Here is a 57500-nt window from a genome sequence, read left to right on the forward strand (position 1 = left end):
CTAAACTTGTCGTTTTATGGCACATCGCGTATTTTACATTCATATCATTCGAAACAGTGTACCTCAAAGAAAAATGTCAATATATAAATAGCGTGCTGAGCATTGGAATGCTCTGTTGGTTGGTTTTTGTTTTACGGCATATCAACCCTTTTCAGGTTATTCAATGCTGAATCCAAAGATTTTAAAGAAAAATTGTTTAATAAAATATATTTGTCGTTTTCAAGTCGGTTTCTATTTAACGCATAGTTAGGACCCTAACAGGTACTACCACTCCGGGTCAGAGTGGACCTGGGAGCAATGGCAATTAAAGGGTGGCTCCACACTTCCCAAAGCCCGCAAGCTGGGGCCTCACCACTGGATATAGTTTAGGGTCATTTCCAGGACTGGAATGCTCTGTAGATTCAAAATACATAGAAATCTAGTTAGGAATACAAATTAGAAAGTATTTATAATGTCTCCAAGTACTTATTTGTAAACAATTGTGTATTATATATATATATATATATATATATATATATATATATATATATATATATATATATATATATATATATACATACACTAGAATTTCAGCCCGGCGTTGCCCGAGTGTTTGGAGATGTATGTAGAATTTTATATAGTAATGTAATGCAACACAGTCGCAAAGTAGACAAAGAATAGAACAGAACTTCAACCAGCTTTTACCCGTTGTAACAACAAAATTTATTTCCTCATTTTCATGCCACGCGTGACTTCTCGTTATGACTGTGATGTCATAATTTGGGTGACAAAAAGCCTCCCCAAGGTTCCAGTCCAGCAGAGGTCTGGCTAGTGCTATCTCCCTTTGGTCTTTTTATCCTCCTTGGCCCACCTCGCTTATTTGGTGGGACATCAGTTTTTGGTCACACACACACAGACACACACACACACACACACACATACACAAAAGAAAAAAATGGTGAGAAAGTAGGAGTTAACTTACAAATATACAGTTTGTGTTTTACATTTGTAGCATTTTTGTATGTCCAGTTTTTTTTTCTGTAATTCCTATGTATTAGTCTCCGCATTCAAAGGTTTTTCTTAATATTTCAGCAGTTTACATTACTGTTATTCATTGTATCTTATCAGCCATCCCTCGGATTCCAATCTCTCCCATTCTCTTTTCAAAGGTTTCTGGCATTCTTCGTAGCGCTCCTATTATTAGTGGTGTTATCCTACACTTTTTTCATCTTTCATATTCCTTTGAGCTCTCTGGCCAGTTCAATGTATTTGCTCCGTTTCTCCGTCTCCTTGATCTTCACTCTGTTGTCTGCTGGAACCGCAAAATCTACAATCTGACAGGTCTTTTCCTTCTTGTTAACTAGTATGACATACGGTCGTCTTGCTTGGGTTCATTTATTCATTTGTATGTCCATGTCCCATAGGATTTTGTGACATTCATTTTCAAGTACTACTGCCGGTTTGTGATTATTATTATAATCTATATATCAATACGATAGCGTGTGTTTTATTTTGTGTGTCACGCTTACATCCGGGTCGTTTAATTGTTATGCACCTCCATTTCTTGTCATAAATAATTTTACCAAGAATTCTTCATAAGTTTTGGTTTCGGTTTCGATTATGGCTGAAGGAACTCAAGTTATATATTTAATGTTCCAGTCACGTTCCCTACCATTTGAGCTAACTCGACAGACAGATAAGAAAGTTTTCAAATTAAACCACTCTCAGCTATGATTAGTTTTACGCATGCGCAAACTAATACGAATATCTCGGCAAATTGAAATGAACATTTTGCATTTCAACTTGCCGACATATCAATGTCAGAACGAGAAAAAAAATTAAACTTTATAAGTATATAATGTGGGGATTGATGAGTATTGGCTGCAAACCGGATGTTGACACATCCACGGTCAGAGACTGAATAAAAAAAAACGTCCTGTACGCACCGGCTCGACGCAAGGCTTCCGGTTAAAACAAAAGAGAATGAATAATAAAAAAAAATGAACCAATGGGAAGCTTTGGCGACTTTAAAAACAAACGTCGACTTCCATCGCCGCTGGGAGCCCCCGGAAAAATATAAAACCCCAAGATTTTACCAACCAGGGAGAGAATTCAGCAGGAGGATTCGAGAGGAGAGTCTGTCTCGCTACGTAACTGAACGTACGGGCGGATTCTGTCACCAACCCTTAAGAGATGTAAATAAGAAATGACCGAAACCGACTCTGCTCCCACGTTGCGGGCCGAGCACCTTTGTGGGGGTCGTCAGGCCTTTTTAGGAACTAACTTCCTCCACAATTAAATAAAAACAAAAGAAGACTTACATGCGAAACAAACGGAGGTTTATTCACAGAAACCAACCATTAACAAATAAAATATAATTCGCTTTATAATGAGGTCAGAAGTCCTTTTTAAGTGTTCGTATAAAAAAAGGAGAATGTCTTTTTTTGTTGAACTGTTCATATGTTAAAACATGGTAAGAGAGGCAATAGGTAATGTTCGCCTGTGAAATTGTATGAAGCGCGCGGTGAAAATGGAAGAGTGATAGTAACACGCGTGGAACGTCCGAATGAAAATGCAGTTGAGAGAGAGATTTGATGTTTGTGTGTGCTTAAATACTATTTGGACCGACTCCCAGCGAGCTTAAGAAGAAAAGTTTAGAAAAATGTCCTTGGAGAAATCCCATTGGACGGAAACATCACGTGGGGTGCTCTGTACTACGTCTGCTCGTTTTGAGTCGATTTAATATATAAGGCTACGCCGGAATTTGCGTGGGAGTTATTTTTTTATTTTTCACGCGCCAACATAATCATAATGCGCGCCTAAATTGTATTTATTTTTATAACAATTTTTAATCCGAATCTTAACCGTGTCAACTGACACACCTTCACCTACTGACCGTTGCCTGATTTACACCTAAACCGATGAGTACAAACCAAATGAACATTCCTTTTTTGTCGATTTCTCTCCACGCTGACCTTTCTCTTACACCTTCACGAGCATCCTCACCCACCATTATAACGAACACTGTCCACTTACAACAATAAATAAAGTTGCTTTTCTCACTTTTAAAATTTAATGTCCTTCTTATTTATTTTATGGAGTCAAATAATTACATGTTAAAATAAAAAAAAAGGTGATAATCCAAGTGCCATAATAAATAATTACAGTCTGACTTGCTTTAGAGATATATATTAAATAAATGTATTTCTCTCCCATCCCCACCCCCGCTATATAGAAGATAGATGACACACACACACACACGAAAAGAAAATTGTAGTGTGCATGATTAGCGCGAGTGTCATTCGAAACCTGACCGACACGAGACAAAAACGTCTCTTATGCAAATTGAGACGCGGTTGAGTTTAACTCTATAAACTGCCAGCATTCCTTCAATTGGGAGGACGATTTCTTTTTTGTCGGGTTGGTGCGGTGAACTTTGCAATCTGGTGTCAGTTGAAGAAAGTTTGTGATAACGTCGAAAAGGGAACATGACAAATTCTTTGTTATTTGTGCTTCAACGTGGTAAGCTTAGCGATCATTCTTTTCTTTAACTGAAACCTTTAACGATTCGAGTATGTATATTTTTTTATTATTCAATTTTCATTCCAAACAAGGCACAGTGCCACTCTGAATTGGGGAGGGGCTACTATTGGGGACATATGTTGCAGGGATATTATGAAAGGAGATGAGTAGCAAGATGTCTGTTCACATTACACTTGAACTTCTGCATGTCAGTACACTTGGGAAAGAAGAATTTCGGAAAGTAGTTCCAAAGTCTCCTAGTTATGTCGAAGAAACTATTGGAGTAGAAGGCTTTCTTACATCTAGGGATCTCTACTGCGTAGGGGTGGGATTTAGCTACTTGTCAGGTTTGTCAGGAGTATTTATGTCGAGAGGGTTACAAGTGCTTGTAGTTCGTCAGAGCATTCGCCGTTAAAGTATTTGTAGAACAGGCATAGGAATGCAGCATTTCATCGATGGGACAGAGGCTGAAGCTAACATGACAGTTCAGGACCTATCAGGTTGGCGACTCTCTTTCCAGAAGTGAGAGACTAATAGCAGATGCACCAGCCCAAATGTGACGACAATACTTCATACATGGGCGAATGGTGGCCTTATATAGGTACAGGATAATTTCAGTCATTTTTCTAGCACAATAGAGAGAGCCCACCTTCTTTGCAGCAGCCTTGGCAATGCTATCAATGTATCTGTTCCAACTCATGTTCCCTGTGAATGTTAGGCCGAGGAGTTTAAAGGAAGTACTTTCAGGTAATGTGTTTTTGGCCATTGCTATTGGTGGCACAGAAGGTTCTTATTATTAAGGGAAAAAAGATTAGTCTTGGCAGCATTGAAGGTGATCATCTATTTTTGTCTGTTCCACTGCAGATTGGAAACCATCCTCTAGTGTTTTTTTTTCTATTTCCTTCGATATGTGTTCACTTATTTTTCCATCGGGCTCACAGAGCATGGTGTCATCAGCAAATATACCCACCTCAGAGACAATTTTATCCGGGAGGTCATTTATGAATATCAGAAATAATAAAAGTCCTAGGATAGACCCCTGTGGTACTCCTGCATTTATATCATATTGTTTAGATGTACGACTGTCGAGGATAACCTAGATTCTTCGCTTACTTAAGAAGGATTTAATTACGTTATGAATTCTTCCAGTAATGCCATATGATATCATTTTCCTTAGAAAACCATCGTGCCATACCCTGTCAAAGGCCTTAGATATATCGAGGGCTACCGCTCTACCCTCTCCGGCTTTGTCCATAGAGCGGTATATAGTAAAGTGTTTAAATATATTCCATCGATCGTAAAACATATTCCTAGTTCTAATTTTTTAAATTTTCTTTCTTTGAAGATTGTGATGCTGGGTATGGGGCAGCCAAACCAGCTGCCAACATTCCCCTGCTTTTTATTGAAACCAACCAAGAGCTCTTTTTAGTATCCTCATTGTTCCACTTAAGTGGAATTGTCGGGATCTCTTTTGCACTTGGTTCACCAGGAATATTACTTAGGTAGGACTTCAGGTTCTTCTTCATAAGTCCTGTGGCACCTATGATAACTGGTATGATTGATATCTCCCTAAGATTCCAGTTTCTTTTCATATCATACATGAGACCTTGGTATTTGGTCTGTTTCTCTCTTTCAGCTCTGTTCAGACCTCCATCATTAGGGACACTCACTTCAACCAAGGTTGCAACTCTCTCTGACTTATATCGAACATAGACTTAGTATTTACTTTAGAAACGAAAATGTATTTAAGAGGTCAAATTATTTATTTATCAATCTGAAAAGTTAGAGAAGTGCACGAATTAATCGAAACCTTAATTCTTCGATGTCATGCATACAAATGATAAATAAAGTCAAGGGTGTCAAGGGTTATCTTGAGTTTACATACGATTAGACAACAAATAAAAAATATATGACAAAGATTCACATGACTTTGCATTTTTGACAAAATAAAACACAGATAACCCGGTCAGATCACAGGGTAGTTTCAAAAACATTTCGTTTCATTTTCAGTTTTACGGCATACCAACCCTTTTTTCAGTTATTCGATGCCGAAGCGCAATACCAATTCGGAGCCATGTTGTGTCAAAGTTGAACTCGTAAAAATGCTAAAAGGCATGGTTGTAGTTGGATATTTTTTTTTTTTTTTTTTAGATCTCCAAAACATCGGCAGACATGTCGATGGTATAGCCAATGAGAAGGTTCCACGTCAGTGTTAAATACATATACATACACACAAATATTAGAATTCAAAATATTAAACAGTTACACACGCACACAACACACACATATATATATATATATAATTCGTATTCCTGTCTGTTTGTTTGTTCACAATTTGATTAATATATACAAAAGGTGCATTACTTTAATATTTCATTTATTTCTATATATAATATGGTTTTTCAAAATATACGATTAAAACGTTACCTTATTTGCATATCACAGTAAGGAAAATAGATTTTATTAAATAGCTTTATGCTAGTTTAAGTTTCTATCATGAGAGTTATTTTAAGTGTTCTATTTAAGATTGTTATTTCAACTTTAAATAACAATTATACTGATAATATATTTAATTTAATTTATTTCGCATTATTATTTCCGACATCGATTCTTTTAGAAACAGGTAGAGTTATTTCCCCTGATGAGTTTTTTTTTATATGTTCCGAAGTTCGAAAGATAAAAAATAACTCTTCCCGCATAAAAATAATTTGCTAATCGCAATAAGTTTCTAGAAAAAAATAATTTCGTGTAGACAGAAAGATGTTTTGTTTTATTTTTAAATAAAAAAAAAAATAAAACACTTACGAATAAACGAAAAGATCTCATTTGTTTATTTTTATTATTCTTGAAACAACTACACAGAATTTTTTAGGGTTCTGGGAATCCCCCCCCCCCAAAAAAAAAGAAACAAGTCGAAATTTTTTTTTTTTTTACGAAAAGAAACCCCAGTGAAAAAAAAAAGATTAAAAAAAACAAGCCAATAAAAAGGAATTCCATTTTGTTCTTAAACTTTTGAAACCCGTTAATGTTTATAACGTTATTATTTCTACAGTGGGCAAATTAGCTTTTCCCTTTATTCGCTTTTAAGGTTGGGGTCTGCCTACACGGCTATTTTTTTCGGTCGCTCCGGCACTCGCTGCTATTTTTATTGGAACAAAAGTTCTTTTGATTAATTTATTTTTTATTTTATTTATTATAGTTTTTATTTGGCGGGGGTTGGGCCAAGCGCACGAGCAACAAAAGTGTTTCTTCTCTTAGTATCCATTCTGCCGAAATATCTGATGGCTATTTTTTTCGGTCGCTCCGGCACTCGCTGCTATTTTTATTTTTAGTATCCATTCTGCCGAAATATCTGATGGAGATGGTATCATGTACTTCATTTTAGGGGGCGATTACATGTACATGTTTTTATCTGTTCTTTTATTTTTTAAACGGAACTTCATGTCGACCCAGGCATCCTCGGGTACCCATGCTAGTATAAAAGAAAAAAAAATAACAGAAAATACATATGAAGAAACGTGCATTTAACTGTCTAATATTTTTTTAATTCTTTTGAAGTTTATATATATATATGTGTGTGTGTGTGTGTTTTCTTAGTAAAATATGTTTTTCTTTTCAATTATATTTCACTATTTGTGTATACCAATCCTTTTTGTTTAGAAGCTCGATGTGTGTTAATATTACAACAGAGCATATATAAAAGAATAACAATATTGTTACATTCCAAAATTCCAAATATTTATTTTTCATGCAAAACAGCTCTTCAAGTATGTTCAAATTTCGGTATACTTTTTTTTTTTTTGCAAAGTCCGTTTTGTTATGCAAAATTGACATAATAAAAACCGTTTGTTTCTGCATAACAAAACGGGCGTGTAAAAGAAGCTATTTCACATGAAAATAAATATTGTGATCTTGGAAGGTAACTATACTGATATATATATATATATATATATATATATATATATATATATATATATATATATATATATATATATATATATATATATATTAAAACAGTAATCTACGTATATGCATGTTTCGGGGCCATACCCCTCGTCAGCGTAGCTTCACTGTTATTAGGACTCGAACCCTGGACCCTATGTATTTCAGTCCAGCGTCTTATCCATTACGCTATGATGCCATAGACAATTTACTGTTTAGTTTTTATCGGTTATATATTTACGTAGTTTTTGTTATTGATTTTTAAACGATATTGAGATTAGTGTCTTCACCTTTAAGATCGGATTTTTTTTTTTTTTTTTTTTTTTTAGAAACTGGCCATATTTTTGTATTTTGGGCGTAAGATGCTGGACTGAAATACATAAGGTTCAGGGTTCGAGTCCTAATAACAGTCAAGCTACGCTGACGAGGGGTAGTCTATGAAAACTAGATGGATAATTTCACAATTATTAATCCTTCATCCTTTTCTCTCTCTCATCTATCTTCTATTCTATATAAATAAAATGAACTCATTTTTCCCGTCTGATTTTGACATTAATAGGATTAAAAATCAAGATATTTCATGCAAATATAATATGCACAAACGGCAGAACAATATCTGAGGTGTGTTATAGGCTTATTATTTCTCAAATTCCTCGATAATCTTAGATTTCTATACTTTTTCTGCTGAGAAGTCACGGCCAAAATCGGTTAAGATCAATGGAAGTGGTAAAATATTTTCTCTCTAATAAATTCCTCCTCCCCCTGCCACCACTTAACACCGTTTGGGGATCGTTCACAAGGAACAGTTGAGAAGAGAACACCGGTTTGGCTTCGTAGTTCTTTCATGTGAAGTTATTTAAAATCACTAAACTAAGCTGCAGTGCTCTGTGGCGTAGTGGTTAGCGTGCTGGACAATTCACATTATATTTTCACGTTCGCGCCGACCTACCGTAGTCGTTTTTTTGTTTTTTGTTTTTCCTAAACAACTGGAATGGACTTTTCTTGGTGGCCGAACTGTTAACGTTGCAGATGTTTTTTTTTGTTTTTTTTTTTCACACTTTATTTTCCTACTTTTACTCATGACTCCGGGTTTGATCCTTCCTACTTACCTACCATAACATTTTTTAAAACTCCCCCCCCGTCCCGGAAACAAACACTCGAGCAACGCCGGGTACCCCCGCTAGTATATATATATAATGGAAATATGTTTACGTTCAAAATGTAAAACGCCAGAAATTCCTTACTACCTTTCCATAAAAGTGTACACTAATTGTTATAAGGGACATAACTACGCATCGAACCGGATACGAAACAGTATATAAAAGAGCTACCATTTTAAGGCAGGGACGTCTTGTCTTGTTTGCAGTCTAGCCTTGCAGTCTTGCCCTGCAGCCTTGCGTCCTACCAGTCTCGCGTCTTACACTCTACAAGTGTACTCCGGTTAACCAAGCTTCCCAGGAACGAGCGTTTAGCTCTCACACGTTAAGTTCCTTTTTCTTTACCTTCATTTACATTTATCTAACTTCAAAAACAAGTAGCCATTTTGTATTTGTATTATTACGAAGTACTAATAAACCTTTTTGTTACGCATCCCACTCGGCGTATTTTGTCATTATCATATACCGTTGAAACAGGATATAACAGTTGACGAACGAAGATGATTCTTTATTTCTTAACAGAGATAAATTACCGTATTAAAAGCACTATGTAGTATTCAATGATTTGACGAAAATTCACGTGCGACAAAGAACTACTCGAATTTTCTTACATAAAGTAGTGGAAAGGACGGATTTCTCCGATAAGAAGTCACGGAAAGTTAATAAAATTATACTTGAAAGATATTGTCATAAATTCAAGGTAAAGTGAACTTTATATTTTTGACAAAAAATATTTGGGAAACGCAAACTGAATTCGAACCCGGCACCATAGGATTACGAGTTTTTCGAAAGAAAAAAAAAAAGAACTCTTACGATTCTTTTTCTCTAAACAAAACAGACTACTGTTATAATTTTTTTTTTTCACATGCAACCGTATTTCTGTTGAAAAATAGTTTGTCCATCATTATTTCGGGTAAATTAATAAGAACTATTTGTTGTGTGAATTTGAAACCGTATAATTGTAAAATGACGTTGTTGAAGCAGTTTATTTTGCAAAATCTGTAGAATTACTGTTGCTAAATTGTATGAACTTTGTTGAAACATTTATTCTTGCAAAACTTGTAGAAGTATTGTTGCTAATTTGAGAAAATGCATATTTACGAACTTTTGTGGAATCATTGTCGTAAATTTTGGAAAGACATTTTTTTAAGCTAAAATGGAACAATTGGCTGAGTTGACGAAGGTACTAACTCTTAGCATTCAGGAACAGTAAAAAATGACACAACAATTCTTAGTGCAACAACAACAACAAACAGCTACAACAAACAGCTACAGCAGCAGCAGGAAATGACACAAAAAACTTTAGAGGCACAACAAGAACAAAAAAAAATACTTCAACGCCAAATGTCGACTCAAAAGAATTTGGACAAATTAATTCAAACCTCGACAACTGAGAAAAAACAAATTTTTCTGCAGAAGGTATTTCAAACTCTTTGTCGGAATTTCACTACTCTCCCGATACTGGCGTTACATTTCCAGCATACTATAGAAGGTATGAAACAGTTTTTACAAAGAAGTGTTCGGGCTGGAAGAAGAAAAAGTTACGCTGTTACTTCAAAAACTGGCTACTGGCGAAAACACCAAGTAAGATAACTTAACTTTACCCAAAAAACTGGAAGAAGTGACCTTTGAAGAGACAATCAATACTTTATCTAGAATATTTGATAAAAGAGATAGCCTTTTCCACTGTAGATATAAATGTTTAAATTTACAGAAATCGGAATCTGAAGATTATCTAGAGTATGCTTGTACTGTAAATTACTTATGTGAATCATTTAAATGAAATGAAATTTCTGCGGATTTATTTAAATGCTTGATCTTTGTGCAGGGACTTACAGCAACAAGGGACAAAGATATCAGATCCCGGATCCTGACAATTATGGAGTCGGACCTAAATATAACTTTACAAAAAGTTACCAAGGAATGTCAACGTCTCATTAATATCAAGAGAGACAACACCCGCATTGAAGAAAAAAAGCGTTTACAAAGTACAACATGTAAAAAGGCAAAGGACCTCGAGAACGTACAAGACCCAAGAACAAAAGACCCCCCCAGAATTCACAAGGACCAAAATTGTGAATGCTGCGGAAGTACGAGACACACTAAAAAGACCTGCTGCTTCAGGAATAGGATATGTTACGAATGTGGATTCAGAGGCCACAAGGGAACGTACTGTGACCAGAAGAGAAAGTGAAGGACCGACAGAGTGAATGCGCTTCGCACAGGGAAAGAGAAAAATTGCGAAAGGCGTATGTCGATGTTCAGATAAATGGACATCCTGTAACATTACTCCTAGATAGTAGTGCGGACATCAGCATCATAGATGAAGATATCTGGAGAAGGATCGGTCGACCTGAACTAAGGGAAACCAGCAAGATGGCGAAGAGCGTGTGCGGCAAAAAGTTAAAATTCAAAGGAGAACTGGGGTGCAACGTGACATTTGGTGGTCAGACACGCAAGTCCAACGTGTACATAGTACCAGAAAGGAACACAAGTCTATTTGGAGTGGATTGGTTTGTCCTGTTTAACTTATGGGAACGACCAGTTAATTTTTTTTGTAATAGGTTGAACACAGAGAAATCGAACCAAGTGAAAGGCTTTCTGGGCGATGTAAAAGCAGAATTCCCAATAGTTTTTGCCGAAGGACTTGGACACTGTGAAAATAGAAGTCAAATTTGAAGTGGAGAAAGATGCCACCCCATTGTTCAAACCTAAAAGAAATGTACCTTTTTCATCGATGGACGCAATCGAGAAGGAGTTGGAGAGACTTCAGCAGTTAGATGTCATTGAAAAAGTTGACCATACGGATTGGACCAGCCCGACTGTATATGTGAAGAAAAAGAATAACAAAATCAGAGTCTGTGCTGATTTCTCAACGGGCCTGAATGATTGTTTACAGGACCACAATTATCCCCTTCCGTCGGCAGAAAATATATTCTCAAAACTAAACGGAGGAAAAAGTTTTTCCAAGATAGACCTCTCGGACGCGTACTTGCAAATCAAGGTCAATGATGACTGCTCAAAGTACCTGTGCATTAACACGCAACAGGGCCTCTTCAAGCTAAAGAGGCTTCCTTTCGGCTTAACGGTCGCCCCTGCTCTCTTCCGACAGATAATGGATACGATGCTCGCAAGGTTGGAATTTGCAATGGCATACCTTGACGATGTCAAGCGCACAAGAAGCACGTCAGAGAAGTACTTAAGAGAATAGAGGTGTTTGGTTTCAGATAGAGTCCGGAGAAATGCGTTTTCTTCGTGGAACGGATCAAATACCTAGGTCAAATAATTGGTGAAGATGGACGAAGGCCAGATCCACAACAGACAGAAGCAATCGAAAAGATGCCTGACCCAGACTCAGTACCAAAACTACAGTCATTTTTGGGATTGGTACAATATCATGCGATATACATCCCTAATGTACATAATTTGAGAACTCCTCTTAACGAGCTACTAAAATAAGGCAGTAGATCGAATTGGACAAAGGAATGTGAATCTACTTTCCAGAAAATTGAATGTCTACTGTCAGATCTGGCATTAGCGCATTTCGATCCAGAAAAGGAGATGGTACTAGCAACGGACGCCAGTGATTACGGAGTTGGTGCTGCATTATTCCATAAGTATGAGGATGGAACAACAAAAGCAATCGCTCACGCGTCAAGAATTTTGATTGCAGCTGAGAAAAACTACAGCCAGATTGAAAAGGAGGCTCTCTCGATAATATTTGGAGTCAAAAAGTTTAACCGTTTTCTCCATGGACGAAACTTCATATTACAGACGAATCATAAACCGTTAATCACGATATTTGGATCGGAGAAAGGCAACTCTACGCATAACGCAATGGGCTGTAACTCTCTTAAACTATCAGTTTAAGATAGAGCATGTGTCATCAAGAAGGCTTGGACACGCGGATGCACTGTCAAGGTTGATTCCAAAAAGAAATGAAAGTTTCGAAGAGACAGTAATTGCAGCTCTTAAAGATGAAAGCGAATGCTCAAATTCAATGTGCAATATGATCCGTGAACTCCCGGTAACTCTAGAAGAGATTAAAAGAGAAGCTGCAAAAGACGTTTTCATAAAGATGAAAAATCAAGTAGGACGGACGGAAAGAAATAAAAAGGACAAATTACACCTTTTTCCATTTGCGTAGATGTACTCATGTATGCTGATAGAATCGGAATTCCACAGGAATTTCACACAGGTCATCCTGGCATTTCAAGGATGAAATCCCTAATTAGAGGTTACGTGTATTAGCCTGGCATTGATAAAGAGGTGGAAAACTGTGTCCAAGCGTGCAAAGGATGTCAGTTAGCAGCCCGAAATTCTCCGATAAAAACGACTCCGTGACCGAAGACTGACTTGCCCTAGTCACATCTGCATATTGTCTATGCCGGACCCTTAAATGTTTTTGTTTTTACTTAATTGTAGTGGACTCTTTTTCCAAATGGCCGGAGATATTCAAGATCAGACATCCAACATCAAGGAACACTGTAAGTGCACTTGACGAAATTTTCAGCTGGTTTGGTGTACCAAAGACCATAGTGAGTGAAAATGGTACAGCATTCACAGGTTACGAATTTAAAGAATTTTGCAACTCACTGGATATACAACACATCACGACACCTATTTACCATCCTAGGTCGAATGGGTTGGCAGAGAAATTTGTGGACACGTTTAAGCGGGCATTAACGAAAAACATGAACATTGACACAGATGATCTGACAATACAAACATTTCTAGCGATCTACAGAGTAACACCAAATCCAAACAATGATGTAAATTCATCGCCTGCAGAACTTATGTTCGCCATAAAAATTAGATCCATTTTCGATAGATTCCTACCGGATAAAACGAAAGTTGCTAGAAAAGAAAACTAATGTAAAGTGCTATTCCCCAGGAGATAAAGTTTATTTTTAAATGAGAAAAATCATTAGGTGGACGGTATCATAAAAAAAAGAATTGTGAACATGGTCTATACTATTCAAGGGCAAAGTTTTTGTCTGTAAAAGACATCAAATCCGTTCCAGAATTTCGTAAAAATACAAAAGAAATCCCAATGGAAACGTTGTGTGACACATTTGACATTCCAAAAGCGGAGTGTATACACGGACCATGAATGTATCCCCTGAGCCTATCATACGGTAGGGACAGAATTCTTTACCGCAGGAAACTCTGACCAAAAGGAAAAGCACACGTAAAAGGAAAGTCGTCAGGAAAAGCACACGTAAAAGGAAAGTCGTCAGGTCGTCAGGAAAGTCGTCAGGTTGATCCTAAACGGAAGCGATATTAAAGCTAAAATCGGGAAGATTTCAGCTTCAGGGGGGGGGTATAAGGGACATAACTACGCATCGAACCGGATACAAAACAGTATATAAAAGAGCTACCATTTAAAGGTGGGGGCATCTTGTCTCGTTTGCAGTCTAGTCTTACGTTTTAGTCTTGCAGTCTTACCCTGCAGCCTTGCGTTACCAGTCTCGCGTCTTACACTCTACAAGTGTACTCCGGTTAACCAAGCTTCCCAGGGACGAGCGTTTAGCTCTCACACATTAAGTTCATTTTCTTTACCTTCATTGACATTTATCTAACTTCAAAAGCAAGTAGCCATTTTGTATTTGTATTTTTACGAAGTACTAATAAACCTTCTTTTTGTTACGCATCCGACTCGGCGTATTTTGTCATATTATCATATACCGTTAAAACAGGATATAACACTAATAAATACAGCCGTTAATTGTGTGTGATCTTTATTTATTTACATAAACGATTTAACCCGAACTCATTGGGTAACCCAACGGCTAGGTGTATCAGAATTTTGGGGAAATTTTTGACACTCCTAACACGAAACTGCTAATAAAATATTAAAAAAACTCGTAATTTCTTTTAAAAGTTGGTTGTTTATTTTCTGTATGGGTTATAATTCCAAACAAACTATTCAAGTTGTATAAAAAGTAATAGAAATATCATTTATTTTTTTAAAAAACAGTAATGAAATCAATTGAATTTTACGAGTTAAGTATTTTTCAATTTTTAAACTTTAAAAATCTATCAAAATTTTTCTGTTGGTTCAATTTTTACGATATTTTCAGGATCAATGTGAAATTTTATTGATCTTTCCGATAAATCGAATATAATATTTTAGACAAACGTTTTTTTTTTTCATTCCATTTTTAATTTCATTTTGAAATGTCTATTAAAAAGTAAATAATTTACTCACCAAAGTTTTATATATCACAAAGTGAAGATAAAAGATCAATAAATAATATATTCAAATTTAAAACAAAAAGCGTTTTTTGGGGGGTTTTTTTTTTTAGAAATTTACCTGTAAAGTCCGTAGTTTAAAACCTTTTTTTTTTTTTAAACCAATTTTTTTTTTTAATGAAACCTTGGTCCTTGCTCCTTTAATTGAAATAAAAATAGGGTTTGAATTACATTTTTCGAGTAGTTATAAGCTTGGAAAGACAGGGGGTCGAATTATTCAATATATTTCACGCATTCGCGAGGTCAGTTTCTGACACACCTACTCAACAGCTCAAATTAAATTTTCCTAGATTATTATAGAAAAGTTGAGTTAATCAACGTTTGTTTTCCTGATCCGAGCTGAAACAATCATCAAAACAACGGGCCAACGAAACTGGTTTCGGAAATTGCAACAAAGGAAAACGCCTAAAATTTCTTCCGATTTCGTCGACGTGTTCTTTGATACGCTCTCCAACTGTGACCATGTTTCGGTCACAGACAGACGCCTTGCTCTATCAGTAACCGCTGGAAACATTAACGCTTGTCAACAAGAATGAGGGGAATTACGATAACGAATCTGCCAAGCGTACAAATAATTCAAATATTCACATGGAATTTAAAACCCTGGGAATAGAAAAGTAACATACTTATTCTTTGCGTAGATTTGTGTAATGCAAACAAGGTATCGTTTTTTTTTTGTTTGTTTTTTTTTTTTTTGTCTGTTTTTTGTTTGGTTTTTATTTGTTTATTGTTTTTTTGTTTGTTTTTATTTGTTTGTTTGTTGTTGTTTTGTCTGTTTGTTTTTTGCTTTTGTTTTTTATTTGTTTGTTGTTTTTTTGTCTGTTTTTTGCTTTTGTTTTTTATTTGTTTGTTTTATTTGTTTTTGTTTTTGTTTTTTTGTTGTTTTGTTTTGTTTTGTTTTTTTGTTTTTTGGGGTTTTTTATTTTGGGTTAGGGTTACGGTTACGATTAATTTTGCCTGCAAATGTTTCAAACTAACAAACATGCCCTACATTACCCGGCAGGGTGGGTGGTGGTCTCATTGTCGTAGAATTCTCTATCCAACAAAATCGAAAGGCTTCGTTTATTTGTTTTATTTGGAAGTGACGGTGATTAAGTGGACAACGACTCAGACTGTCGACCTGTGTGTGCCAAGTTCGAATCCAGTTGAAAGCGCACAACAAAAATTTAAAGCCCAACTCTCAAATTAACAATTCTCCAAAACACGAATCTCCTCAATGGAATAACCTGTGTATTTGTTTCTCTCACACCGCAAGAAATGCGACACAAGGGTCAGAAGTGGGATTGAAAAGTCCAGAGGAGGAGGAGCACTCTCACCATACAAAAAATGGCTTGGCTTTCGTTAAGAGTCGCACTTTTTTTATTTACAAAGCTATTCGGCGGAAGTGACGTCAGACAAATTTTAAGGTACGGATGACCAACACTGTATATAATGTAGCTTTTTGGGGCCCTCTTGTAGCTTAATAAAACAAAATATGAGGGAAATACTGGGACATATTTAGGGCTACACACCGTTTGTAAGAATGTAATTTGATTGGTTAATGCAACTGCCATAATTATTGTAAAAGAATTTAAAAATTAAAATGAAACAATATTGAAATTGATGTAATAAAATTAAAGTGAAACAATATTAGAAAACTGAATATTTTGGGTTTGTTTTACCATTCACATAGATTCGAAAAAGTCATCCAAAAACAAAAATATAACAAATAAATATTATCAAAAACAAGATAAGTTACTTTTCTACCTAACTAAATAATTTTTTAGTGTTTTTATTTAATGTAACATGTTTATTTGGCTCGAAACACATACAATGTTTACCGATGTATTTGAAAAATGCAAGTGGCGGTGCACTCTGTATTGAATACGTAAGTTTGGGAAAATGAGTTAAAACTATACAAAATACTGTTAGAAACCCACTCAATATATGTTACCATAACATGGGCTGACATATATTCGCGGGGTTTCTAACATTATTTTGTATAGTTTTTTAGTTTTACCTCATTTTCCCAAACCTATGTATTCAACACAATCCGCCGCCGTTTGCATTTTTCAAATACATCGGTAAACACTATGTTTATCGAGCCGAATAAACTCTTTACATTGAATAAAAACACTAAAAAAAATATCCAATTAGGTAGAAAAGTAACTTATCTTGCCTTTGATAACATTTGTTTTTTGTTTTGTTTTGTTTGTTTTTTTTTTCAAGTTTTTCGAATCTATGTATATAGTAATACAAACCCAATATTTTAATTAAATGAGTTTTATTAAATACAATTTTCTTTAATTAAATTATTTGGTGCATACGCATTTTTAATATTTTTAAATAGTTTTTTTTTTGTTGTTTTTGTTTTTTTTTTCAGGTTAAATTCAAGTTTCACAATATTTTTTATTATTAAATTGTTAGGTGAAAGCACATAATAGTTACAAAACAGCCTTTCCTCCCCATGTTAAGAATAGCTTTCAAAATAATTACGTTATTTCAGCACGGTAACAAAAATGAACAAGTATCAATCGTTTTTATTAAATACAGAAACAAACAAATAAACAATTACAAATGATATTGTTATCGGATACATAATAATATACGAGCAACATTTCAAGTCATATAATTCTTGCATCGTTAATACATGATCCACAATTTGTTCTAAGCCTCTTTGTGCTTTTTCGATTTTTTGCTTTTTAATGATTTAATGAAATCTTACTGAATTTTTCTAATTTTAAAATAAACTGAAATGTTTAACATTTAATAGCTAATCAAATTGTTTTACTTCATATTGCTTTACTTCAATATGATTAACTTTTTTTTAAATTCTTTTACAATAATAATATTTTTATAATAAAGTAATTAATAATTAAATGTTGCAGCCGACACCCGCTACATCAGGCAGAAGTACTCCTCACGATTTCGAGATTTGAAATCCATTTCCTCTTGGCTTGTCCAATCACAAGCCAGCTCTCTATCACGTGACCGAGTATATAAAATGCAAAATCACGAACTTTTTTTTTTTTTTTTTTTTTTTTTACAAAGGCATCACCACATTATCAAGGCCCAGAGGCCACTCAAGGATAAGGGTTAAAGAGTGTACAGTAGAAATTGGTCAATATAGTAATCATTAGTAATGAAAATTTGGTAAATTTAATAACTTATATGGAACGGCTCATCAAGAACTTATTTACTTTAGACTTGAACACAACCATATTGTAGTCAGCCGGAAAGCAGGAAAACGGAAGACAATTCCACAGGCGTGCAGTTCTAAGAAAGAAGCTTTATTCATGGAATCTACGTTTAGGTTTAGGCACAGATAAAGAGTGGGGGAAATTATTGATAGTGTTTACAGCTAGACGAGTGTTTCTTGTGAAAGTTTGGCGAGGGGGGACCATAGATTGAAGCTCAGTTGAACACTAACCCTCTTTGATCCTGACCCTACCTGGGAGCAGACTTCGCCTGGGGCTGCAGCCCCCAGGCAGGATGAGTACAATGAGTTACCTATGGCTCTCTTCAAACTACCATTTATTTCCACGTGCGGTACCTACACGAACTTTATCATTCTACAGGACTGCTCTCTAACCCTAACCCTAACCCTAACCCTAACCCATACTCACGCATGCCAACACATTAGTACGCCGAAGACTTTGCCATTGATTTCTCTTTTAATCGATTTCCTTTGCCCCGACTACTACTAGCTATAAACACGTGTGGACTGAAATGTTCTCTTCCTCAACCAGCCGGTTGGTTGGTTTTTGTTTTACGACATATCAACCCTTTTTGGGTTATTTAATGCTGAATCCAAATATTTTGAGGAAAAATTTTTTAATAGAATATATTTGTTGTTTTCAAGTCGGTTTCTATTTAACCCATTAGTTGGGACCCTAACAGGTACTACCACTCCAAGTCAGAGTGGACCTGGGAGCAATGGTAATTAAAGGGTGGCTCCACACTCCCCAAAGCCCGCAAGCTGGGGCCTCACCATCGGATATAGTTTAAGGTCATATCCAGTACCTCAACCAGCCGGCATGATATTAATTCTACATCTTCAGCAAGCCTGACCTATAACTAATCATCGGATATCTAATCTTCGTCTCCACACAAGGAATTCTTCACGACTATCATAAAAACGCGTGCGCGTACGAACACTGAACTCTCAGACTAATACGTTTCTCTCGTGTACGAGCAACTAACGAAGATGACAAATAAAGTTGTTTATTAATACAGAATGAAACTACATTTCGTTGTATCATTTCTATATAAAACAATAATTCTTTAATAATAATTTACAATAATTACGTCAATTTCAATAGCCAATCAAATTGTATCCTTAAAAGCGGTGTAGCCCCAAATATGTCCCAGTACTTTCTTCGTGATTTGGTTTAGGGCCCATTTTAAAGCGAATATAAAAATAGAAGTTTTATTCAGTCGGTATTTGAATTTTTATAACAAAATAATAAAAAACTATGTATGAACAGTTTTTTTGTTTGTTTGTTTTTTTTTGTTTTAATCAAATATCAGGGGGTTGGTATTTATTTATTTATTTATTTATTTTACATCAAATATAAAAATATAAGTTATAAAAAATATTTATGGACTATTTTTTTTCTAACGATATTTTGTTTTAAAATATGAACTATGAAATAAAATACGCATCAAGAGCGCTTGAAAGCCAAATCACAATGCAATATTAAGAAAATAAACAAATATTTTACTTGTTTGAAATTTATAATTTAAATATATTTCAGAGTCAAACTCCATCCTCGGTATGTTATTTTCTTTTTTCTTCTTCTTTCTTGCCATATTGTAAAGTTGGAGAATACAAAGTTTATTTGTAAAGAACCGCGCGTTGTCTCTCAGTTGTATTTTGAAATGTTGGAATGTGGCGTTGGCTACGCAAGATTAACGTCAAGGGTTTGAGTTCCATTATAGAAGCATTGATTTAATTTGAATAAAATAAAATATGCATTAAGTGCGCTTGAAAGCCAAATCACAACGCAATATTAGGAAAATAAACAAATATTTTACTTGCTTGAAATATATAATTTAAATATAAATTTTGGGACTGTTAAATTATTTGGGGACTCCAGCAAGTGATAACGTAGAAAAAAAGAAGAGAAATTACGAAAGTCCTCGAATGAATCAGCTTTAGTGTGTCCGTGCATTAACCATCTTGAAAGACTGTCAACTGCTCTGGGTTTTTTTTTGGGGGGGGGGGGTTATTGCTTGACTTTGGAATTTAAATTGTCGTTGACTCGTATGTTATGAGTTTTCGAAAAAAGAAGGCTTATGTTAACGCTTTTTTTTTTTTTTTTAAACTAAAGGTATCACCTTTACCTCTCTGGGTAGACTATTGTCATGCGAACTCTGTTTAAATGCACCGATGATTGACGTAACCCCCCTGAAGTTTATAGGCAGCATTTCTAAATCAAAATCGTGAGAACTTCTCTTGACCCTCTCGACACTCGGATTATTTCTGATGTCCTGGAATATTTACAAATAGGACCCCAAGGGGACATGTAACACAAGTATGGAGTTGTCGACTGCACGACTTCTCACAAATTTTTCACATCTTCAGTTCTTTGTGTATAATTGTGTGTACAGTTCCCACACTGACATCAAACTGTGCACTTATTGTCTCTATAGACACACGACGATCCTTATCCCTGAAATTATTTGGCCAATCAACTCTGGTGTTCTGCCTTCCTTACAGGCCTTTCTTTGAATCGCTTATGCCACTCAAAAACTGATGCTCTTCATACAAGATGACCCAAAAGCAGTCTGAAGTATTCCATACGTTTCTGTGGCAGTTTTTTTCCAAGTTTAAAACAGTATTTCATTGCAGATCGTTCTTCTAAAATGTACTTACGTCCAGATTGCATTTTTGAAATTCACCAGCTGTGGCAATCAGGCTTTAATGGGGTGTATTCCAATCCCTGCTGTAGCTGGTCATTTGAATCTGAAATTATAAAAATTGGTCATAAGATGTATAGCAAATACGTATTGAATTTTCAAGAGTCTACGACAATTTTAAATGCTGTACAAAAAAGTCTGGAAACTTATGGAAGGCACCTCGTGTGTGTATATATATATATATATATATATATATATATATATATATATATATATAATGTTATCCACATACAGTACTGTTTCGCTGTTTCACAGCTCATCAGTGCGGCTAGACAAGCAACTACCTCAAGCCAGGATCGAAACCCGATCGCCCAAATGAGTCGGAGCTTCTAACCGTTGCCATATATGGCTGCTGCTATGTGGGCAAGTGTGCACGAACTTGCGTGACAAGAAAATGAGAGAAAAATACACTACACGGTCGAAAGAGAAGCAAGTTGTGTGCCGGGAAGATGGATGTGTGAATACAAATACTAGAAAGTGCTTGCAAGCGCCAGCATCAAATGGCAACAAGAGGGACTTTTAAAAAGCACATGTGTTTGTGAAAAGACTTTTGAAAAATAATGAAATGCGTTGTTTTGGAAGAAACACGAATAAATGTATTTCATTTGCACTTGAAAAAAAATGATGAGTCGGATTTATTTCTTTTCCTGCTTTTTGTTTGTTTGTTCCTTAGCGACGGTACCAGACAACGTGTGGGTCCGAAAAGTTTGAAATGTAACGGGAAATTTATTTTATTTAATTATTTGTGGACTATTATCCTCATCTTTTAGTTGTTGTTTCATGACGTTTCGGCCAATTACGCCTCTGGCCTTCGTCAGGTGATTTAACCACGACGAGATAGAAATGTTGAATCTCCAAACTGCATCCACAGCAATTACAGCCTTCCATAGTTGTCTCACCACGGTTTGGCAATCTAATCCTCTGGCTGGCTTTGGGTGGGATTGAAACCGCTACCTTCAAACAATGCTCACCTGGAATTGTAGATCTTCCGCATCTCTATCCACTGCACCACGGGTCCCGAAGGAATAATTGGCCGAAACGTCGTGAAACAACAACTAGCAGATGAGGATAATAGTCCACAAAAAATTAAAATAGATTATGCAAATTACTCATCTCAAAAAGAATTCCAAAATTAATTTGATAATGTAACGGCACATTTAAAAAGTAACGGTCACGTTACAGTTGTAACTTTATTTTTTTTTTTTACTGATGGGTTAGGATGATGGATAGTTCGTCATGAAGCAAATCTGATGCAACCTCTGATCGCATATTTCTTGATCGATTCAAATGACAATAAAAAGTCCATTTGGGCTGGTGCATCTGCTACCAGTCTCTCGCTCCTTGACAAGGTCCAAAAGAGAGTCGCCAACCTGATAGGTCCTGAACTGTCATCTACGCTTCAACCTCTGTCCCATCGACGAAATGTAGCATCCCTCTGCCTGTTCTATAAGTATTTTAATGGTGAAGGCTCTGACGAACTACAAGCACTTGTGCTCCCACGACGTAAATACCCCGACAAACCCGACAAGCAGCTGAATCCCACCCCTACACAGTAGAGATCCCCAGATGTAAGAGAGCTTTCTACTCCAGTAGGTTCTTCCCCAGAAACTCTAGACTTTGGAATTCCCTTCCGGGTCCCTGCTTCCAACTGTACTGACATGCAGAAGTTCAAGTGTAACGTGAACCGACATCTTGCTGCCCAACTCCCTACATAATACCCCAGTAGCTTATGCCCCCTGATAGTAGCCCCCGCTCCTACACCAAAGTGGCAATGTGCCTTGTTTGGGATGAAAATGTGATAAAAAATAAAATAAAAATACAAAAATTGCAGAATTACACACCATGATATTTCAGAGTTTTCTTTCTCCTAGATTCGTTGCCCAACCAAAGCTTAGAGCTTTATTCTGCCCTACTTTTTGTTCTTTATAAGAGAGCCACCACTTATGAAGACCCGAAGGCCACTCGAGGATAAGAGTTAATGAGTGTACGGTGGTCTCTGAGATAACAGCTTAGTTGGTGGTGTAAATTGAGTAGAATTTGATTATTTACTGTGATGGCTCAACAACTTGTTTACATTGGACTTGAACACGACCATGCTGTAGTCACTTGGAAAGCAGGCTTGCGGCATCATCAGAATAAATGTTAATTTTCTGGATAATATTCTTTAGAAAGTCATTTATATAGAGGAGAAGCAATGTTGGACTGTTGGATCTAGAACGAAGCCCTGAAGAACACGAGCATTCATAGGGGGGAAAAAAATGAAGATACTCCATTAAGAGTTACTCAATCAGAAAGAAAAGACGTAACAATGCCTAATTCATATTAGCGTTGGCTAGGACCAAAGCATAGTATCTGTTCTACTATGGCCAAGGTTTTTATGAAAGGGATTATGGGGAGGAAAGGACGCCATAGAGGCCACAACCAAGAATACATGAAATGAATAACGTTGGAAGTGTGTAGATTCTGACTCCATATAATTAAAGACGAATGTTGAAGGTTGAGAACCGACTTTATTTACTACTAACAGTTTGTATTAGGAGACGCAAAGTGTTCGTAGGATGGAATGTGATTTAACAAAGGAGATGAATGTTCGTAAAATGTTTTAGGTATGTATGAATTGACAAGGAATGAAGGTTCGTAAACTGTTTGTAGGTATGTATGAATTGACAAGGAATGAATGTTTGTAAAATGTAACTTATCTTTTGGACGATGGAGAGGGTTAGGGTAGGCCGGTCATCCTGCTGTCGGTGATGCGTGTCCTGGCTTGTAACTGGAAGGCGAGTGACTTCTTTCATCAGCGCTAGCAGCCCGGCGTCTTCGTCGTCTTTCTCCTCCTCACTCCTGGTTCCTTAAAAACCTTCGTTTTAGAGTGGCAAACTGGCTCCCAGTGACTGTGATATTTGAGGTGTTTATTTTAGGCGCGGAGCTCTGCCATTGGTCGATAATTATTTTGTGGTTACCTTATTTTTTTCTTCCCAAGCGATGTGTGGAGCCATGTGCAAAAGACGATTTTTCATTTTGTCTCTCATGGTGGATGCGTCAACATCCGGTTCGCTGCTAATTCTTATCATGTTTTCACACTACTACACTTCCTCTGTCCTGTCCTCGGTCAGTGAAGGAGAAATCCGTCTGAATTAAGCCAATTTGTTTGTTTGTTTGTTTTCCAATCCAGAGTGCCTCAGTTTAGAATAGATTATTTTGCCCCTAAGTAAAAACTGAGCTCTCGTGGGGAAGCAAATAAACAGGCACATATTTCGTGCCTTTGAAGTTTGCGGATTATCTCCCTTTGTTTAAGGATTAGCTCCCTTTAAATTCAACTATAAAACAACACGTTTAATTTGGGTGGAAGGAGGGTAAGTCGCTAAATTTATTTCGAATTAATTACTAAAGTTTAAATGGATTTCAAAAGGCGCTTACGGAGTTCGAGACGATTATGTAAGGGAGATAAGTAACATCAAGTAAGCAAAAATAAGCATTTTTTTTTGCAAGAGAAAATTTGAGATGCTACAATAATCGATCGAACAATCAAACAATTTCAAGTAAAAAAAAAAAAAAAAAAAGACTTCGTCTCTACAAAGCATAGTCCCAGAAATAGCCGAGACAGTTTTAAAAAATCGTATCTTTTCAAAGCCAAAAAATAAATTTGCGATCATATTGTTATCAATAACCAATAATAAATGGGCGCTGTTACAATTTGTTACTCGTTTACTAAGAGATTCGTTTATTTATTTTTTCATCGTATAATTTAGGACGTGATATAAATTTTTTTGTTTTAATTTTTTTTAATCAAACTTGTACAGTTTAGTCAAGACATTAAAAAATGAAAATACCGAAAAAAGTTTAAATTGTATTGTATCGTTATAGAACGAAGTTCTCCGAAAAAAAAAAAAAAAAAAAAAAAAAAAACTTCACTTCATTTCATCAAGTAGTTTTGGGTTTTTTTTGTTTTTTTGGGGGGGGGTTGTTTTTTTTTTTTTACAGCGGTAAAACACGTTTTTATGAGAGCGCGTTGAAGGCGGCCAACTTGGATTAAAAAAAAATTGTTTGAATTTTAGAAATGCCAAAGGGAGATAACTCCAGTTAAAGCGCTGACACCCTCCCCATTTCTAATACTAGCTTTTCTTCCTAAAAATCGAACATTTTGCTCGGTATCATAACAAATTGTTTTTTCACTGTAAAACAAAAACTGCTTGCTGAAATTAAGTGAATTTTTTTTTTCAGAGAACTTCGTTCCATAACGGATACGTACAATATAAACTTTTTTCGATATTTTCATTTTTTAATGTCTTGACTTAACTGTACGAGTACCATCAAAACATTGTAAGCTGCAGCAACTTTTCTACATTTTTTATGACTTAGAGATTAAATGCGACGATAGGAAATTATATTTTTTTTCAAACAAAGCAAGGATGGAAATATGAAAAAGGCTGCGACTTTTGGGAGGTGGGGGTACTGAACAAAGCGGGTTTGTATTACTGTACACAGATTCGAAAAAGTTGTCAAAAAACAAATATATAACAAATAAATGTTATCAAAGGCAAGATAAGTTACTTTTCTACCTAACTGGATATATTTTTTGTGTTTTTATTCAATGTAACATATTTATTCAGCTCGAAAAACATAGTGTTTACCGATGTATTCGAAAATTCAAGATGGCGTCTCACACCCTCTTTAACACCGTAAGTATGGAAAAAGGTGTTATAAATAAAAAACTATACAAAATACTATTAAAAACCCGCCGAATATATGTCAACCTATGTCACGGTAACATATATTGAGCGAGTTTTTAACAGTATTTTATCCGGTTTTTTATTTATAACATCTTTTCCCACACTTACCGTGTTAAAGAGCGAATAAGACGCCATCTTGAATTTTCGAATACATCGGTAAACACTGTATGTTTTTCGAGCTGAATAAATATGTTACATTGAATAAAAACAAAAAATATATCCAGTTAGGTAGAAAAGAAACTTGTCTGGCCTTTGATAACATTTATTTGTTATATATTTGTTTTTTGTCAACTTTTTCGAATCTATGTGTACAGTAATACAAACCCTAGAAAACATTTAAATCCAAGAACGTATAAATAAAACGAAAACAATAGAATTAAATAACACAAATAAAAAACAAAAAATTTTCCATTTTTTTTTTTTTTTTCGCAATATCAACAAAATTTCATTCTTAAATTCATAATTTATTTCACAATTATTAACCGCTTTAATAATAATAATTAACCAATAATAAATCGGTCGCCAACCTAATAAGTCCTGGACTATCAACTAGGCTTCAACCACTGTCCCATCAACGAAATGTTGCATCCCTCTGCCTGTTTTACAAGTATCTTAATGGAATGTGCTCCGACGAACTACAAGCCCTTGTATCCCCTCGACGTAAATATCCTTGACAAACCTGAAAAGCAGCAAAATCCCACCCCTTCACAGTAGAAATCCCTAGATGTAAGAAAGCCTTCTACTCTGATAGTTTCTTCCCTAGGACTACAAGACTTTGGAATTCCCTTCCTGATTCCTGCTTCCTTGACTGTACTGACATGCAGAAGTTCAAATGTAATGTAAACTGACATCTTGCTGCTCAACTCCCTACATAATACCCCTACAAATTTTCTCCCTTATAGTAGCCCCCTACATCAAAGTGGCACTGTGCCTTGTTTGGGGTGAAATGCAATAAATGTTTTCTTTTTAAATCGTCAACTGTTTAGCAAGGTCCGTTCGTTACAGCGGATATTCAGATAGCATTTAGACGTAAACCGGTTTTATGCTCTTTGCTCTTTGCGGGAGTCGATTTATATGTAAATTAGCTTAACTCTCGCAAGGAAATCTCTTCTCTGCTACAGGGCTCCTCACCAAGAACGGTTGTGGGGATATCACCACCGTTCGACACTGATGCGTCTGCAGCAGAAGGTGACCGTAGAATTTAGGTACAGTAATCTCTTGTGAGTTTCTTGAGCCAATGGACTGTCCTCCCTGCTCTTGTTTTGTATGGTTCAGTTGTTTGTTCAGTTGTTTTTATCGGTGACTGTAAAGGGTTGAAAATGTCTGCGTCAGGCGCATCCAACACGGTGGTTTCGCACTCAATATGGGCTTTCTTTAATCTGTCCACAGACACCATCTCAGTACGACCATTTATATTCAGCTTGAAATATTTTTTTTCTTGCAAAAACTTTGAATGACCCCAGATAGGGAGGTCTCAAAGGTCCATGGACCGCGTCATTTCAAATGAATACACGAGTCCATTTATCCATATCTCTTGGGACATGTGCTGAAATCATTTGTGGACGAGGACACAGGGGAGGTAATCTCAAAAATATGTCTGAAGCCGTGAGACGTACAACGAGATGTCTGTGTTGGATGAATTTTTAGGTGTGAACATTGTACCAGGTAAAGCCAGGTTAGCGCCATACAGCAGTTCTGCACAATTGTTCATTGGTGGGTTAAAAGCAATGGGCGAGTGCAAGTGAATCCGCACCTTCTTAGTCTGCAAATGCACCTGCAGAGTTTAAGCAATAAGGTTAAAGTCAGTTACGCAAAAACTTGCAAGCGAGTCTGCAATGCCAAGTACAGGCGAGTTTGTACCCATGTCGATGTGCATCGTTTGTATTGATCGGGTTTCCTATGCGTTGGTTGAATCAATGAACGTCCAGTCGTCGAGTTTTCAATGTGAGTGTCACAGCTAACTTGCTTTAAACTGGTGACTTCTTCCATAACGTCCAGTCGTAGAGTTTTTCCTTGAGATGGGTTACTTATTATATCCCGAATGGATCAAATTAACAAAAGAAAATTTTATGGACTAGCTATCCAAGAGAAATTTGCACAACAAAAAAAAAAGTTGTTTTTTTTCAAAATATAAAATGTTACAATTAATAAATAGTACTAAAGGCTTTGTATTACTGTACACATAGATTCGAAAAAAGTTATCAAAAAACAAATATATAACAAATAAATGTTATCAAAGGCAAGATAAGTTACTTTTCTACCTAACTGGATATATTTTTTGTGTTTTTATTCAATGTAACATATTTATTCAGCTCGAAAAACATACAGTGTTTACCGATGTATTGGAAAATTCAAGATGGCGTCTCACACCCTCTTTAACACCGTAAGTATGGAAAAAGGTGTTATAAATAAAAAAAACTATACAAAATACTATTAAAAACCCGCCGAATATATGTCAACCTATGTCACGGTAACATATATTGAGCGACTTTTATGTGAGTCGATTTATATGTAAATTAGCTTAACTCTAGCTTGACCTCACAGGGAGATCTCTTCTCTGCTACAACTGCTTCAGCAATTATTATTATTTAAAAAGTACGCACACTCCTCTTAAATATTTTTTTTTCTATAAACTGCGTCAGCATTTTTCAATTTTAGCTTCGAGACTATGCTCTTGTGGAGACGAGTCTATTTTTTACTTTAAATTGTTTCATTGTTCCATTGATTATTAATAATGTCCCTAGTTAGGGTCTGTAGATAATGAGAAAAAAACTGCAGTTAAGAACAGATTGAATGAATTTAATTTGCGAGTCTGTTGCAAGACGCAAGTCAATGATTTCTGTAAAGAACTGAAAGCGCTGTCTGGACTTTGTCAAATACAATGAAGATCATGACTCTTCATATTGGTTGAAAGTGATTTTTAGTGATGAAAGCAAGTTCAATAAGCTAGGCAGTGATGGTATGCAGTACGTCTGTGAGAGGAAAGACAAAGAATATTAGGATATTAGGTGCATAGTTTCAATGTTGCAAGGTGGTGGAGGTTCAGATTTGGTATGGGACATTATTAGTACCAATGGTTCAGAGCCTATAGTTCGCTTGAAAGATCGAATTAATTCAACCAAATACATTAATATGCTGACTGAACATTTTCGACCATACTTTGGTCGGAATTTGGATGATAACCCCATCTTAATGCAGGATAATGCTCCCATTCACACAGCTGATAATATCAAGAGGTTCCTTGAAGAGCACTATATTCCGACCTCAATCTTATCGAAAACTGTGGAAAAAGTGTTCGACTGAGCTTCAATCTATGGTCCCCCCTCGCCAAACTTTCACAAGAAACACTCGTCTAGCTGTAAACACTATCAATAATTCCCCCCACTCTTTATCTGTGCCTAAACCTAAACGTAGATTCCATGAACAAAGCTTCTTTCTTAGAAGTGCACGCCTGTGAAATTGTCTTCCGTTTTCCTGCTTTCCGGCTGACTACAATATGGTTGTGTTCAAGTCTAACGTAAATAAGTTCTTGATGAACCGTTCCATATAAGTTATCAAATTTACCAAATTTTCATTACTAATGATTACTATATTGTCCAATTTCTATTGATCACTCTTTAACCCTTATCCTTGAGTGGCCTCTTGGCCTTGATAATGTGGTGATGCCTATGTAAAAAAAAAATTAAAAAAAAAGTGGCATTAAATCAAGCTGTTCTACGCAATGATAAAATTTCAAATTTGGACAAAAAGTAAAGAGAAGTGGGATGCCCTTTTACCAAAATATTGCTGCAAAGGAATGCCCAAAAGATTGCAGGCTGTCAAATCGCAAAAGGACTATGCTACTAAATATTAACGAGTTCATTGTGTTCCTGCTGTATTTGTGTTGCATTAATGTTCTAAACTCCATCAAATCTCCACACTAACGTAATGTACTTGCAATAACCCTTATCCCTGAGTGGCTTCCGGGCCTTGATAAGTGGTGATCACTGTGTTAAAAAAAAAAAAAAAAAAAAAAGTTACATTTAAATAGCAATTTTCCATTATGCGGGGTTTCTTTTTTGCCTTCTCGATTTGAAATTAATCTTTTTAAATTGACGTGAACACTAGGATACTTCAATTAAAAGTCAAATATGAACAGGTAAAATCATAGAGGAATAAAAGGCGAATCAAATGGGGTATAGGTTGTTTAAATAGTTACATTTAATTTAGCTTAAATTTGCAGTTTTCTTTTTTTTAAATAGCCTAGTACGAATTCTTTTTGGTGCCACTGTATATATATATATATATTAGGTACGGGCAAAAATGAGCGGGCAAAAATAGGGGGACTTAGTTTTGAAAGCCGATTTATCATAATTTTTTTGTACACGTGAAAAAAAAAAGTTATGAAAAATGTTTTCACGGCGAGCTAACCAATTCATCTTAATTTTGAAATTAAAGAAATTCATTGTAAAAATCCTTTAAAAAATTAATATTAGTTTTCTGAGTCTATTTCAAAGATAATTAGTAAAGTAGTCCTAAGATATTGAATTAAAAAAAAAAAAAGAAACACCTTGTTTATACAAAATACAGTTTAATTAGCCCTCCAAAAGCAAGTAATTATTCCGTTCGGCAAAACGCAACCGATAACAGGTTGTAAACATGAACATACACGAATATACGGAAGGCCAAAATTTCAGCGAATCAAAACGCTATTTCAAAATGAAGTCATGATAGTAAAAGGAGGTAGGGGGGTGAGATTTCTCTCCTCCTCCTCCTCCCCCTAGACGGTCATCCGTACATTCCTATTCTGAACGTTTGTATCAATTTTTATAATTTTTTCATTTAATTATTTTTTATGTTTTTAAATTAATTTTCTTTTAATTAGTGGCCAATATTATGTAAAAATTATGTTACGCCGAAAGTTTCACGTTCTTGCGAGCAAAGAAATTATTAGAATCTTGCATATAAAACTTATGCGAAATCTGTAATTTAAAAAAAAAAGAAATATTTTTGCTATTATCATTTTTTTTGTGTGAAAATATTCAATAAATAATGCTTAATTCAATGGTAATATCGGTAGTTCGAGAAATTCATTTTTGTTCAAGTTATATCGAATTCATTAATATGGTCTTTAGGGCTTTTTTCATAATGTTCCTGTAAAAATTATAATTTTTTTTTTATTGTTACAAATTATGATGCTTTATCTATATAAAAAAAAGCAAAAATAAATTCTTGTGTTTTTTTATTTACTACTGAAAACCATAACTTTGGTAAAGGTATTTTTTTGTTTAAACAAAATAATACATTTCCACTAAGATTTAAATAAAAATAATTAGTTCATTATATTCCATGATCATTATTTGATAAATACTGAAAATTTCATTAAAATTGGTTAATTGCCTGATTTTTGGTGAATTTTTAAGTAAAGGGAGGGGTCAAAATGTTTATACATTCTGAGCATTGGCATTCATTTTGCCCGTACCTTATATATATATATATATATATATATATATATATATATATATGAGCAAACAGTTAATAAAATATGTTAAAAACACTTTGAAATGAATTAAAAGCATATTTAATCTGAAAAGGAAACACTAGATAAATGGATAGTCCTTAATCTGCGGAGTTTCGAAGAAATACTTTCCTTCTCATCAGAGGGTAGGAATTAGCAAAATGCGGATCGGATTTTGCATGCAGAAGTATTTGATGAAGCAACAAGTAAGTCAAAGATCTTACTTGAAAACAAAATAAGTGAAGCAGAGGGAATATAGTGAAGAAAAAGGTGATTACACATGAATGGATAGTCTGGTGGAAATTAAAAAATCCAGTGACGGTAAAATCCAAATGTAAAACTTCAAGAAAGTTAAAAAAATTTCCATTTGTACAAGTAAAATCCAAGGAAATCCCGTAATTGGAAGAAGATGGTCCATAATAATCCAAAGGCAGAAATCCATGGAATAATTCACAAAAATGTGTACAAGGAAAAAGGAAAAGATTCCAATAATATTAATAAAAGAAAAATAAGATGTGCTTTTCACTCTACTTCTACTTCATATTATAAGCTCTATTTCCTTTTTGGTTTTATCGAGCTTTTACATCTGCCTGAGATAATTTTATAAATATTATTTCTGTAATATTTATAATATACTTTAATTTTACCATCTTGGATCATTTTGGTAAATTTAATTGTATTTTTTTATATTATATATATATATATATATATATATATATATATATATATATATATATGTATGCGAGATGCTTTTAATAAGTTTTCAGACTTCTTTCGTATCAGCACTTTTATGTACGTACATGAAACTCTGGTTTGGTCCTCTTCGAAGTAATCTCCTCTGGCTGCAATCCACTTGTACCATTGCAACAACTTCTGGAAAGCTTCATAGATGTTCTCTTGTGTAAGCGCGTCACAACCGCTTTCATTCCCTCAATTGTTTCATAACGACAGCCTCTCTGGGTCATAGCAGTAGATCCCGCTTTCATCAGCTCGTGCCGTCAAGACAACGTCTTTTGTATGATCTTCTCTGAGCATCCTTGGAACAAACTTTTCGCAAGTCTTCCGCATCTTCAGTTCCTTGAGAATAATTTTGTGTACAGTTCCCATATTGGCATCAAACTGTGCCCTTATTGTCTTTATAGACACACTACGGTTCTTATCCATGAAATTCTTTATTTGGCCAATCAACTCTGGTGTTCTGACTTCCTTACTCTTCCCACACCTCTCAGCATCCCTCACAGACTCACTGCCTTTCTTGAATCGCTTATGCCACTCAAAAACTAATGCTCAATTCATGCAAGATGGTCCAAAAGCAGTCTGAAGCATTCCGTACGTTTCGGTGGCATTTTTTTCCAAGTTTAAAACAGCATTTTATTGCATATCCTTCTTCTAAAATGTTCACATTGCATTTTTTAAATTCACCAGTTGTGACAATCAGGCTTTAGTAGGGTGTATTGCAACCCCTGCTGTAGCTCTTCATTTCAACCTGAAATCATAATAATTGGTTAGTCATACTGAATTTTCAATAGTCTATAACCATTTTAAATGTCTGTACAAAAAAAGTCTGGAAACTTATTTAAGGCATCTCGTATAAATATGCGTTCATTTTACGGTACTTTGTTCAGGCCGCTTAAAAAGTATAATTTGATTTATTTGAGGGGGTAAATTACGTATGGGTAGGAAAAGTAAAAATGTACCATTTCTGTATGATAAAAAAAAAGTCTTTGTTTTTGTAAATAAAAAGGTTTTATGCTGTTGAAAAATATTTGTTGCCAAATGCAACCATAAAAGTGAGATAAATTACTTCCCTTGCATTAGTAACATGAAATGATCGAAAGTAGTAGTAGGAGGAGGAGGGGGGAGGAGGGAAAAGTTAGTTTAAATCAAAGGGAGATAAATAGTCAAAAGAATGATAAAGGGAAATAATCCATGAAAGTTTTAAATTGAACACCGGTATAATTTTTTAACCGAACTTTTTCCGATGCAGAATTACGCAAACGGACAGAATATTACAAATTAAAACGAACCGGCGTCCAAAGTAAGAAAAATAATCATTGTACTTTTATTTTTGTGAAAAATATTTTTTTAACAAAAATTAATAAAATTGATTTTTTTTTTGAGAAAGTTGTATTTTTTAGAAGTGTGGAGGGAGGTTTTAGTCCAGCTTCTGAACCAAAAACAAAACGAACAGCGTTTTACCCTAACTCCTACTTAACTCTAAACTAACCCTACCCTATGTTTATTGCATTTGATAACAATAGGTACCTTCAAACCGTTGTGTAAAACGTCATTATTATACAAAATAAGTACTACTGACGTCATCATTTCGTGTGTTTGGGTCAATTTCTATGGAAGATCATTTATGCAGAAATTTATGAATAAATAAAATATAAAAAAAAAAAAAAGTGGATAAAAAAACAATATGAGACTTAAGTTTAATAAAACAAATAGACTTTTAATAATGAACTACACAAGACGATAGATTAATTTTAATCTGTTCTGTTCATACATGTATCTAAAGATATTGCTGCTTAAAGGCGTCCACACATTTTTGGAAAAAAAGGCGCAAATTTTGATTATCACCTCTGCATTTTAAATAATCAAATCCAAACAATTTTTTTTTAGTCGATTTTGCTTTTGTAATTTTTATTATCTCAAGAGTCATATATTCTATTATTTGAAATATTTTTGTGTGTGAACATTTCTTTTTTTGATTGAAATATTTTTTAAACAAAAGTACTTTTGGTGTAAAATTTAAAAAAAAAAAACTTAAAAATGGCTGCTAATGAATTTAAACTAAAACAGGAAGTACGGTTTTGTAAGTACATCTGCAAGCGATTCTCAACTGACACCAATTTGGATTGCCTATAGTTCCGAATCGCCAAAACATTAAAAAAAAAAAAAAAAGGCAAAACATTGGCATTTTTGTGAAAAACTCTTTTTATTTTGTGAAAAACTCTTTTTATACATTTCAAACACATTTTTTTTTCTTTTTTTTAGATGACATGATAGAAAATAAATTTTAAGTCGAGATGGTATTTCGTTAAATATTGTTAAAAAAAAACAAAAAAAAAACTGGAGGTTTTTGCAGTATATACAACAAAACAAAAATGGTTTTAAAAAAGCAAATATATAACAAATAAATGTTATCAAAGACACTCTTCTACCTACTTGGATAATTTTTTTTTTGTGTGTTTTAACGTATTTTAAAGCTTTTATTCTGTTCAAAAAAAAGTAGTAACTGACAACAAGATGCCCAACAAGAACATGCCATCCTCAGCGTGTCAGTAATGGCTCAAAACTCGAAAAGTATACAAAATACTGCTAGAAATCCATCTCTTAAATGTCACTGTGATATGTGAATTTCTATCAGTATTTTGTTTTAGCTTCATAATTTAAGCTATTATTGGGACTTCTCAGAATAATGTCTGATGTCAGCCATCTTGTCATCATTAGAACTTACCAATTTGGCCCTACCTGTGTTTCAAATTAAATTGACGCTTTAAAATATGTTAAACCACACAAAACTTATCCGGGTAGGTAAAAGAGTAATTTACCCTGCTTTTGGTAACATTTATTTTTTATATATTTGGAAGGTTTTTGTTTGCTTGTTTGTTTGTTCGTTTGTTTTTCACCACTATTTCGTTTTCTTGCGTATGCTGCAAAATCCCCCCCCCCAATTATTTTTATTGCCAATCCAGTTTTTGTTTGTTTTTTTAATTTATCATATTTACGTCTTTGAATTCATCATTTACCGGATTGCTTGTGTCCTTAAAACATGGGTGAAAGTGGGTGAAAAGTTCAATCATAGAAATAGTTTTCAATTTACTAAGAATTTCAATTCTTTTTCGTTATTATAGCGAAATTTGAAAATTGAAATATTGAATTGAAAGTAAAACCACCAGTATCTACTTAATTGTTACGTCGCAGCAATGAAAATATCCAAAAATTGTGAAAAACGATAAGGTAGAAAATAAACTATTAATGAAAATAGTTTTTGAAATAAAAAAGGGAGGTAAATCTTTTTCGAAAACTGAAAATATTTGGCCAATTTAGCAAAACTTAATTTTCACTAATTTTCTTCAAAAACTGTTTTCATTAATAATTAATTTTCTACTTTATTGTTTTTCGTAATTTTTGGATATTTCCATTACTGCGACATGACAATTTGATAGATATCATTGGTTTCACTTGAAATTCAATATTTAATTTTTCGAATTTCACTACCATAACGAAACAGAACCATAATTTATCGTAACAGTTACTTCCCTTGTATCGGTTACATTATCTCAAAACTTGTTTATGCGATGCCTTTTTTTTATGTATATTTTTTACTCCTAAAATGCATGTTACAATATTCCTTGATATTGGGAGAGAGAGAGAGAGAGAGAGATTAAGAGAAAGGAAGAGAACGAGAAAGAAACTAATAGAAAGAGAAGAAACTAAGAGAAGAGGCTGAGAGAGAGATAAAGAGATTTACAATGCCTCTCCAGAGGACAAGGTTAGACAACAGGGTTGTTTTTTAATGTGGAGAAAAAGAAACAAAAATAAAAATTAGGGTTTGTATTACTGTACACATAGATTCGAAAAAGTGGTCAAAAATTAAAATATACAACAAAGAAATATTAACAGTAGCTATAAAAGTTACTTTGCAACCTACCTGAGTGTTTTTAAGTAGTTTTAAACGCTGTTTATTTGATACCAAATATTAACTTTTTACGAGTCGTAAGAATTCAAGATGGCCAAAATTAATACCCCCCTTCTTCTTCGCAGAGAGAAGCCTCGTTTTCAAATTATAGTTCGTGCATATTTTGGTGGGGAGGAGCTTGCCTCGTTTTCAGCACGTGTCTCTGCGGACATATGTCTCTGCGGACATTTTGCGTTTACATTTTTTTTGTTTACATTTTTTAGAAGTTCCGTCCTCGTAATGAAAGTTTGGGAAAAGGAGTTGAAAATAAAAAATATGCAATATACTGTTAAAAACCCACTGAATACATGTTAACCTATGTCACGGAAACATATATTGAGCGAGTTTTTAACCGTATTTTGTCTAGTTTTTTATTGATAATTCCTTTTCCCAAACTTACCGTGTCAAATCGTCTTTCAAAATTTAATTAAAGTTTTATGGTGTGTTTTTTTTTTATTCAATTGTAAGGTTAAAGTATAGAATAGGTACAAAACACTCTCTCCTCCCCATGTTAAGACTGGCTTTTTAAATAATAGCGTTATTATTTACGTCCAGGTCACTCTCTGCACTAGTACCAAAACTTCTTGAAAATGTAAACTTAAAAAAATATTTACCGTTTTGACCACTTTATATGTTATCCCCCCCCCCTCCCAAAATAAAACAAAAAAAAACTCAAAAGTATTTGTGCGCAATAAATATCTAAATTAAATGTAATGTTTACAAATACTTTCATTATGAGGACGGAACTTCTAAAAAATGTAAACGCAAAATGTCCGCAGAGACATATGTCCGCAGAGACACGTGCTGAAAACGAGGCAAGCTCCTCCCCACCAAAATATGCACGAACTATAATTTGAAAACGAGGCTTCTCTCTGCGAAGAAGAAGGGGGGTATTAATTTGGGCCATCTTGAACTCTTACGACTCGTAAAAAGTTAATATTTGGTATCAAATAAACAGCGTTTAAAACTACTTAAAAACACTAATAAATTATTCAGGTAGGTTGCAAAGTAACTTTTATAGCTACTGTTAATATTTCTTTGTTGTATATTTTAATTTTTGACCACTTTTTCGAATCTATGTGTACAGTAATACAAACCCAAAAATTATCTCAGTCGTGAAGGATTTCTCCTCCACTAACAGAGAACAAGAAATTGAAGTATAGCATCAGAACAGATACTACACTTTATTCAGAATTTTAACCTATTGTTCTAAGGGAAGTAACACTATTTTAATAAAGTTTAAAAATCTTTTCTTTTTTTTTACAATTATTTGAAAGTTTAAGAAAAATTACAATCTCGTTGCATTTTTCAATTCTTTTTTCGTCATTAATCTTATAAAACTTTTGGTGCTTCTTTAGAGAGGGGCGACAGATCGATTTTTTAAATATGTCGTTTTATGCAAAAACAATATTACTTACTTAAAATCTATGTCGAAAATAGTAATATATCCAAAAATTACGAAAATTCATTGAGTAAAACAACTATTGTGTTTTTAATAAAAATAAAAAGTCTATCGCTATCGGCTACACAAGTTAGACGCAATTACAATGTAATCTAAAATATGCGTTCTGGATTATGTTCCCTGTGTCTGAAAGTTTCACTGTCTGCTTAAAACATATACGAAAAAAATGCAATGCAATTTTCCTCAATTTTCCGTAAAAATTACTTTTAACTATGGATATGTAGAAATATATACTACTTGATGAATTTTCGTAATTTTTGGATATATTACTATTTTCGACATGACAAGTAAGTAAGCAATATTGTTTTTGCATAAAATGACATATTACAAAGAAAACTCGGTCGCTTCTTTCCTAACAAGTACCAAACTTTGTTACATAAAATGAAGGAGTTGAAAAAACTTCTTTTTTTTTCTTCTTACAATTCTTGGTATAATAGAGTTAGCTCCCTTAGAACGATACGTTAAAATTACGAACAAGTCAAACGTTTCAAAATACAACTGCTGAGATACAACGCGTTACTCTTTACAACCAGACTTTTCTCTCTCCAACTTTTCAACATGGCAAGGAAGAAGAAAAGGAAAAAAAGAAAGAAAACAGCATACTGAAGATGGAGTATACCTCCGAAATATATTTGTTATAAATTTCAAACAAGTAAAATATTTGTTTATTTTACTAATATTGTGTTGTGATTTGGCTTTCAAGCGCACTTGATGCGTATTTTATTTTATTCAAATTAAAACAACGTTTCTATATGGAACTCACACCCTTGACATTAAAAATGTATTGTTTCATTTGTGTAATTAGCTGTAATATGGGTACCATAACTTAATCCATCAACTTCTAATTCTTGCAATCAGACTAACACCTGCTCCACCCGATGCGCCAATGGTATCACAAAGATTTTTTTTTATTATTCAATTTTCACCCCAAACAAGGCACAGTGTCACTTTGAAGTAGGGGGCTACTATCGGGGACATAAGTTGCAGGGATATTATCAAGGTAGATAGGCAGCAAGATGTCTGTTCACATTACACTTGAACGTCTGCATGTCAGTACACTTGGGAAAGCAGTATCCCAAAAGGGAGTTCCAAAGCCTAGCAGTTCTGGGAAAGAAACTATTGAAGTAGAAGGCTTTCTTACACCTAGGGATCTCTACTGTGAAGGGGTGGGATTTAGCTGCCTGTCTTGGTTTTCAGGGGTATTTACATTGAGGGGATACAAGTGCTTGTAGTTTGTCAGAGCATTCATCATTAAAATACTTGTAGAACAGGCAGAGGGATGCAAAATTTCGTCGATAGGACAGAAACTGAAGCCTAGATGACAGTTCAGGACCTATCAGGTTGGCGACTCTCTTTTGAACCTTGTCCAGGAGTTAGAGACTAGTAGCAGATGCACCAGCCCAAAATGTGACAACGGTACTCCATACATGGGCGAATGGTGGCCTTATAGAGGTGCAGGGTACTTTCAGGCATAAGTAGTTTTCTAGCACGGTAGAGAGAGCCCACCTTCTTTGCAGCAGCCTTGGCAATGCTCTCAATGTATCTATTCCAGTTCATGTTCCCTGTAAACATTAGATCGAGTAGTTTAAAGGAAGTACTTTAAGGTAAGGTGTTCTTGGCTATTGCTATTGGTGGTAGAGAAGGTTTCTTGTAATTATTGAAGGAAACACGCTTAGTTTTGGCAGCATTGAATGCGACCATCCATTTTTGTCCCCATTCCACTACAGATTGGAGGTCTTCCTCTAGTGTTTCTGCCATTTCCTTAGATATGTGTTCATTTGTTTTCCCCTGCTGCCTGTTATAGAGTGTAGTGTCATCAGCAAATATACCCATCTCGGAAACAATTTTATCAGGAAGGTTATTTATGAATATCAAGAATAATAAACTTCTCAATAACTTCACCATCCAGATATACTTCCTCCACATCAGAATTCTCATCAGTTTCTTTGCCTTAGTTTTACTGTTTTATTTCTTACCTCAAACGAGGCACAGTGTCACTAAGTCATAAGGGGCTACTTTAGTATTTAGACCAGATTTGCAGAGATACTATGTAGAGAATTGGGCAGCTAGATGTCTGTTCCCATTACATTTGAACTTCTGCATGTCAGTACAGTCAGGAAAGCAGGAGCCCAGGAGGGAATTCCAAAGTCTAGCAGTTCAAGGGAAGAAGCTATTTGAGTACAAAACCTCCCGGCATCTAAAGATCTCTACAGTGTGGGGGTGGAATTTTGCTGCTTTTCGAGTTTGTCAAGAGGAATTTACGTTGAGAGGGTACTAGTTGAGTCCGACTGAGCACTTACCATTAAAGTACTTGTAAAACAGGCAAAGGGATCTCACATTTCCGTGATGGGGCAGAGGTTGGAGTTTAACTGATAGTGTGGGACCTATTAGGTTGGCCACTCTCGTTTGAACCCTATCTAGAAGCAAGAAACTAGTGGCAAACGCATCAGCCCTAATGTGGCAACAATATTCCATACATGAGTGATTGATGGCCTTGTAGAGATACAGGATGCTCTCAAGTACAAGTAGCCTTCTAGCATGGTAGAGAGAGCCCACCTTTCTAGCAGCAGCTTTGGTGAGTACCTTAATGTATTTGTTCCAATTCATGTTGTTTATGAATGTTAAGCCTAGGAGCTTGAGAAAAGTACTTTCAGCTAGTGTGTAACAGAGTGCAGTCGGGTGTATGGCAACTGTATGCAAGTGACTGAGCCATGTGTGAGATGACGTCACACCGAGGAAGAAAAGAAAAGTATATAAAAAGAAGAACATGTGTTCACATCACAATCACGTTTTATTCAGGAAAATATCTGTAAATAAATAAATGTTGTTTCAATGGAAAAAAAGTGGGTCAAGTTTTTCCTTGTCATTGTCCCTTGCGACGGAGTCTACAATGTGTTGGGTCCCGAGTGCCAACACGTTAACATGTGTGTAAACGTGTGTAACGTTACAAGTGTATCATTAGCCATGGCACTCAGTCGTTGAGAAGGTGTCTTGTAATTACTGGGTGGAACGATAAATTTGACGCCCTAAAGAAAACAATACTACAGCTTTATTTTAAAACTTTTATTGAAAAAATAAATTCAAGTAGCTTGATTATTTAGTAGAGCTGACATGTATTTAATGTAGCCGCCTTCAACCTCAATCATTGCTTTGATATGGGTCCGTGACTGGGAGCATGCTTTTTCTACTAGCGCCGGCAGGAGCTCAGCAAATACTCGGCAGATGGTAGCGATCAGGCTGGCTTTGGTGTTGTGGGAGGTCATGTTGGTGATGTTCTTAACGTATGACCAAACGAAGTAGTCCAGCGGGTTCAGGTCGGGAGAGGAAGAGGTTGGTTGGTTGTTTTTGTTTTACGGCATATCAACCCTTTTCGGGTTATTTAATGCCGAATCCAAAGATTTTGAAGAAAAATTTTTTAGTAGAATATATTTATTGTTTTCAAGTCGGTTTCTATTTAACCCATAGTTGGAACCCTAACAGGTACTACCACTCCGGGTCAGAGTGGACCTGGGAGAAATGGCAATTAAAGGGTGGCTCCACACTCCCCAAGGCCCGCAAGGTGGGGCCTCACCATCGGATATAGTTTTAGGTCATATCCAGGACCTGTAATCTCTGGGAAAATGGTTTCATGACAATAGAACTGATACTACACTATGCTCTTCTCCAAGCGGCTAAATCCAAAAATTCAGTACTAAAAGTTTAGATACCAGAAGTGGACTCGGTTTCCTTAAATATGGAACAGAAGTCATTAAACATGAAACGAAATACGAAACCATATGGAAATAATTTATTTTTAAAAATTATTTTAGTTTCAGAAATTCTTGTGCTATTATGAAACAATAAAAAAAATAATAAACTTTCATTTTTCACGTTTCTATAAATTTTTTTCTTTTTTTTTTTTTTTTACAAAGGAGTCGCCACTTATCAAGGCCTAGAGGCCACTCGAGGATAAGGGTCAATGAGTGTACAGTAGTCAATGGGACAATATCGTAGGAATTTTTAGTAGTGGAAATTTGGATGAATGGATTACTTAAGGGGACGACTTGAAGATGATCATATTGGAGTCAGCTGGAAAGCAGGGAAATGGAAGAGAGTTCTACAGGTATGCAGTTCTAAGAAAGAAACTTTGTTCATGGAATCTATGTTTAAGTTTAGACACAGATAAAGAGTGGGGGAAATTATTGATAGTGGTTTCAGGTAGACGAGTGTTTTTCTTGAAAGTTTGGCGAAGAGGGACCATAGATTGGAGCTCAGATGAACACTTGCCATAAAAATGATGATAAAGCAGAGACGGGCTCGCAACGTCTGTTCTGTGGTAAAGAGGTTGCAGGGAAGAGAAAAGAGCATCCTCTAACTAGGCTATGAAATTTATTTTGAACTCTGTCAAGGCAGGATAAGCTGTTTCTATTTCTGTCCATAAACATACTTGGCTCTTGTAGAGATAGAGGATTGCATTGGCAGTGAGATATTTACTGGAGCGGTAGAAAGATCCTACCATTTTTCCAGCGACCTTGGCAACGGATTTGATGTACATGTTCCATTTCAAATCAGGAGTAAAGATTAGACCCAGAAGCTTGTCAAAACATGGAGCCTCCCCAAGATAAGAGCCATTCATTTTGATTTATGCCAGACCGGGATCAGAGCATTGATGATGTAAAGATAGAAGCTTGGTTTTAGATGTATTAAAGTTAACCAGCCACCACTTTCCCCATTGCACCACGTGCTCAAGATCAGAGGATAGAGAATCAGATAGAACTTGGTCGTTTACAGCCTTTGAAGTGTTGCTATAGATAGCTGTATCATAAGCAGTCAATGTCTACGAATGATCTTAGGATGTGATTTGGGAGATCATTGATGTAGATCAGGAAGAGAGTAGGGCCCAGGATGAATCACTGAGGGACTTCCGCATTAATACTGTAGGCTTCTGATTCTTCACCTTCAACCACTATTATTATGAACCTATTAGAGAGAAATGATTTAATAATTGAGAAAACATTTCCAGCTATACTATAGCTGGAGATCTTATGGAGTAGACCTTTATGCAATACCTTATCAAAGGCCTTTGATATATTAAGAACAATTGCCCTAGAAAGGAAGCCTCGTTCAAAAGATTCATTAATGCTATGAGATTATAACTATACATCTGTCAGAATGGAAACCATATTGCGTGTCACTAAGGAGGTTATTTATTTATTTTTTTTTTTTTAACACCTGTTTTATCATGAAGAAAGACTAATAAGACTTTTTATTATTTACATTTCTGTGAATGGTGTCTTTTTGAAACAATATATTTATATCTTTCTCAAGGTTTATTACAGAATTTTGTCATAAATAATGTATGAAAGTTTTCTTATGTTATCGAAAAAATATTTTAAACATTTGTATAAAAAAGTTTCTTCAAATGAATAAATGGAAGTTTGTCATAAATAATGTATGAAAGGCTTTTTTTTTTTTAGCTACTTTGTTTTACGATATGACAAAATTAAGTAATAAAATTTGTGAAAATTTAAAACTATTTCCATATGAACATATTTTAAATATTTAAAAAAAACATTGTATTAATGTCAACTATTAAAGCTTAAATTACTTTTTGGAAATAAAACATTTCCATGTGAATGTATTTTTAATATTGAAAAAATATTTATACAAATGTAAAAAAATAAAGTTTTTTATACTTTTTATTATTTCATGATAAAACAAGAAGTGCTTCCATGCGGTTTCGTATTTCATTTCATGCTTAGTGATTTTGTTCCATAAACAGAGTCCACTTCCGGTGTCTTAACTTTGAGTACTGAATTTTTGGATATTATTTATCCCACATCATCTCAAATCTTCATCATTTTGTCCCATGATTATTTTGATCTTCTCTCAACATCCACCTCAACTGCTTTACCAACATAAACAGTGGTTTACTAATTAATAATCGCAAACGTAATGTTAAGTGTTGAGAAATTACGTTGACCAAAGATGGCGGCAGTAAATCAAATCGGTAAAGAATCGGTGTAGTCCCGAGTTTGAGTGTTAAGTAATTCCTAGTAACAAAGATGGTGGCGACGAATCAAATGCAGTTTTGATCTTGAGTAATTCCTAGTAAAAAGATGGCGGCGAAGAATCAGTGCAGTTCCGATATTGAGTCGTTTCGAGACAGAGGTCAACGGCGAACTGAGCTTATCCAAAATTCGATATTTTTTATAGTAACTTTTTGATTGGTTGGTTGTTATAACTGTTGTTATAAAAGCGATCGTCGAAATCATTGGTGTCATCCTCTCATTATCGTCAAAAACATTTTAACGCGTAACATGAACTTTCTTCATTCACTCCTAACTTTTTCAATCACACTAACACCTACTCCACCCTGTGCTCCAATATTATCACAAAGGTGACAAAACTTCTCAACAGTTTTGACATCCAGATATACTTGCTCCACATCTGATTTCTCATCCATATCTATTGTCTTAAACTTTCTAAAGCCGAAGGGTAATTTAACATACATCGAGTTTCATAAATAAAAGGATTGGTTTAAATTAAAGGGTGAAATATAATAGGAAAAGCATATTTTTTCCATTAACATTAAAGTCGGTCAATTTAGCTCTTATGCGTAGATCATCGTATAACGATTTGATCACTGTCTGTCTGACGTAATGAACATTTAAATTAAAATGTTTAAAATTCAACGCTATTTCACACGATTAATAGTAGCCGAATGGATACGGTCTCCGCTAATCGAGCCAGAGATGTCGCGGGGTTCGAATCGTTCGACTGGTAGTAATCGTGACACCCTGCACTGAAGAATCCCGAAAGGATGAAACACTGTAGGTATTTAATTATTATAGTAAAAAAAATAATTATGACAGCCCCTTTAAGAAATGCGTTTCTTATCGTTGAGCACTTTCTGTTGAATTAAAAAGTCGGTCAATTTAGCTCTTATGCGTAGATCATCGTATAACGATTTGATCACTGTCTGTCTGACGTAATGAACATTTAAATTAAAATGTTTAAAATTCAACGCTATTTCACACGATTAATAGTAGCCGAATGGATACGGTCTCCGCTAATCGAGCCAGAGATGTCTCGTGTCGCGGGGTTCGAATCGTTCGACTGGTAGTAATCGTGACACCCTGCACTGAAGAATCCCGAAAGAATGAAACACTAGTGTCTGTAGGTATTTAATTATTATAGTAAAAAAAATAATTATGACAGCCCCCTTAAGAAATGCGTTTCTTATCGTTGAGCACTTTCTGTTGAATTAAAAAGTCGGTCAATTTAGCTCTTATGCGTAGATCATCGTATAACGATTTGATCACTGTCTGTCTGACGTAATGAACATTTAAATTAAAATGTTTAAAATTCAACGCTATTTCACACGATTAATAGTAGCCGAATGGATACGGTCTCCGCTAATCGAGCCAGAGATGTCTCGTGTCGCGGGGTTCGAATCGTTCGACTGGTAGTAATCGTGACACCCTGCACTGAAGAATCCCGAAAGAATGAAACACTAGTGTCTGTAGGTATTTAATTATTATAGTAAAAAAAATAATTATGACAGCCCCCTTAAGAAATGCGTTTCTTATCGTTGAGCACTTTCTGTTGAATTAAAAAGTCGGTCAATTTAGCTCTTATGCGTAGATCATCGTATAACGATTTGATCACTGTCTGTCTGACGTAATGAACATTTAAATTAAAATGTTTAAAATTCAACGCTATTTCACACGATTAATAGTAGCCGAATGGATACGGTCTCCGCTAATCGAGCCAGAGATGTCTCGTGTCGCGGGGTTCGAATCGTTCGACTGGTAGTAATCGTGACACCCTGCACTGAAGAATCCCGAAAGGATGAAACACTAGTGTCTGTAGGTATTTAATTATTATAGTAAAAAAAATAATTATATATATATATATAGGGTGTCAACAAAGTCTGGTTGCATAATCTACACGGTGCCCACAAAGTCTGGCTGCATAATCTACACGGTGCCCACAAAGTCTGGCTGCATAATCTACACGGTGCCCACAAAGTCTGGCTGCATAATGTAGCCAGACTTTGTGGACACCCTGCATATATATATATATATATATATATATATATATATATATATAGTGTTGAGACGATTAATTGGGAATTGAAAAAATCAGAACTTTTTTTGGTATTGGAATCGGAATCGGAAAAATCTAAGTTAATCCATCTACTTTAGAAGCTGACAAAAGAAGACCAGTCACCTCAAGTTGGAAGCTCTATCCACCAAGATGCAATGGATGCAGAATTTACAGAGCCCACATCTACTGATCAGCCAAGTCAGAGGATAGCACTGGTAGGTGGCCTGGTGCTTGTGCAGAAGTTAAGCAAGAAACCAACGACAGTAGCGACAGTTAAGGATGATGATGATCTGCTTCAATAACAAACAGATGCAACTAACACAAGATTATGATGAAATCATCCTCGTTTTCGACACATGCAGGGCAGATTCTCTGAAGAGTGCAACTAGAGATAAACGAAGACAAGGAAAAGCTTCTATTCAGTATCAATTCAGATATGGACGTTTTAATGCTAGTCACAGCAAACTATGATCTATTGCTGAAAAACACGCCCATTTCTATGGCCTCTGGTGTTGTGCGAATTGAACCACTGTGGCGAGCTCTAGGTAAAGAAAGAGCAAAGGCTTTGCCAGCCTTCCATGCATTCACTGGGGCCGACAACACAGGGAGGTTCTCCCATATAGGCAAGGCAACTTGGCTGCAGATCTACCTCAAAGCAGATAAAGATGTTGTCAATGTTCTGCAGATGCTTATGGATGAAGCAGAAGTGACAGAAGGAATGCTGTCAACACTTGAGTCCGTTGTATGTGCAGTTTACTCAGCCAAACGTATCAACATCAAGACAATCCCTATTGCATATGACAGAAAGTGACAGGCTCCCTTCAACACCTAGAGCTCTGAAGCAGTACATTTTGAGAGTCCATGTCCACAGCTGGATCCCTTGCAAAATAGGTATTTCAAGCAATTGAATGGCATGCTGAAACCAACGACCACAGAGGTCCTCCCAGCTCCTAAGACCATCCTTGAGATGGTCCAGTACAAATGTAAATCTGACTGTTCTTCTGCCAGATGTTCCTGCAGGGCTAAGGACGTAGCTTGTATTGATATGTGTCAGTGCAGCAACCAGTGCCAAAACGATGAAGATTCCAAACTGTGATGCATGAAAGTGATGTTAATGATGTTGATGCTACTGCTGCTGCTGCTGCTAATGATGATGATGCATAGACTAGGATCAAACATATGTTTAAGGTGGTTACACAAACATTCGAAATTTACAGTTAAAAGACATCTCCATAAAAATAACTCTGATTTAGTATCTTAACTGAACTGTTAAGTTTTTACCCATTTGGTGGATTATGTATTTCAATTGGAGATTACAAAATATGGAATGATAAATTGGACCATTGGCTTCCTTGACACTGAAAATGTAGGTTTAGCAGTTAAAATCCCTGTTCCAGCTTATTTAGAGGCCGAAATATTACAAAACATACATTTTATGGCCGCCATTTTGTAAATTCCAATATGGCCTCCATATGCACATCTGGGCAAATGCAAACATTGATTTTCTGATTCCTTAGACAATAACCTTTCAAAAAATGTATAGTTGTATACTTCAAAAAATTCCCACAAATTTACATCATGAAACTGACTAGATATACTTTGGTCATGTAAAAGATTAATCAGGTTTACCGATCGGAAGAAACGCAAGTTAATTAGAAATGGTTGGGCCACGCGTTGAACACACTCCGTAGCCAAAGATATTGGGCCTCATTAAAGCTTGAAATGGCATTAAAACATGCGACCATTTCGTCCTTACTAAAATGTCAATTTTTTATTTGCTTGCGTTGCTCATTTGGTAAACAATGAAAGAAAGTTCATCTCCTGAAAGTCAAGTTTATCGCGATGAAAGATCAGCAGTCAAATAACCTCTCCCACTCACCCCTACCCCCCCCAGAAAAAAAAATATTCTAACCAAATGAGTTGACATTTACTTCTATCCCACAAAAAAGTGACACGAGCTCAGATCATCATCATCATTATTGTTGTCATCATCATCATCATACTCGTCGTTATCATCATGGTCATCGTCATCATTTTCATCATCATCATCATCGTCATCATCATCATTCTCGTCATTGTCGTCATTGTTATCATCATCATCATCATCATCATTATCATCATTATCATCATCATCATTATCATCATCATCATTGTCATCATCATCATCATTATCATCATCATCATTGTCATTATCACCATCATCATCATCATCATCATCGTCATTATCATCATCATAGTCATCATCATCGTCATTATTATATAATCTCAGATCATATTGTAACAGAGTGCGCATGTGAAAATATCAGCAGGAGCTGTAAGATAGCTGGCTTGCAAGGATACTAGCAGCAGCAGCCGAAACAAAATCACATATGCAAATTAGCGATTGTGCACAAGCTTCCAGACAAGAAAAGGAAAAAAAAAAAGATGGCGTGTAGTGGAGCAGAGAGAAAAAGTGCAGTTGAAAAAGATGGACGTATAAAGACCAAGACGAGAAATGGTTCGCAGAGAAGAAAAGCAAGAAGCAGGAATTGCTTGGAAAGAATTGGAAATAAATGCGTTTTGCTAAAACAGAAAGAAATGCCGAGTTAGGTTTATTTTTGTTTGTTCCTTTTCGACGGCACCAGACATATAAAGCTTGGTCCTGGATATGACCTTAAACTATATCCGATGGTGAGGCCCAGCTTGCGGGCTCTGGAGAGTGTGGAGCCACCCTTTAATTGCCATTGCTCCCAGGTCTACTCTGACCCGGAGTGGTAGTACCTGTTAGGGTCCCAACTATGGGTTAAATAGAAACCAACTTGCAAAAGACAAATATATTCTATTAAAAATTTTTTTCTTCAAAATCACCGGATTCGGCATTAAATAACCTGAAAAGGGTTGATATGCCGTAAAACAAAACCAACCAACCAACTGTAAAGCTTGTAACAAACATGGTTTGAGCGTAACGGTCATGTTACAATGTTAGCTCAGATCATTATAATCATACACAATGATGATGAATACATGTAATAATAAAATAGTCGGAAAAAAACAATTCCTCAAAATTTCGTGGGATGTAGCGTCCCAAATTCTCGTATGCAGAAATGAACAAATATTAAGTAATGACGAATTGTACTTTGTTTGACCTTGTCAATATTAATGTAATCACTATACATTCATTATTTAACAATCATCATCATCATCATCATCATCATCATTAGTTTAAAGTATGTGTCAAATACTGCCATGCGCTGGATAGCTTTTAGAAATTGACTTCCAAGCTAACCTATCTCTGTCCGAGTCTTTATTTATCCCTCTTTCTCTCGAATCTATTTTTTGATCACTTTCTTCAATGTTTTCCATAATATTCATTCCCCTGCCAACTGACCACGCTTTTTGTCAGTAGTTCAACATCTCTTAACCAAATACCTGGCCTTCGGGCCGAGATCAAAGTGTAGTATCTGTTCCGGCAGATACTGCAAGCTATGACTAGCTAGGACTAGCAAAGACCAGATGTGGGGGCAACCCCACATGCCTGACCTTTAACCAGCTCCCATTTCCCACCTCTCGGGAGCTGGTCCCCTTTTTCCCTTCCCCCTCCCTTCACTCCTCACATTAAAAATCGGCCTTGTGCCTAATTTGCTCGGTGGGGGAGCAAATAAATACCATCTGTTCCGGCAGATGCTGCACTTGAGATAATTTGTACCAGTCAATGGAGGGGAAACCCTCTATACTGGGACAATTATTATTTTTGATAACCAGAGTGACCCCTTTTAGGGGAGCTGGTTTTTACCTCACATTAAAAACGGCCTTGTGCCTAATTTGCTCAGTGGGGGAGCAAATAAACACCATCTGTTCCGGCAGATACTGCAAGCAAAGACCATATGTGGGGGCGACCCCACATATAAGACCTTGGTCAATGTAGGGGCAACCCTTCATACCAATTGTCACTATCCAGCTCCCCTACTCCCCGGGGAGTTGGTCCCCATTTCCCCTTCACTCCTCACATTAAAAATCGGCCTTGTGCCTAATTTGCTCGGTGGGGGAGCAAATAAATACCATCTGTTCCATCAGATACTGCAAGCTATGACTAGCAAAGACCAGATGTGGGGGCAACCCCACATGCCTGACCTTTAACCAGCTCCCATTTCCCACCTCTCGGGAGCTGGTCCCCTTTTTCCCTTCCCCCTCCCTTCACTCCTCACATTAAAAATCGGCCTTGTGCCTAATTTGCTTGGTGGGGGAGCAAATAAATACCATCTGTTCCGGCAGATGCTGCACTTAAGATAATTTGTACCAGTCAATGGAGGGGAAACCCTCTATACTGGGACAATTATTATTTTTGGTAACCAGAGTGACCCCTTTTAGGGGAGCTGGTTTTTACCTCACATTAAAAACGGCCTTGTGCCTAATTTGCTCAGTGGGGGAGCAAATAAATACCATCTGTTCCGGCAGATGCTGCAAGCTATGACTGGCTGTGACTGGCAAGGACCAGATGTGGGTGCGGCCCCACATGCCTGACCTTTAACCAGCTCCCATTTCCCACCTCTCGGGAGCTGGTCCCCTTTTCCCCTTCCCCCTCCCTTCACTCCTCACATTAAAAATCGGCCTTGTGCCTAATTTGCTCGGTGGGGGAGCAAATAAATACCATCTGTTCCGGCAGATACTGCAAGCAAAGACCCTATGTGGGGGCGACCCCACAGATAAGACCTTGGTCAATGTAGGGGCAACCCTTCATACCAATAGTCACTATCCAGCTCCCCTACTCCCCGGGGAGTTGGTCCCCATTTCCCCTTCACTCCTCACTTTAAAAATCGGCCTTGTGCCTAATTTGCTCAGTGGGGGAGCAGATAAATACCTCAAAGTGTAGTATCTGTCCCGACAGATGCTGCACTTCAATTTCTTGTTCTCTGTCAGTGGAGGAAAAATCCTTCACGACTGAGACAATTTTTATTTCTGTTCCTTTTCTCCACGTTAAAAAACGACCCTGGTGTCTAACTCTGTCCCGTGGGGAGGCATTGTAAATAGGAACATCTCTTAAGCAAAGAACTCTCTCCTCTGATCTTAAGCACGTAGTACAATGGGGAAAGGAGTGGCTGGTTACTTTTAATGCATCTAAAACCAAGCTTCTCTCTTTACATCATCAACGTTCTGATCCACATCTGGCATCAATTGAAATGAATGGCTCTCGTCTTCAGAAGGCATCAAGTTTTGACAAGCTTCTGGGCTTGACCATTACTCCTGATCTTAAATGGAACACGTACATCAAATCTGTTGCCAAGGCCGCTTGAAAAATGGTGGGATCTTTCTATCGATCCGGTAGATATCTCACTGCTGATGCAATTCTCTATCTATATAAGAGCCAGGTACGTCCAAGGATGGAATACTGTTGCCACATCTGGGCAGGAGCTGCTAGAAAGGACTTGTCTTGTCTTGATAGAGTTCAAAATAGACTTCGTAGCCTCGTATGAGATGTCCTTTTCTCTTCCCTGCAACCTCTATCTCACAGAAGAGATGTTGCGAGTTTGTCTCTGATGTATTGTTATTTTCATGGAAAGTGTTTGACTGAGCTTCAGTCTATGTTCCCCCTTCGCCAAACTTTCATAAGAAACACTCGTCTAGCTGAAAACACTATCAATAATTCCCCCCACTCTTTATCTGTGCCTAAACCTAAAAGTAGATTCCATGAACAAAGCTTCTTTCTTAGAAGTGCACGCCTGTGGAATTGTCTTCCGTTTTCCTGCTTTCCGGCTGACTACAATATGGTTGTCTTCAAGTCTAATGTAAATAAGTTCTTGATGAGCCGTTCCATATAAGTTATCAAATTTCCCGAATTTTCATTACTAATGATTACTATATTGTCCAATTCCTACCGTACACTCTTTAACCCTTATCCTTGAGTGGCCTCTTGGCCTTGATAATGTGGTGATGCCTGTGTAAAAAAAAAAAACTCTCCTTTATTCTTTCAATGTGGCTGTTACATGTTTGTGTCTAGGGGATATTAAACACGCAACAAATATTTAAAAAAATAAAAACAACTAAAAACTGAATTAAAAAATAAAATGAAATAGGTATTGTACATAAAACTAGGAAACATTTTAACATAAAAGAAAGACAGAGTAAGAGAGAATATTAAAATAATATTTCTTTGATCAGAAAGAAAGACAGATATCTTTATATTTACCAAAAGTCCAGTTTTTCTTAGAGGGATGTAGGTAGTATATATATATTTTTTTTTAATGGGTTCCTTTTGTTTGTAGAATTACCCTAGCAATTAAGCCGGAGTCAGCAGTAGTTAAGGTTTTAACTTCATAACTGAAGAGTATACGTGAACAGTGTTTTTTATAGTTTTGGTCGATGGAACATTCTAGAATGGATCGAAATAGAATACTTTGATATTCCACATTTTAGAACATTCTAGAATCTCTTCAAAAAGAACATTTTTATATTCTATAGTAATGTAATGCTTTTAATAGCAATGATTATACATTTTTAATATTATTATAAGAAATTGGAATATCTTAATATTTTATAGGGAAAATGTTCTCCCATGGCAATGATCATACCATCAATGTTCCCTATTCTACACAAATATTCTTATATTTTCCAAAATTAATCTTCCTTTGTGCTTTTAGCGACCTCTACATGCAGGCATCAACATTTTCAAAGCAATCACCATTTTCAACACTCACGCATATCAGAACTCGAAAAGACACAACGTTGTGATTAAACCACCCGCATGCATGGAACAAAGGAACTATGTTACATTTCCTTGCGTAGAGATACAGCAAACTGGCTGGAACACTCGAGAACATCACTATATAAAGATTTGCTGTGCAAAAAATCAAATAATTTTTTTCTCTTGTTTTCCTAAGAACTGGATGTTCAGATTAACTGTCACAAGAGAGACATTAAATTCCCCCACCTTGAATTTATGTGCGTCATGCGTCAGCTGTTTTCGAGTCCATACGGATTGAACACCCAGACGACAAAGTTTCTTTTATATATATATATATATATATATATATATATATATATATATATATATATATATATATATACTAGAAGATCACCAGGCGTTGCCCGGTCATAAAATACACTTAAATATTATATTTTAATTTATACAGATTTTGCACTTATTTTTATAGAGCCAATTCAATCAATTATTATATTGTGCTTAATATATAGTTGCGATTTAAAAGAAAAATAACTTGTGTGCCAACAGCTAGAATTGAAGTTCAGGTAGCAGGGTCACTTGGCAGCTGAAGGCCAAAGGAAATATGGAAAGAAAAAAACGAAATGTATGGCTTTGATAGAAAAGGTAATAAAGATCGATTTTTTTTTTTTAATATGTCGTAAATAGTAATATATCTAAAAATTATGAAAATTCATCGAGTAGAAAGTTATTTATCATTAAAAGTAAGTCTGATGAAAAATTGGGTAAAATTGCGTTTTTTTAGACGTTAGAAATCATGCAATTTTACCCAATCGATGAATTTTCATAATTTTGGGATATATTACTATTTCTACATATTAAAAAAATATTGCTCAGCAGAATATCTCAACAAGCACCCATTTTTCTTAGATGTTTTAAAGTTGACTGTGAAGAATTCACACACAGGGGACATTTTTTTTTTCATTTTTTTTTACATGGGGGTCACCACTTATTAAGGCCTGAAGGCCACTCAGGGATAAGGGTTATTGCGTGTACAGTAATCAATAAGATAGTATTGTAGTAATAATTAGTATTGGAGGTTTTGATAGAGTGTCTTACTTAAGGGGGCGGTTTGTCAGGAGTTTGTTTATGTTGTACTTGAAGACGTCCAAGTTGTAGCCAGGTGGGAAACAGGCAAGCGGCAGAGAGTTCCACTGGCGTGCAGTTCTAAGAAAGAAGCTTTGCTCATGGAATCTACGTTTGGATTTAGGCACAGATAAAGAGTGGGGAAAATTATTGACAGTAGTTTCAGCCAGACGGGTGTTTCTCATGAAAGATTGGCGAGGGGGGACGAGGGATTGGAGCTCAGACGAGCACCTGCCATGGAAATAGCGATAAAACAAAGACAGGCTTGCAACGTCTCTTCTGTGGGAGAGAGGTTGCAGGGAAGAGAAAAGGGCATCCCCCACTAAACCACAAAGTCTATTTTGTACTCTGTCAAGGCAGGATAGGCTGTTTTTAGCAGCTCCTGCCCAGATGTGGCTGCAGTACTCCATCCTTGGACGTACTTGGCTTTTATAAAGATAGAGAATTGCATCAGTAGTGAGATATCTTCTGGGGTGGTAGAAGGATCCCACCATTTTCCCAGCGTCCCTGCCAACAGATTTGATGTACGTGTTCCATTTAAGATCAGGAGTAAAGGTCAAACCCAGAAGCTTGTCAAAACATGGAGCCTCTCCAAGACGAGAGCCATCCATTTCAATTGATGCCAGATGGGGATCAGAGCATTGATGATGTAAAGATAGAAGCTTGGTTTCGGATGCATTAAAAGTGACCAGCCACCTCTTCCCCCATTTTACCATGTGCTCGAGATCAGAGGAGAGAGAATTAGAGAGAACTTTTTTTCTTTTTTTTTTTTTACATAGGCATCACCACATTATCAAGGCCCAGAGGCCACTCAAGGATAAGGGTTAAAGAGTGTACAGTAGGAATTGGACAATATAGTAATCATTAGTAATGAAAATTTGGTAAATTTGATAACTTATATGGAACGGCTCATCAAGAACTTATTTACTTTAGACTTGAACACAACCATATTGTAGTTAGCCGGAAAGTAGGAAAACGGAAGACAATTCCACAGGCGTGTAGTTTTAAGAAAGAAGCTTTGTTCATGGAATCTACGTTTAGGTTTAGGCACAGATAAAGAGTGGGGGAATTATTGATAGTGTTTTCAGCTAGACGAGTGTTTCTTGTGAAAGTTTGGCGAGGGGGGACCATAGATTGAAGCTCAGTCGAACACTTTCCATGAAAATAACGATACATCAGAGACAAACTCGCAACATCTCTTCTGTGAGATAGAGGTTGCAAGGAGGAGAAAAGGACATCTCCTACGAGGCTACGAAATCTATTTTGAACTCTATCAAGGCAGGACAAGTCCTTTCTAGCAGCTCCTGCCCAGATGTGGCAACAGTATTCCATCCTTGGACATACCTGGCTCTTATATAGATAGAGAATAGCATCAGCAGTGAGATATCTACCGGATCGATAGAAAGATCCCACCATTTTTCCAGTGGCCTTGGCAACAGATTTGATGTACGTGTTCCATTTAAGATCAGGAGTAATGGTCAAGCCCAGAAGCTTGTCAAAACTTGAGGCCTCCTGAAGACGAGAGCCATTCATTTCAATTGATGCCAAATGTGGATTAGAATGTTGATGATGTAAAGAGAGAAGCTTGGTTTTAGATGCATTAAAAGTAACCAGCCACTCCTTTCCCCATTGTACTACGTGCTCAAGATCAGAGGAGAGAGAATTGGAGAGAACTTGGTCGTTTACTGTCTTAGATGTGCTACCGTAAATGGTAGTGTCGTCAGCATAAATGTCTACAAATGATGTAAGGATGTGATTTGGAAGATCATTAATGTAGATCAGGAAAAGAGTTGGGCCCAGGATGGACCCCTGAGGGACACTGGCATTAATACTGTGAGCTTCTGATTTTTGCCCCTCAACTACTACTCTTATGAACCTATCAGAAAGAAATGATTTAATAATTTAGAAGACTTTTCCAGCTATACCATAGCTAGCGATCTTATGAAGTAAACCTTTATGCCATACCCTATTAAAGGCTTTAGATATGTCAAGAGCAATTGCCCTAGAAAGATTGCCACCGTCGAGAGATTTGCTAATCCTATGCGATATAACTGTAAGCACATCTGCTGTAGATCTAGCAGAACGGAAACCATATTGAGTGTCACTAAGAAGGTTATTTTTGTTGAGATGGTTGATTACTTCTGTATTTAACACAGATTCTAGCAACTTACTCATGACGCACAGGAGACTTATTGGCCTGTACTGAGAGGGGGATGAGCGATCACCTGAATTCTTAAATACAGGGCATACTGATGAGATTTTCCAGGGAGATGGGAAACTATTCTCCTTAAGACAACGTTTAAACAGTTTTGTAAGTATGGGCGCTAGTTCAGGTTGAAGTTTTTTGAGTACTATAATTGGAATACCGTCAGGGCCAGTTGCTTTACTCGAATCAAGGTTTTTGATTAGCTTTGCAACATCACGTACAGATATACGTATATCACATAATACTATAGAGGACACATCCTTTTTAAACATGGAATGCAGAGGTAGATCAGATATAAATGTACGGAAGCTATCCCAGTCAGCCTTAGTGTATCGATATACTGTACGATGAAGAGGTACGTCTGGGGACTTATTACATTTCATTTTTATCTTAATTGATACAACAGAGTGGTCGGAAGATCCAAGAGGCGACAGAACAGAAACTGAACATAGTTCAGGGCAAGTTGTGAGAAAAAGGTCTAGTAGGCTCGCATACTGGCCGTCATTATCGGGCACACGGGTAGGTTCCTGCACAATCTGAGTGAGGTCATAGGCAATGGAGAAATCATGACAGAACCTCCCCTCATCATCGGTCTTGTTTGAGTGGGTCAACCATTCGACGTTGTGAACATTGAAGTCTCCACATACGTGAATGTTAGCTGAAGGATAAGCAGATAGGACTTGGTCAATTTTCTCAGATATGCTTTGAAAGATAGTAACTCCGCTGTTGTGGGGGCGATAGAGAGTAAATATAAATGCAGTAGTGTGAGCTAAAGCAACCCGGAAGCACATATAGGGTAAGTTAGGATCTTCCCTGGAGATGTCCCTCCCACATGGAAAGCTATCTTTAATATAGGCACATATTCCATGCCCATGGCGATCTTGGGGGTCAGATTTAGAAGTTAAGTTAGAGTATCCTGTAATTGCAAACTCTTCTAGGGAAATAGCCTGTCCAATGCCAGTTTCACTTAAAAATAAAAGGTCTGGTCATTTACGGCCTTTGATGTGTTGCCATAGATGGTCGTGTCATCAGCATAGATGTCAACGAATGATTTAAGTATGTGTTTTGGGAGATCATTGATGTAGATCAGGAAGGGACATAACTCAGGACACATATTTTAGATTACATTTTAATGGCGACTAATATTTTAGCTTATAGCTATAGACTTTATTTTACTAAATATAAAATAGCAGTTGTTCTACTCTATCAATTTTGGTAATTTTTGGATATATTACTCTTTTCGACATGACAATTATGTAATATTGTTTTTGCTTAAAACGACATATTTTTTTTTAAATCGATCCATCGACTCTATCTTAACAAGCACCCAATTTTTAAAAGCCGTGTAACACATGCCAGCATGTCAAACTATCAGGAATACTAATGAAAACACGTCTGGGACTGGTCAGGTTGATTTGAGAGAAAGAAGGATAAATGAAAACCTGGCCAGAGATAGGTTAGTTTGGATATAAATTTCTCTATCATGTTAAAATGAATAAAAATGAAAACTGGCCAATGAGAGTTGAGGATATGCGTTGCATGGAGGAAGTGATACGAGAACAATATGATTTTTTTGTGAGGTGAATCTTAAAGACAGGCTCAGATCCGATGAGCTTGTTGGGCTCATGGCGGAGTCACTAACTTGTAAGGGTGTGAGTCGGCGTTCTCCAATTTATAATTGGGATTTAATCATTTTTCGGACCGAGGTTGCAGGTGCTGAAATTTCTTGAAGTTGAAAGTAGGAAGGTATTCAAGGGACCGTTAAAGGTAAATTAATAGAAAGGTTTCATCTAAACTTCAGCCCCTGTCCCACCGACGTAATGTTGCATCCCTCTGCCTGTTTTACAAGTATTTTAATGGCAGATGCTCTGACGAACTACAAGCCCTCGTACTCCCTTGACGAAAACCCGACAAGCAGCGAAGTCCCACCTCTACACAGTTGAGATCCCTGGATGTATGAAAGCCTTTTACTCTAATAGCTTCTTCCCCAGAACTGCAGGACTTTGGAATTCCCTTCTGGTTTCCTGCTTCCCCAACTGTACTGACATGCAGAAGTTCAAGTGTAATGTAAACAGACATCTTGCTACTCAACTCCCTACATAGTACCCCTGCAACTTAGGTCCCTGATAGTAGCCCTCTACATCAAAGTGGCAACGTGACTTGTTTGGGGTGAAAGTGTAATAAAAAAAATCCACACATATAAAGAAAAAATACAATCCGAAAAATAACGACATTTGACAAAGAACTCGAAATCACAGTAGCAACATTTATTTACGTGTCAAGAATATTAG

The 57500-nt window shown here is 36.0% G+C and overlaps 1 long non-coding RNA gene across 1 annotated transcript; it reads right to left on the reverse strand.

Moving 5' to 3' along the window:
• Positions 1–6321: 6321 nt before the first annotated feature.
• On the reverse strand, positions 6322–35909 carry LOC145265714 (uncharacterized). The gene is made up of 3 exons (XR_013864685.1): positions 35644–35909; positions 20713–20802; positions 6322–6973 (listed from the first exon to the last, which is right to left on the reverse strand). It is a non-coding gene; the product is annotated as an uncharacterized LOC145265714 (long non-coding RNA).
• Positions 35910–57500: the final 21591 nt, after the last annotated feature.

This window comes from Euprymna scolopes, chromosome 40 (assembly GCF_053919585.1).
Source record: "Euprymna scolopes isolate OS-2025 chromosome 40, ASM5391958v1, whole genome shotgun sequence".
NCBI lineage: Eukaryota > Metazoa > Mollusca > Cephalopoda > Sepiida > Sepiolidae > Euprymna > Euprymna scolopes.